Source organism: Lagenorhynchus albirostris, chromosome 11 (genome assembly GCF_949774975.1).
Source record: "Lagenorhynchus albirostris chromosome 11, mLagAlb1.1, whole genome shotgun sequence".
NCBI classification, from domain to species: Eukaryota; Metazoa; Chordata; class Mammalia; order Artiodactyla; family Delphinidae; genus Lagenorhynchus; species Lagenorhynchus albirostris.
Genome location: NC_083105.1, coordinates 11,489,304 through 11,560,097, shown reverse-complemented (window position 1 = coordinate 11,560,097; position 70,794 = coordinate 11,489,304). Strand labels below are relative to the sequence as shown.

The 70,794-nt window shown below is 50.4% G+C and overlaps 1 protein-coding gene across 1 annotated transcript; it reads right to left on the bottom strand.

Annotated features, from left to right (window-relative positions):
* Positions 1-41,447: 41,447 nt before the first annotated feature.
* Positions 41,448-60,510, bottom strand: IFT27 (intraflagellar transport 27). Its single transcript, XM_060165420.1, has 7 exons — positions 60,090-60,510; positions 53,181-53,260; positions 52,794-52,853; positions 51,131-51,190; positions 49,028-49,145; positions 48,005-48,114; positions 41,448-41,684 (listed from the first exon to the last, which is right to left on the bottom strand). The coding sequence occupies exons 1-7, from the start codon at positions 60,121-60,123 to the stop codon at positions 41,586-41,588; spliced, it is 561 nt and encodes a 186-aa protein (XP_060021403.1). The 5' UTR covers positions 60,124-60,510; the 3' UTR covers positions 41,448-41,585.
* Positions 60,511-70,794: the final 10,284 nt, after the last annotated feature.

The following is a 70,794-nucleotide window of genomic DNA, read 5'->3' as shown; positions in this document are numbered from 1 at the left end:
TTACAGTGTGGCTGTCAGTGTTATGTGTAAATAACCATGACAATAGCTAACATGCCAGGCACTGATCTAGGCTGAGTCCCACAACAATCCTATGAGGGAGGAACCGTTTTACAGATAAGGAACCTGAGTCACATAATGGTTTAAATATCTAGCCTAAGGTTGTGAGTGACAGTGAGTGAGTGGCAGAGCTCTAGCCCAGAAGTCCAGCAAACAGCCCTAGGTCTTAACCTCTGTGCCTTGACCCAAGATAGAAGCTTTCTGAATAAGGATATCACACCAATGCTATTTGCTTCTCATCCACAGATTTGGCAAGGATTTAAGGGAGTAACTTCTAGGTTCCACATATTTTCACACAGATTGTTTTTTTAACATCTTTACTGGAGTATAATTGCTTTACAATGGTGTGTTAGTTTCTGCTGTATAACAAAGTGAATCAGTTATACATATACATATGTCCCCATATCTCTTCCCTTTTGCGTCTCCCTCCCTCCCACCCTCCCTATCCCCCCCCCTCTAGGTGGTCACAAAGCACCGAGCTGATCTCCCTGTGCTATGCGGCTGCTTCCCACTAGCTGTCTATTTTACGTTTGGTAGTGTATATATGTCCATGCCATTCTCTCACTTTGTCCCAGCTTACCCTTCCCCCTCCCCGTATCCTCAAGTCCATTCTCTAGTAGGTCTGTGTCTTTATTCCCGTCTTGCCCCTAGGTTCTTCATGACAATTTTTTTTTTTAGATTCCATATATATGTGTTAGCATATGATATTTGTTTTTCTCTTTCTGACTTACTTCACTTTGTATGACAGACTCTATGTCCATCCACTTCACTACAAATAATTCAATTTTGTTTATTTTTATGGCTGAGTAATATTCCATTATATATATGTGCCACATCTTTTTATCCATGCATCTGTTGATGGAGACTTAGGTTGCTTCCCTGTCCTGGCTATTGTAAATAGAGCTGCAATGAACATTCTGGTACATGACTCTTTTTGAAATATGGTTTTCTCAGGGTATGTGCCCAGTAGTGGGATTGCTGGGTCGTATGGTAGTTCTGTTTTTAGTTTTTTAAGGAACCTGCATACTGTTCTCCATAGTGGCTGTATCAATTTACGTTCCCACCAACAGTACGAGAGGGTTCCCTTTTCTCCACACCCTCTCCAGCATTTACTGTTGGTAGATTTTTTGATGATGGCCATTTTGACCAGTGTGAGATGATACCTCATTGTAGTTTTGATTTGCATTTCTCTAATGATTAATGATGTTGAGCATCCTTTCATGTGTTTGTTGGTGATCTGTATATCTTCTTTGGAGAAATGTCTATTTAGGTCTTCTGCCCATTTTTGGATTGGGTTGTTTGTTTTTTTGATATTGAGCTGCATGTGCTGCTTGTAAATTTTGAAGATTAATCCTTTGTCAGTTGCTTCATTTGCAAATATTTTCTCCCATTCTGAGTGTTGTCTTTTGGTCTTGTTTATGGTTTACTTTGCTGTGCAAAAGATTTAAGTTTCATTAGGTCCCATTTGTTTATTTTTGTTTTTATTTCCATTTCTCTAGGAGGTGGGTCAAAAAGCATCTTGCTGTGATTTATGTCATAGAGTGTTCTGCCTATGTTTTCCTCTAAGAGTTTTACAGTGTCTGGCCTTACATTTAGCTCTTTAATCCATTTTGAGTTTATTTTTGTGTACGGTGTTAGGGAGTGTTCTAATTTCATTCTTTTACATGTAGCTGTCCAGTTTTCCCAACACCACTTACTGAAGAGGCTGTCTTTTCTCCACTGTATATTCTTGCCTCCTTTATCAAAATAAGGTGACCATATGTGCGTGGGCTTATCTCTGGGCTTTCTATCCTGTTCCATTGATCAATATTTCTGTTTTTGTGCCAGTACCATACTGTCTTGATTACTGTAGCTTTGTAGTATAGTCTGAAGTCTGGGAGCCTGATTCCTCCAGCTCCGTTTCTCTTTCTCAAGATTGCTTTGGCTATTCGGGGTCTTTTGTGTTTCCATACAAATTGTCACACAGGTTCTTACACTTACCATTCCAACAACACTGCAAATGCATATTACTATCTTATCCTATAGGTGAGGAAACAGAGGGTCAGAGAGGTCATAAATCAAGTCCCAAGGTCATATATCAAGTTAGGTGGAACAGCAGAGAATTGAACATTTTGCATTGCATAATCAAGTTCTACTAGATCCAAGTTTCATAGTTTATTCATTTGTTCATCTAGTCGTTCAACAAATCAAGCACCTGCTATGTGTCAGGTACACATAGTAGATTTCCTGGGGATGTTGAGTAGGAAAAACACGGTCCCTTCCTCCAAGGATCTGAAGACAATTAGAAGGAGGAGACAGGTGAGGAAGAGCCACATTAAAGTAAGGAGAATGTTAGGTGAGGGATGCTGTGGGGCCATGGATCAGGGAGACTAAACTCAAGCTAGGGTGTGAGGGACATCCTCCTGGAGGACAGGACATTTAAACTGAGATTAACTCAGATTCAGCTAGGCTAAGATGGGGGTGGGAGGGTGGAGGGGAGCTGAGAAGAGGAAGGGCATTCCAGACTGAGGGAACAGCCTGTGCAAAGGTGCAGAAGTGTGCACTGGAGGGAAAAGAGGATTGGCCAGTTTTAGGGAAAAAATGCTAAGCAATTTAAAGATAATGAGGGGGGGACTTCCCTGGTGGTCCAGTGGTAAAGAATCCATCTTCCAGGGCAGGGGACACGGGTTCGATCCGTAGTCAGGGAACTAAGATCTCACATGCCACAGGGCAACTAAGCCCGCGTGCCACAACTACTGAGCTCGCGCACCTCAATGAGAGAGCCAACATGTCGCAAACTACAGAGCCCATGCGCCACAACTAGAGAGAGAGAGAGAAAAAACAAAAACCAAAAAAACGCGTCACAACTAGAGAGAAGCCCGAGGACCGCAATGAAGAGACTGCGCGTCACAACCAAATATCCCGCGTGCCACAACTAAGACCTGACGCAGCCAAAAAAATAAGGAAAATAAATAAATAAATAATAAATATAAACAAATAAAAATAATGATGGGGAGTGTTTTAGGCTAAGAGCCTGGAGGCCCTGGAAGGGAGACTGAAGCATAAGAAGCCCCCCGGAGGAGGCTAGTGGGATAGGAAGTGTGAGAAGCAAACCTGGAGGCATGGAGACAGTAAGGCAGCTATGGCTGGGAGGCAAGCGAGAGACAATGGCGGACTAGACCAGTATGTGGCAATGGGGACGGAAAGAAATTGAGGGATTTGGGATATTGGGGAGAAAACGGATGAATATCGGTGTCCATGGCTGAGATACGTCGCTCTGAGGAAGAAGCAGGTTGCAGCATGAGTGGGCTGCGGGGAGCGGGGGAAACTGACAGTTCTGCTTTGGCCACGTGCACAGTTTTGTTCCATGCTCCTGCCTCTTCACTCCCTGCTCCCGTTCTATGTCTTCTCAGCATGTGAATGAATGAATCGGGAATGGCAATCATTCATTCAATTACATTCTATGCTCGCTAGAATGAAGGCTCACGAAGGCAGGGATTTTGGTCTGCTGTGTTCTTGTGTTTCCAACACTTAGTGCCTAGCACAGAGTGGGCACCCTGTACAAACAAACTACTTTGTGGATATAAAAACCCAAAGGCAGGCCTGCTCTGTGCCAGGCGATGTGCTAAGGTGCTCGGGAGGCAGATGAGATGAAAATACCCAAATCGGGGCGATCGTCAAGCAGACAGCTAATTCCAAGGCACAGCGACCCAGGCCCGGGAAGACCTGGGGTGTCCGACATTCCCTTCTGTGCACTCCTGCAGCTCCCCTTCTCCTCTCGTGTCACTTCTCTCTGGGTTTGGAATTTCTGTTTAATGGCTGCCACACAGTGGGTCCATAGTACACAAACTGAGGAATAAATGAACAAAATGAAGACATGTGCCGTGAAAGCCCAGGGCAGGAAGCATTTATTTCTGCCTTGGAGTGTCCCAGAAGGCTTTGGTGACAAGCTCACCCTCAAAGGCCAGGAGAAAAGCTCACAACTGGTCAAGGAAGAGAGGAGGGCGTTGCAAAAACAGGGGAACAGCACGTGCAAATGCAGTGACCTGAAGTAGGATGAGGAATCTCAAGGAGGCTGGAATGACTGATGGGGATGGACAGGGAGGCTGGGGCTGAATCCAGAGAAACTGCTGTACGTGGGGTAACGAGCCATCCATTGGCATCACCGTCCTTGCCTGGCAGGAGCAATGAAGTGGGAAGAGAACAGGCCGTGGAGTCAGATGGACCTGGGTTTGAATCTCAGCTCTGCTGCTTACTCTCTGTGTGACCTTATCCCCTCTGAGCTTCCTCATCTGTAAATGGGGTGATAGGTGTCTCGATTGTTCCCACCTGAAGTTAAATCCTTTGCATTTGCTGCTCCCTCTGTTGGATGCTGTCCGCCCTGAAGGCTGGACCCCTAGCACATCATTCAAGTCTTAGCTGAAATATCACCCCCAGAGAGACATTGCTGGTCACACAATTTAAAATGTCACTCTATATGACATTGACCTGTTTTGTTTTCATCACCGTGCTTGTTGCAACTTGACATTCTCTTATTTATTATCTGAAGCCTGTCCCCAGCCGCCCACTTCCCCCCGGGTTGTTGGAGCACATGTGTGATACTCGAATGATACTCGTTCATTGCAGTATCCCCGATGCCTAGAAAGTGCTTGGAATATTGTAGGTGCTCAGTGAATGGTTTTTTTTTTTTTTTTTCTGTACGCGGGCCTCTCACTGCTGTGGCCTCTCCCGTTGCGGAGCACAGGCTCCGGACGCGCAGGCTCAGCGGCCATGGCTCACGGGCCCAGCCGCCCCGCGGTATGTGGGATCCTCCTGGACCAGGGCACGAACCCGTGTCCCCTGCATCGGCAGGCGGACTCTCAACCACTGCGCCACCAGGGAAGCCCAGTGAATGGTTTTTGAATGAACGAATAAGGTTAGGGTTGTGGGGATTAAACAAGATATAAGCATTTGGAAAGTAGTAGGAGCAGGTGTCTAAAAGCCCCTGGAGCTTGGCAGGTGGGGGCGTGGCTGGGAAAGGTGAAGGTGCCCCAAGATGTTATCGAAGGACCGGGGGCAGACAAGAGATAAGGCAGTACCAGAGTCGGACCTGGGAGGCCAGCACTGGCCTGGTTTCCCCACGCTGCCCCTCCTGGGCCTGCTCTGCTCTCTTGTCCGCACATCCAGCCGCTGTGGATCGCCAGAAGCTTCCAGCCCGCCTCGCTGTTCAGCCCCACGCTGGGGCATCTGCTGCAGAGATGCCCTGATGGGGATGTCAGGCTCTGGGATGGGGAGGAAAGGAGATGCTAGGAGATAGCAGGCAGGTTTTACTCCTTGCAGAGCTGAGAGCAGCCGAGGAAGCCTCAGGGAGCCCCCGGTGTCGGCTGCTGGAGGGGCTGGGAGAGTGGAGCACGGCTGCATGGTTAGTTCCCAGCCTGGTGAGAACCGGAAGCTGAAAATGCATGCGTAGAGGTGCCCGTGACAAGGATCCCCACAGAGGGGTAGCTTCCCACTGGGACTTCTACCCCCAGTCTGAGCTCTGAATCCATCTGATGCTTCTTCGCCCCCACCTCCCACCTCTGGGGTTGGTGTGGGATTTCACCAGGAACTGAGGTACAGCAAAGAAAATGATGATAGAAAATTGATAATAAAGTAATAGAGTAAAATACAGCGGTCACATAAAGATGCAGAGGAGAAGCAAGAAACAGAATGTTAAAGGGCAGGGGGAAAAGGTGATTTCCAGTGACTTTTAGGGGAGAAGGAATCCAACGGGGGATGGAGAAAGTGAGAGGGAGGTAGTGCACTTGGGTGAGTAAGTTTGGGAGGGGACAGAGAATGGGTCTTGAATGTCCTACCTGACCAGGCTCACCCACCTCTTAGCCTCTCCTCTTCCATGCTCTCCCTTCTTACCTCCATCTCCTGCAGTCAGACTCCTATTCTGGATCCCGTGGCCCCCACGCCTACCCCGGTGCCTTTGCATAACACTTCCTCTGCCTGGGGTGCTCATCTACTGGCAGCTGGTTCAATCCTTTATTTCCGCAGCGGTCTGTTCAACTGACCACCTGATATAAAAGCCCACCTGCCCCTCTTCCATCATCCTCATTCCTTACCTGTATAATTTCTCTCCTTAACCCCTTGCAGCACCTCTCACCTCACATATGTATTTGTTTTCTTATTTATAGTGTAAAGGTAGGGGCTTGGTTGTGTTGCATTATATTCCCTGCCTCTCACGTGGGGTCTGGACATAGTAGGAGCTCACCAAATATGTGTGGACTGCACAGTAAAAATCCCTGGGTCAGTAGGGAGCAACTGGAAGCTCAAGCAGGCTAGAGGAGTAAGGAAAGGGGGACCAGCTGATTGGGACATCCTGGGAGAGCTGGCCTGGAACTCTGCACGGGGTTGTCGACAGTATCTTCAGAAGAAGATGCTGGAGGTTTCTGAGAAGAATAGGGGGCGGTTCAGAGGTTTCTGGGCGATGTGGAACCTGGGGAGGTGACCCACAGGAAAGAAAAGGGAGGGCACTCCTCTCCATGTGGATTTCAGGCAGATGGAGGCATTGCTGAGGCGGCAGGGTTGGGCCACAGGGGATCAGTTCTGCTGCCTCCTAGCAGTGTGGCTTCGGGCAAGTGACCAAACATCCCCAGTTCTCAGCCGGCCTGTCTGGAAAATGGGGAAGCATGCTTGCCTCGAGATGCTGTTCTGATAATGAAATGAAATAAAAGGCGTTTGCAGTGCCTCCTCCATAGTAAGCCCTAAATAAATGTTAGCAACATGTTGAGCTCCTACTGAGTGTCCTGCGCTTTGAATAAACTGCAAAATGAAAAAGGTGTTGCTCAGAAGCAATCAGCAGAGTGGAGAGAGGCCTGCAAGTGGAGGGAGGGCAGGGCATGCCCTCCGGGTATTCAGCAAGGGCTTCCAGGAGGTGGTGAGAGCTGAGCTGGGTCTTAAAGGAGAAGCAGAAGACAAGGAGCAGAGAAGACCAGGAAGGGTTTTCTAGGCAGAGGGAACAGTAGATGCAAAGATAGGGGATGTGAACATTCACTCAGCAAAAGTTTGTTGAGCACCTATTAAGTGTCAAGGCACATCAGTGAACAAAACCAGTGCCACCAGGATCACACATGCACGGGAGGCAGACATCAAGTCATTGATTACACAATTGATTGTTTAATTGCAATCAGAGTGCACTTCTGGGAGCTACAGGTGATTCTGTTTTGCCAACGTGCCTGGAGGAACTGGCAGAGATCAGGCTGGAAAGGGAGGTGGGGCAGGTCAGGGAGGACCTTGCACCAGGCACAGTAGCTACTGTGTGCCAAGCCCTGTGCGATGGATACAAAGATGAACAAAACCAAGTCTGCTATTGGCAGGAACAAAAGACTGAATGTGGAGTGATAGAGGGAGGGCCGTGGTGTGACAGGAGCACAGCATGGACGGGGAAGGCAGGGAAGACTTCCTGGAGGAAGTGACCTTTTCCTCTTCAATTGAATAGCAGTCCCAAAGCTCACCATCCTGGCTTTCAGGATTCAGCTTTCCCTACCTTGCAGGCTTAAAGGGGCATTAGTCATACCCGAGGGTGGCTCAATAGCAAAGTGTTCTGAGCCTGGCAGAGTTCCTTCTCTAGGCCTGGGATGCAAGTGAAGGAGCTGTTGGCATCATATGGAGGTATAGACCCAAAGACCAGAATGTGGGAAGAACCGACAGGCTGACCATGGGGCCAGGGGCTCTAGCAATCCTGGCTCCATACCTCCCTCCTAAGCTATGTGAGCTCGGGACAGGTTACTGACCTCTCCGTGCCTCCATTTACTCATCTGTAAAATGGGCGTCATGGTGGCTTCGTGGGGCTGTCAAAGTCACGAGGACTGAGTTGGGTGGAGGAGTCTCTCCTCTCCTAAGTTTTCATTACAAGTGATTTGTTAATACGTTCTGCTAAGTACACCCCCAATTCCATAAATGTGGCTGGCCCGGCTCCTTATGGAAGTGGTCAAAACAGCTGAAGGGGCTCCGTGGTGGGTGGGGAGGGTAGCCAGGTTCTGAGCATCTGCAGGATGGGGCCCAGCACCGTGCCCTGCTTTGGCCAGGCCTGATGAGGGTGGACGATGACCCTGTCTACTGAGCCCTGATGGGTTCTGCAGGATACCAAGTTCCTCTTCTCCTAACATAGATTCCTCTTCAACAACCCGTGGGTGCCTGAATACCCCCTCAGGGGCAGTTGGAGTCTCTTGCACTTTTGTGGGCTGTCTATGATCCAAGCCTAGTAACTCACTGGGCACCAGCCGGTCAGCCCGCCCCGAGGGCCTTCTTGGAATTCAGTGTCTCCCAGGTGGATGTGGGTTTCCGAAGGCCTTCTTGGAATTCAGTGTCTCCCAGGTGGATGTGGGGCTTCCTAAGGCCTGAGTGGAGCCCTGCCCCCAGACCCAGCCAGGCTTGGTGCACTAACTGGGCTCCCTCAACCTCCTTCCTTGGGCCTCGCCCGCCTGTGACTCAAATGTTGTTTCGTGTCTTTCCTGATAAGCCCTGAGTTCTGAGAGGCTGGGTCCTTGTCTCTCGTGTTCCTCGTCGTGTCCTTTGCATCTTGGCACAGAACAGGCCCTCGATACACATTCATGGATAAATGGGCTGGGGTGAGTGGAACGAGAGGGAAGAGGAGAAAAAGTCATAACATTTGTTTTAATGACGGGACTCCTGCTGGCCACCCACTCCCCGTGACATTTGCAGGTAACTTTCACATCGTCTGAACTCAGGTAATCCTCCCAGCCAGCCCTCGAGGGAAGTTCTCTCATGGCTCTCATTTCACAGATGGAGAACCCAAGGCACAGAGAGGTTAAGCACTCTGCCCCAGGCTGCACAGCTCATAGGGGCCAAAGTCAGTTCCAGCCCTGAGGCTCTCATGCCCTAGAGTCCCATATTGGCCGATTGCCTATCATGTGCCAGGGCCCTTTCTCCTTCAATGCTGCAGAAACCTTGGGGAAACTGGGGCTCAGAGAGGTTAAACATGTCAAGCCAAACAGCCAGCAAACAGCAGGTTCACAGTTTGCACACAGCTCTGCCTGCCTGCACAGCCTCGGCCAGTAGGTAATCAGGACCCCGGAGTGGGGAGAGTCTCTGTGGGTCAGCTGCCCTCTCCCTTCTGCTTGAGACTCAGTGACAAATAGATATCTACTGAGCTCTTGTCTTTATGTTCCCACAGGGGGCTTCGGGGCTCACACCTAGGCCCGCCCCCTCCACCAAGGGGATTATATTTAGCTGTGGAAGCGAAACTGAATGGTTAGTGGAAAGAATGTGGAGTCTGGAGTGAGAAGACTGGGTTAGAGTCCCAGAGACCCTGGGGAAGGTGCTTCGCCCCCGGAGCCTCAATTTCTTCATCTGGGAAATGGGAAAATTAATATTGATGCCCTCAGTAGAGTATGGGTTAATTTATATCGAGCACCCAGGACTGTGGGATATATAGATACTCAGGAAAGGTGTGAGGTCGTAGCATCTCCCTGCTTAGAACCTGTACGGGAATCTACATGCAGTTTGTGAGACCTGGCCCTGGGTCCTCCAATCTCACCCATTGTTTCACCCTCTCCCACTCCTCTGTCCTGCTCTCCCCATCTCCACATACACACTGTTCCAGCCACACTCCTTTTCTTTCTCTGGACAAGCCATGCTGTCTTGTGCTATCCATTCTCCCCTGTTTTCCTCTGTGAGGCACCCTTTCTTCATTCTGTTTTATCCTTCAAATAACAACACTCATGGGATTCTCTCTGAGTCAGCTGAAATAGCTCTAATTCATTCTTTTAATGGCAGCATAATATTTCATAGTGAATAATTACTGTTATTTCTTCATCCAGCCTTCTACTGACAGGCATTCACTTTATTTCTTAGTCCTACCCCTGCTTCCACTATAACAGTGCTGCAATAAACATCCTTGTACATACATCCTTTCCAATGGCATTTTTATTTCTATGGATTAGATCCCCAGGAGTGGGATTGCTCAGTTGAAGGGTATATGTATTTTTAAATTTCAGTCAGTGTTGCCAGTTGGCTTTCCAAAAATGCTGCAAAGAGCCACATTTTCTCCAACAATTCATGAGTCTACTATTTCCCCACATCTACTCCAGCAATAGGTGTTAGTATTATTTCTAGTTTTTGCCAGTGTGATGGGGATAAAATTAAATCTCATAGTTACTTTAATTTCAAGTTCCTCTACAACTAGTGAGCTTGTGCACTTTCCTCGTATCCTTGGGCCATTTGGATTTGCACCATGTCCTGCCTAGTCTTATCCTTTGCTTGACTCCAATCCTCTTCATTCAATTGTTATTAATTTGTAAGAGCTCTTTGCATATGATAGATATTAACCTTTTCTTTGACATCTGTGTTGCAAATTATTTCATAATCAAATTTTTTGTTTTTATGTTGACTTTGTGAATGATGTCTGTTGCCATGAAAGTAATTTTGTGGAGTAAAATGTCTTTCTTTTTAAATATGATTTTCTTGTTTTTTTAATGCTCGAGACTGCTCTTGTCATCTTTGCATTTTCTTTCAAGGTATTTTTTATTATTATTATTTGGCTGTTAACTCTTTAATCCACCTGGGGTTTATTTATGTATATAACGTAAAATCAGGTTTCAACTTTCTTATAAAAGCTAGCTGTTGTGTAAGTTTCATTAATTAAACCATTACTCCTTTTTCAACTGCACTGAAATGCCATCTCTGCCACATATTGGATTCTCACGGCTATGTTGATCTAGTTCTGATCTCACTGTTGTGTTCCACTGATCTGTGTATTGCTTCCTTGCCAGCAGCATTTGGATTTGATTGTAGAGGCCTTAATATGTTCTGATCTCTAGTAAGCCAAGTTCTTCCCCAATATTCTTCTCTTCCATATGATCTGGTTATTGCTGTGCCTTCATTCTTCTACACAAACTTTGAAATTATTTTATTCAGTGGTGTCTTAGTCACCACTGGATCTCAGCAACTTACATGGAGTCAAACATTCAATTGGAGAAAGGAGGTATTTGTTGAATGTTGTTGCTGTTCTTTTCCTTTCCTAATGTGTCCTATCTCTCTTCCACCAGGACTAGAAGAGGTATCGAATAGTAGTATTCAGACCAAGAGTAGTTAACGTGAAAATGTGTACAGAGTGGACAAGTATAACTAAATAGAGAAAGCTTCAGAGATATTGAGACACCGGAAGGTTGTCATATTTGAGACACTTGAAGCAAAGAGGTAAGTCATTCCTGTATTCAACACCGATTTCTTGAACACCTATTGTATACTAGACCTTATTTTAGGTTTGGGGATATAGTGGTGGCCAAAGCCAAGACAAACTTGATTTTTAAGGTGTGACAATGGTATTATGTTCATTATTTTTCAGTGTGATCATGATATTGTGGTTATGCTTAAAGAGTCCCGGTCTTTTAGAGATAATACTGAAACATTTACAGTTAAAATTATATAAAGTCTAGAGTTTGTTTCTAAATAAGCTAGGGGTGGGAGAAAAGGATGGAAATATAGATGAAACAAGATTGGCTGTGAATTAATAATTATAGAAGCTCAGGGATGGTTTAATAAGGATTTATTATACTATTCTCTCTACTTTTATTTATATTTGAAATATTCCATAATAAAAAGTTTTAAAAATGCATTCAGAACTTATTGTTTTAGGCATTGTCCTCATTGCCTTACGTCTATTAATTCATCACATCCTCAAAATAGCCCTGTCTTAGATCAGCTTGAGCTGCTATAGCAAAATACCATGAACTGGGTGGCTTAAACAACAGACGTTTATTTCTCACAAATTCGGGAGGCTGGGAAGTTCAAGATCAAGGTGCCGGCAGATTTGGTTCCTGGCGAGAACCCTGTCTTGGAGACGGCCACCTTTTCACTGTGGCCTCACAGTGCAGAGAGAGAGAGACAGGGTGGGAAGTGGGCTCTGATCTGGGGTGATAAAGATACACACACACACACACACACACACACACACACACACACACATCATTATCTCATACATCAGGAAGGGCTATGGAAGATATAAAATAGGATTGTAGGGGAGAGAAAGACCGTTAGTGGGTGAAGGTGGGACTGAGGATGCAGGGGGTGGGGACCTCCTTCAGTGAGAGTGAAGATGGGGAGGCTGCGTGGAGATCTGGGCCAGGTGTTCAAGCGGAGGGACTGGCAAATGCAAAGACTCTGAGATCAAAATAGGTTGGTGGGGCCGGAGCCCACCCAATGAGGAAAGTGCCGTATAAGCAAAGTGGCGGACCAGGTCTTACTGCAGACGGTAGTAAAACAACGTTTACGGGTTCAAACAAAAGAACTAAGATATCTCAGTAAGATCAAAATGATTTATTGGATTTATTAGCTCAATGATCATTTAAATACATTTTCCCACATTTTGCCGTGCTAAGTTCATCTATAACAGGGGAATAATTTAATTCCAAAGGCAAATTAACCGCTCTTTGCCTTGTCCCAAAGTCACCCATTTTTGATATTTTTTTGCATAACTTGATTCAATTTATTCTGCTCTTGCCACATTTTCTCCAGCTCCTACACACTTTTTTGGATGGTTATAACATTATTATCTTATTATTAGTTGCTAACTGGGGAAAATTCACTTTTCCAATTGATCTATGCTGCTTATAAAATGCCAAATCAGCTGGGAGCAGAGGAAGCAAGTGGTTAGTGACTTCTGACAGCCAGTGTAGACAGAAAACTGTGTGTTTTCTGGGGATCAGGGTGGACCAGGCATTGATGACCTCTGATAAGTTGAATTTACCCATGGTCCAAAGGTCCAAGTGTCAGAGGAGCGTCCACAGTACAGATTCTCAAAGGCGCAGGTGGTGCATCAAACTGCTTGCATCAGACTCGTGTTGTGTATGCTTAATATTTTGCATGGTCCCTCCTAGTTTGTATTTGTAGGTATCTGACAATGTCAGGTTCAATGGATTCTGTAGATAAAATGCACCCAAGCACAGTGTTTCCCTTGAACAAAGGCTGGCGATACAAGCACATTGGTAGTGTAGCCTTCACCTACCACAAGAAAGGCGGAGAGGGAAATGGACAAGAGCTGTCTGCTGGGAGCTCTGAGGGAATTTTTCCTGGTGTTGGAAGAAAGCATGTTGGAGGAACTTCAGGAGGGATGAGGGAGGCAGAAGGGAATGGAAAGGTGGATTTTATGAACTATCCCTGCAGGTGATGTGTCCCTTTATAGTGTTTGAGAAACATAATCAAGGCGCTTACGTCCTCATGAGCTTTTGGTTGTTGGATTGATTCTTTGACTCTAACACCTCTTTGTGGCCTGGACCCCATGGGTCACAGCTTTAACAAGGCTGCAGGGCTCAAAGGAGAGTATGCTAGGGGAAGCTGCTCTGAAAAGATGGTAGATTGGCCAAAGATTTGGTGAAAGGTCGTGACAAACTATAAATTTGTCTTTTGGTTTTGGGTGTTAGGCAAAAAAGCCAGAAGGAATAAACAGCTCTAGATGGAGAGTCAAGAGACCTACATATTTGTCTTTGCTTCACTAGATGGTTCCTTCCTTCATTTAATAGATAATTGAGCGAGTGGTGCTGTCTGCCAGGTCTGAGCTAGGTGCTAGACATATAAAGATAAATTGTTCATCTTTGTGGGTAATTTTAAGCTGCGGTGTTTTTGTTTTTTGTTTTTTTTTTGGCTGTGCCACTGCAGCATGTGGAGATCTTAGTTCCCCAACCAGGGATCAAACTGGTGTCCCCTGCCGTGGAAGCACAGAGTCTTAACCCCTAGACTGCCAGGGCGGATAGGAGCTTAACAGACAGAGATGAAAGGAAGCGGGTGTTAGGCAGAGACATAGAGGCTGAAAATGGCAAGGAGCCTTCCAAAACCAGAAAGCAGATTGATGACCTCAAATCTAAGATATGTCTGGTTGGGAAAAAAATGTGATCAATTTCCCTATTGTTGCCATTAAAGATGTCTCCATTTTAAATGATTATAAATAACACTGAGGTGAACATCTTAGTGCATAAATGGTTTCTGGGTTTTGTCTTAGGGTAGATTCCTAGAAGTGAAAATCACAGTGAATTTCAGTGGGAGAGAAACCTGGTAGGCTCTGCCCTGCGACTCTGGCCAAATCACTGGTCCTTCTGGGTTTCTGTTTCCCCATCTCTCAGAACATAGAGCCCAGGAGCAAAAATGGCTTTCTAGCTCTCTCATTCAGACTTCTAATGGCATCCCCATGCATGCCATGGTGAAAACGGTCTGGAGGGGAGGAAGGAGGGGGTGGCAGAAAACCTCTCATTGGGCCCTGGACCTTAGCAGCAGGTGGCCACTGACTTCATCTGTGCTCATTCGTCCATCCACAAACATTTAAAAAAAAATTTTTTTTTTGGCCATGCTGCGAGGCATGTGGGAACTCCTGACCAGGGATCGAACCTACGTCCCCTGCAGTGGAAGCACGGAGTCCTAACCACTGGACCACCAGGGAAGTCCTGCAACAAACATTTACATAAGCACTTACCACGTGCCGGGCATGCGCTCTGGGGCCATGTACTCACTCTGCTCGGTCTGTTCCCATATTTCGCTTCCTCATAGTGAATTCTATGGAACCGGATGTTAACCAGGGTGTCAAAATGAACATGACAGCAGGAGGGTTCTGTGGCAGATCAAGTTCAAGAACCTGCATTAAAGGGCACTGGACAGGCTCCAAGGGCTGCAGGACTCTTTCCCCTGAAGCTCTCCAAGAGAAGGATGTGGAATGTGGGTGTCAGTGTCATGTGACCACAGGACTCTTTTTGTTGAAACATCTGGGGCTTCCTTAACGTCTCCCAAATACACATTTTCCTCTCCATCCTGCTGCCACCATCTGTTGTGGGCATCTCCCTGCCTTGCTGGCTGCCATAGTCCCGTTCCTGGTCTGAAGCCCACCTCCAGGGGAAGCAGAGTCAGAATTCCGAAACTCATGTCCTTCGCTTGAGCCATACACTGTCCCCCCGTGCAGGAAACATAGAGAAGCCACATTCTCTGGGCTGTTCCCCCCACACCAGCCAGAGCTTAAGTGGGCTTCCTTGGAGTAAGCAGGCCGATCTGGGTCCGGGATCAGCATGCCCTAAGTGGTGTGACCTTGGCAAAGTTGCATCACTCACCAGGTCTCAGTTTGCCCATCTGTCAAATGGAGGGGACTGTGCCTTTTCCTTCAGAGTGGTGTTGTTGCAGGGATAGAATGAGAGAAAGCATAGATAGCACTTAGCAGGGCAAATGGTAATCATAATCATCATTATCACCTCATTTAATAACAACGCTTACAACTGGGGATACAAGGGACCCCAAAGACACTCCCTGGTGTCTTTGATCTCAAACTTGGAATAGTTATGTCATCCCTCTCTCTCGCCCTCACAGGCCAGGTCCACACTTGGGGGCATTTTCTTGACATCATGAAAGGTACAGTGCAGTAGCTCCCTGGGGTTTGCAGAGCACTAATGGCACAGGTGTAGCATTTCACAGCGTACAAAGTCCTTTGTTCTACACGGTACATATCTCTCCCTCACACCCCTCTCGTTCTTTACAGTGTATACATCATGAAGTGTCTGCTGGGGTTTAGGGATGCTGACCCTCGACACAGATGAGTTCACGGAGGCTGAGCCAGTCACACGTGGGCCCTGCCTCTGGGGTGGCCCCGGGGGGAGTGGTCTGATTCTGACTCCACTCCAGTCCCCTGGGCTCTGCCTCCTTGCTCTCCCTCTGTGTCCTGCAGAAGATGGTGTCTTCCTGAATGAGGTTCGGGAATGCTGCTACCGTTCAATGAGCTAATGGTGAAATCGGAAACTCAAGGCTGGTAGCAGAGGGGAAAAAAAGAAAAGACGAGCTTTGATTCATGGTCAGGAGGATCCGTGAATGGGGAAGGCTCATCCTGCAGTAATCAGAGGAAATGCGAGCGGCACATCCTTCCAGCAGAGTCCCTTCCAGAGAGATGAAGGTCATGCTAATGGAGACCTCAGCCAGCCTGTTAGCATCCGGAGCTGGACCAGGGAGGTGAGGAGTGCTCCTGGACTCAGGGCAGACAGATCTGAGCTCAGATCCCAGTGATGCTGTTAGAGCAATACTGCTGACTTTCTTCATGAAGTGGGAGTATTTGTTATCACAGGGATCTCCAGAGCAGGGTGTCTAAACAGCTGGTAGGAGCCAGGCACAAAATAGGGGACCACAAAATAAAAACATCTGTAAGTTTCTCTTTCTTCCTCCCTTCCTTTCTTTCTTTCTTTTTCTTTCTTTTTCTTTCTTTCTTTCTTTCTTTCTTTCTTTCTTTCTTTCTTTCCTTCTTTCTTTCTTTCTTTCTTTCTTTCTTTCCTTCCTTCTTTCTTTCCTTCCTTCCTTCCTTCCTCCTTCCTTCTTTCTTTCTTTCTTTCTTTCTTTCTTTCTTTCCTTCTTTCTTTCTTTCTTTCTTTCTTTCCTTCTTTCTTTCCTTCCTTCCTTCCTTCCTTCCTTCCTTCCTTCCTTCTTTCTTTCTTTCTTTCTTTCTTTCTTTCTTTCTTTCTTTCTTTCTTCTTTTTCTTTCTTTCTTTCTTTCTTTCTTTCTTTCTTTCTCTCTCTCTCTCTCTCTCTCTCTCTCTTTCTCCCTTTCTCCCTTTCTCCCATTCTCTCTTTCCTTTCTTTCTTTCTCTCTCTCTCTCTTTCTTTCTTTCATTGCACCGTGTCTTAGTTGCGGCTCCAGGGCTCCGTAGTTGTGGCTCACGGGCTCCATAGTTGCAGCTTGTGAACTCTTAGTTGCCGCATGCATGTGGGTTCTAGTTCCCTGACCAGGGATCGAACCTGTGCCCCCTGCATTGAAACTTGGTTATAAAATTTCTTTAGACCTTCAGACGGGTGAACTTTTCTATAAACATACTTTGTGATATGAAAGCAACTAGGCTGCAGTGAGAAAGCCTCCCAGTCACCGATTTTTTGGTTTACATATCTGTTTCCCAAATTAAGGGAGGCTTCTTCTGTGTACTGGGAGGATGGCAAGAAAGTTTCCCAGCCTGAATGGGGCGATGATAGTAATTAATAAAGCCACTTTGTGTGAGGAGCTTCCGTTTGCCAGGTCAACTGAAAAAGTTGTATTTTTTTTCAAATAACTGCTCCCACCCTGCTCTACTGAGCTTCATCTTTCTTGCTGGTTTCCATCAGGACACCTCAGGCCAATTCCATAACTTTCCAATCTCTTTTTTATTAAAAAGAACAATTTCCTTTTGGTGAGTGAGACCAATCCTGTTCGTTTTAAATTGTCAATCTCATATGAAACTCGGTGCTCCCCCCGGGGTTGCATGTGTGTGCACGTGTGTGTGTGCATGACTGTGCACGTGTGTGTTCACATGCGTGTGCGCATGTGCATGTGTGCATCGTCTGGAGTCAGGTCCAGGAGAAAGTTGCCTTGTCCTGTGATTGCATCTGGTGAGTGGGCTGAGCCCACCGGGGTGGCTCAGACCTACTGCTCCCTCTGCAGACAGCCCTGTGTCAGAGACGGTGAGTTTGCTATACACCCCCAACCATAGTTTTGCCTGTATTTCTGTCCTATACCCAGTAGCTGTGCAGCTGGTACCCAAGGGCAGGCTCTCTAGAGAGCAGGTGCTAGTCGGATGTATCTCAGACTCAGACTCTCCCTCTTTTTCTTGGTTCTCCCTGGCAAGTAGGAGTCCGTCTCAGAGCTCTGACTCCCAGGGCCCTTGATCTTGGGAATGGGCTAGCACATTGACTTAAATCCTTGCCACCTACCCTGATGTCCATTCCAGCCACTGCATGCCCACGAGTCTTTGCCACACCAAGCAGTGTGCACCCTCTGCTCTGCCCTGCCATCTCCTCTGTCCCGCCATCTCCTCTGTCCCTTTCTCCATATATTCGGGGGTTGTCAAACCTGGAGGCATGGGATGCGTTGCAGTTTCAATGGCTCAGAACAGTCAGAGGAGGAGACTTACTTACCTGGGGAGGGGGGCAGATGAGGCCGTTTCAGGCACTCCCGGTCTTGTCGAGAGGCAGCGGTACCTGCACTCTTCACTCCACCCCCAGACTTCTCCCCTGCAGTTCTCGCTGGGAAATGCTGTCTTATGAGCTTGGTGTCTCCTGCCCCTGGGGCTACGGGAAGTCTGAGGACTCCAAGAATCAGACTGTCTTTGAGATGGTCCTGCAGAATTTAGTCACAATGTCCGTTTGGAGCCCCTTGGAGGGAGGCCATGTGGGTTGGGGAGCCCTAGACTCGTGGCATCTGTTACATGCAGTCCTGTTTACTGAGCACCCAGACCATGCCAGGTACTGTCAGGTACTTGATAAACATTATCTGTTGATGCTTCTCACGTCCCTCACAGTGGGTTTATTATCCCCATTTTACAGGTGAGGAGACCAAGGCTCAGACATGAAATGGCTTGCCCAAACTGGCATGGGCAGCGTGTGGCAGAAGCAATATTTACACCCAGGTCCGCCTGTCTTCAATGCCCAGAAGTGGTAGGTATGGGTTATTTGGGGCCACACAGAATCGATTCCCCATTCTCTGGTCACAGCACCCTGGTTTCTTTGGGGGCACTTAGCTCTTCCCCATTGGGTACAGTCTTGGGGGCACTGTCAATTCAGCTGCCCCTGACCCCCCCTTAGATACACGACCCAAACTCAACTCTATGGGACCCTCTGTCCAGGCCTTGAGTCTAGAACAGAGAGATGCAGAGACAAACATCCCCCAACCCGCCCCCCCCCCCCCCCGCCAAAAAGCAACAGACAAATGATAAAGAGGAGCTGGCGCCCGTTCACTCCGGTCTGATGGGCTGTTAGTAGCTCAGGCCTCGGATCATGGAACCTTTGCAGTTCCTGCCCTTTTCCAGACCCCAGTTCACCTAACAGTTCAGCGAACTAGCCGACGTCTTTCCACTAAATCCCCTCCACTCGCATTTTTAAAAAACTTTTTATTTTATTTTATTTTTTTTAACATCTTTATTGGATTATAATTGCTTTACAATGGTGCGTTAGTTTCTGCTTTATAACAAAGTGAATCAGTTATACATATACATATGTTCCCATATCTCTTCCCTCTTGCGTCTCCCTCCCTCCCACCCTCCCTATCCCACCCCTCTAGGTGGTCACAAAGCACCGAGCTGATCTCCCTGTGCTCTGCGGCTGCTTCCCACTAGCTGTCTATTTTACATTTGGTAGTGTATATATGTCCATGCCTCTCTCTCGCTTTATCACAGCTTACCCTTCCCCCTCCCCATATCCTCAAGTCCATGCTCTAGTAGGTCTGTGTCTTTATTCCTGTCTTACCCCAAGGTTCTTCATGACATTTTTTTTTTCTTAGATTCCATATATATGTGTTAGCATACGGTATTTGTCTTTCTCTTTCTGACTTACTAAAAACTTTTTATTTTATATTGGAGTGTAGTTGATGAACAATGTTGTGTTAGTTTCAGACGTACAGCAAAGTGATTCAGTTATACATACACATGTATCTATTCTTTTTCAGATTCTTTTCCCATTTAGGCTGTTACAGAATACTGAGCAGAGTTCCTTGTGCTGTGCACTAGGTCCTTGTTGGTTACCCATTTTAAATACAGCAGGACTCCTCATTTTATCTGCTGCACTCAGCCACAGTTGGCTTCCATAATCCTGTCTGGTACCCTAAGCGTGGTGGTGTTGGGGGGTTTTGCTCTTTGCCTGATGGGACCCCTCTATTTTCTGTGTCTCAGTGCGTTCTGACTTATAAAGCACTCAGGACACGGGGCCTGGTGCAGGCTGGCGCTCAGCGAATGACCGTTGCCATTATTATTACTGTTCTCCTCTTGGGCTCTGGTTCACATCCTGGATCCAAGCAGGGTGTGTGGCCACACCTGGCCCTCCCAGGCCTCGGGGCTGTTGGGGAGCCTCCCGAGGCCTGAACTGACAGATCTTGGTTCAGTTCCTACCAGGCAGATGCTTGTGTCACATCAGATGGCCACTCACCGTAGCTGGCGCTAATGGATCATGTTATGGCGTGCTAGTGGGCTCAGGTGGTTGGCGGGTGGGCGTGTTGGTGGGAAGCCATCCCTGCTGCTGTGTTCCAGGGGCCTTAGGGTGGGGGCCGACCGTCTTGTCTCCCAGTTCTGTGGGCTCTCACAAATAGGCAGGCGGGGCCTCAGTCGAGAAGGGCCAGACTCACCATTCTCCTCGTCACCAACGTCATCGTCAGCGTGGTTATTAAGAGCGACACTCGTGATTGTTCTGTGCACCTACTACGTGCCTTTATGAGTGTAAGGACAGCCCTAGTCATAAAAGTAACAGCAACATATGTTGTCCCAGTTACTCTTCCCAGAACTCCTAAGAGGAGACGTACACCCATAATTTGGATGAGTAAGTTGAGGCTGACAGATGTTTCTGGGGAAACGTGGAAGGTGCTTTGTTTCCACCCAGGGTCTCTCCTTCAACAGTGACTGTACCTGGCTTCTTCTGATTTCCTTCAAGGCAAACACAGAAGTATTTGGTCCTTCCAGAGATGACAGTTTGATCTACATGAGAAATATACACACTCCTCCTATTAATACAGTTTTGATTCTGCTCCTTGTAAAAAGTTATCCTGACTCTGAGATACTAATGGGGACCTCACCTCCTCCCTGGACTACGTCTGGATCCTTTGGGGACAAACGGCGTTACCCTCACCAATGCCCTCTATCCATGGGTGATGCTACCTCCAGTTGGAGCCCCCTCCTGTACTCTGGACTCTTCCCTCCCACAGGCTTCTCCTCGCCACTGGGATATCTGGCAGACACCTCAAACTCCACACATCCTAACCCCGGGTCTCCTCCATCCCCAGCCCTGCCTCTCCTGCAGCTCCCTCCACCTGATTCCTGTCTCCAGCCTTCTTGTGCTCCATCCATAAGCCCTGGAGTCGTCGCTGACTCCAATCTCTCTTAAATCCCGTATCGAGTCCATTAGGAAATCCTATATTCAGAATCGATCACTTCTCTCTGCTTTCACCCTGGGTGAACCACCATCCTCTCCTGCTTGGATCATCCTTTTAGCTTCCTAACTGATCTTTCCATCCTGGCTCTACCTCCATCTGTCCCCAACACAGTAGCTGGAATGATCCTTTGAAGACATAAGTCAGACTGTGTCATCTCTCTGCCTGAGCCTGGGTGGTGACTCCCCATTTCACTCTGGATAAAATCAAAGGTTTGAAGTGGCCTCCAGGGCCACTGACCTGGCCTCCTATCTCATAGTCCCCCCGCTGTCCTCTCTGCTCAGCCAGATGGGTCCCTTTGCTGTCCCCCAGCATACTAGGCACATTCCTGCCTTAAGGCCTTTGCACTGGCTGGTTTTACTGGCCCCAGATACACACATAGCTCACCCCTCACCTCTTTTGCATCTCTGCTGGACAACCCCTTCCTCCCTGGCCACACTAAGATCGCATCACCCACATCCCACACCCTCAAATCTCAATCTCACTCACCCTGTCCTACTTTTTCTTGGTTTCATTGCAAGTCTCACCTTCTGACATCTTACACAATTTACTTAAGGTGAGTTAAGATTGCCATTTATTGTCTGACTCCTGAGACCAGCATGTCAGCTCCTCAGGGGTGAAGTTCTTTGCCTGTTTTACTCACCCACAAGCTTCTGGAACACAGCTTGGCTCAGAGTAGACCCTCTATGATGAATCCCTATAGTTTTCCTCTGATCCTCAACTTTCTCCCTAAAACCGGGGACTGGAGAGCATAAGTTCATTCCACTGGACAAGATATTGTTAAAATCTCCAGGAAACAAAGTGATTCTGCAGGGAAGGTTGATGACCTGGCCCCTGCCCCCGCTTCCAGGCTCATCTCATCTTCTCTGGTTTTCACTTTTAGGCTCCTCCAAGGTCAAAGTCCTTGTAGGCTCCTGCTCTACCATACCTCAGGGCCTTTGCACATGCAGTGCCTCTTTCTGCCCCGTGAACTCCTGGGTGTCATTCAAAGTCCTGGTTAGGTGTTACCTCTTCCCTGAGGTCCTTTATTACCCTCCCACCCCCCTAAGTCCTGAGAGACTCCTTCCTCCCTCCAAATGACTTCTGTACCTCGAGTGCATTTCTCAGTGCGGGAGTCGCGGTGTCTCCTGAGGTCATGTCCGTTGCACCATCAGACCGTGTGCTCCTTGAGGGTGGAGGCTGGGCCCTGGTCCTGTGTCTCTGGCCCAGGGCCTGGCATGTGGCGGTGGCGTGGTCAGTGTTTGTTTACTACGAACGATGGAGCAAATCCGGCACAAGCCAGGAGAGGACAAAACAGTTCTGAAGACCCTTTCAAGGTCACCAGCTGGCAGGGGACGAACAATGTCTTATTATTTGATCATTTATTTATACTCTACTTTCAAGTAGGATTTGAGGCAGCCTGAGATGAAAGGCACAGATATGGCAAAAACAAAGCCTGCACCTCAAATGACACATCCCTTTCCTACAACTGCCTCTTCCTCGCTGATGTGTAAACGTGCCCCAGTCTTAACGAGAGCACCCCCAAGCCCTCAGCAAGAGCACCCCCAAGCCCCCTGCCACTCTATCTCCCTCTGCGGCTACCGCTTTCAAGCCAGGCTTTCAACGCTTGTTTCCGTCCAGACTCACTTCCTCATCCTTCGGCTAAGCTGCCCTCAGCCAGGACAGCAGCTACCTCTATGTCACCAACTCCGCTGGACGGCTTTCAGACCTCCATCCCTGGCGCTCTGGGTAGCACTGGGCCTTTCGATGTCTCTTCTATTCTAGAACCCCTTGCTTCTCTCGGCTTACGTGCTACCACCCTCTCGAGGTTTCCTTCTACCTCTCGCTTTCTCCATCCCAGCCTCCCTTGCAGACGGCTCATCCTCTGCGCACCCCGTAAACATCTGCGCTCCCCAGTACCCGCTCCCTGACCCCCTCTCTGCTCACCTCCCCACTTTCCCTGAGCAGCTGTCTATTCCTTTGACTGCAGTCGCTAGTGAGATTCGCTGGGGGTCATTCTAGAAAGGGATAAACTCCCAAACCTCAGTGGCTTAGCGCAGAGAGCGTGTTTTACTTGCTTTACTTGCATAGAGTCCATTCAGCAGCGAGGGGGGGCGGGCTCTGCTGCCTCTGGTCATCCAGGGACACAGGCTCTTTTCACTTGGCTGTCACTGACCCTGGCTCTGTGTTCAGGCGGGGAGGGGAGGATGTGCCTCTGGGCAGGGGCGGGGGTGGGGAGAGAGGGAGGGTGTCACGGGCGAGGAGTGTGAGGTAGAGCGCAGGGTGCGTCAGGAGGCTCTGAGCCCCGACCCAGCCTGTCCCCGTAGACTCTGTGGCGAGGCTCTGTAGCAGCGTGGACTCTTCGCGTCCTGACGAGGAAGTCCGCTGTGGGCAAGGACAGGCTTCCCGTTCTCATATGCTGCTCACATTTCTTGGGCCTGGGAAAGACCTGGCAGTTGGCTGAACCCAGGAGTTGGGCGTGTGGTTAGGAGGAGATGTGATCTGGAACCAGCCATGGGTGGCTTGCTGCTGGGGACTGCGCAGGGACATCCTGGCCGGAGGGCAGCTGTAGGACTGGCTCCTCCTCTATAAATTCATGGCCAGAGCGTGGGGACTCACCCAGAGGACTGACTCAGCCTTCCCGCTGGTGCTCAGAGCCTGTGCTGGGCGTGCGGCATGGCTGACTGTCAAATCCATCACCCAGGGTCAGTGGCATGACAGAGGGCATGTGTCAGCGGCTCTTGAAGCCAGGCAGGCTGGACCCTCCGTCCTCTTCAAAGGAAAGGAGATCTGATAATCTGACATTGATTGAGCACCTACTGTGTGCCTAGACCTTCTCCTAAGTGCTTTACGTCCATTATCATTGAATTCTCAAAAGAGCCCTGGAAGGAAGGGCAGGTCATCATCCCTATCTCACAGGTTAAACCAAGATTTAGGAAGACTTAGGAAGCTTAACATATGAAAAGAACAAGGAGGGTGCCCAAAGATTGCACATTGCAAAGGCCCAACAGCTGATTTTTGAACTCTCACTTGGCAGACGTTTAACTCTTTGATAGAAAGGGAAGGGGTATGGATGGCATGGGAATACCTGGGCCTACAACCCAGAGTCCAGCACTCACTAGATGAGTCGTGTTGTACGAACCATTTTAACCTCTTGAAGACTCAGTTTTCTCATCCATCAAATGGGCACAATAATGCTGCTCTCCCAAGGGCAAGTGAAAGAGTTTTACAAACTGTAAAAGTCTGAGTATCTTCTTTATTTAAGCTGCTGTCATCTCCTGCTTAGATGTTTGTTAGGGGTCTTCTCTTTTTTGCTCTCACTCCTTCCTCTGCAGCGTCTTCTCTGCACAGCAGCCAGAGGAATTTTTTTTTTTTTTGAAACAGAAATCAGTTCATGTCAAGTCCTTGCTTAAAACCTTTAGCTAGGCTCACATACCTCCCCAGTACCCTGTGTGACGTGGCCCTTCCTGTGCCCCCAGGGCCCACCCCTTGTCACTGCCCCTGCCTTTAGCTCTCTCTCTCTTCAGCTCCCTGGCCATGTTTCGATTCTTTCACCATACTATGCTCTTTCCTGCCACAGGGCCTTTGCCCATGCTCACCCCTCAACCTGGAACATACTTTTCTTATGCTCGTCACCTGGGCAACACCAGCTCCTCCTTCTGACTGCAACAGAAACTCTCTCAGGGATGATTCTTTCTGCCTTCTCTCTAAATTAGGTCCCCTGACTTTTCTCTCTCATGGCACTCTGTATGTTTCCTTCACCCTGTATAATCTGTCAGTGTTTTTACTTGTATATGTGGTTTGCTTTTTCTGGAAGTCTCTCCACAGACTGCGTGAGGACAGGCATCTTGTCTGCTCTGCCCACCATCATATCCCTGTCCCCCTGCTCGGTGCCGGGCACACAATGGGCACTCGACAGTATCAGTTAAACAAATGAAGATGTTTCCTGCCGTTTCCCGAAGATGCCCGAAACTGCCCGTTCCAGTCCTGTGCTGGAAAGAGCTGAGGAGACGGAATCACGCAGTTGTCAACCAGGAGTAGCTCTAGAGCTCTTTTCAGATCTCTAATCTCATTTAGCTCAGCCCTCAGGACATTTAAACCTTGATTTCATCATCTATAAAATGAGAGTCACTTGGGCTGCCTCTTTGGCTGGGAGGTTAGATGTGGCAAAGTGTGGAAGTACCCGGTACAGTGAAGTTATAAATAAAATGTTGCTTCTTCCCCATTTTACAAACGTCCCTGATGGCTCTGGGGGTGATAGTTCTATTTTGCAGACGAGAATGCTGAGGACTAAAAGAGTTAAGCAGTTAGCCCAAGAACACAGCAGCAGAGCTGGGCACAAGGGCTCTCTGTGTTTCCTGTGAGATCAGGCTGGCTCCCTCGTTTGCCAGCCATCGGAGGAGGCCCTCCTTGCATCTTCCTGGAGACGGCGCTGCGGCCACCTCTGCAGAGCCGGCCCCAGATGACGAGGTTCTCCTCTCCCCGGGACCACTGGGACACTGCTCAGCAAGTGACCTATATTAATCTCAAGTGCTATTCGCTGTCTTGGTCCCCTCCCACCCAGCATGCGACCCCACCCTGCAGAAACACCTCGATCTATCCAAGGACGTTGTAAAAATAAAATGATCACAACCTGGCCCTCCGGGAACCTCGGCTTTACAGCGTGTCCTGCTCCGAGGCAGATGGCATTCACAACCCAGTTTGAGGAAGAGAAGAAAGAGGAGAAAATGCAGGGAGGAGCTGGGACAGGGAGAGAGTGAGACAGATGCTCACACATTTGAAAGGGCGAGGGCGGATGAGATGAGAGGGATGGGCGAGAAAGGGGCCAAAACAGGGGGGAGAAGACAAATTAGCAAAAGAGATTCAAGGGTGATAACAGGGTTAGAGGGACTAAAATGTTGAAAAGAACAAAAGGAAAGTCCTAGAAAGAACAGTAAGTGGATGGAATAGAGGAGAGACAGAGTCCTGGAAGAAAGTTGTTGGAAGAGGAAGAATAGGATGAAGGGGACAAAGAAATGAAAAGTGGATGAAATAGACCACAAGATAGGATCGGCTGTTTGTTGGAAATAGAGAACATGAAACAGAACAAGAGTATACAAAACCTCAAGGCTAGAGAGTTGGGGAGGAAGGGCTGGTCAACAAGACAGGAAGCAAGTTCGAGCAGGTCCGGGGCAGTTGGGGTCTTTAGGCAGAGTGAGTAGACCAGCCTCTAAGATCTGGGCCATGCTGTGGACCAGCCTCTGAGAGCTGAGCAGGTCTGGCTCCTCCACGGGGTCTTTCCCAGACTCCATGCCTGCCCCATCCTGCCCGAAGTCATCAGTCCAGGGGGTCCTACTGCTGGTTGCCCAAGTGCAATCTGCCCTCTGAGCCCCAGGTCACATTGGGTCTTGTGCAGCCAAGGGCTCTGTCTGGGAATTTATAGTCTCTCCTGGGTCCATGCTGGAGTTTGTCTCCAAATGTGCATAAAAAAATGCAGCTCACTCAGAGTTATGGTCCTTCTCTCTCCCTTTCCTTCATTTACTATTATTAAAAAAATTTATTTGTTTAATTTATTTATTTGGCTATGCCAGGTCTTAGTTGCAGCACTCGGGATCTTCGTTGCTGCACGCGGGATCTTTAGTTGCGGCATGCGGGATCTTTTAGTTGCGGCGTATGGGATCTAGTTCCCTGACCAGGGATTGAACCTGGGTCCCCTGCATTGGGAGTTCGGAGTCTTAACCACTGGACCACCAGGGAAGTTTCTCCTTCATTTATTTAGTTGATGAGTATTAACTGAGCACCTAGTTTGTGCCAGGCCTCTTCCGTGAATGAGGTCCACAAAATCCCTGCCCTGTGGCACTTCTAGTTCCTTCTTTCTCCCTCTTCCTTCCTCCCATCTTTGCCTCTTCCCTTCTGTTTTGCCCTGATTCTTTTTTTTTTAAATAAATTTATTTATTTATTTTTGGCTGCATTGGGTCTTCGTTGCTGCTCATGGGTTTTCTCCAGTTGCGGTGAGCGGGGGCTACTCTTTGTTGCGGTGTGCGGGCTTCTCATTGCAGTGGCTTCTCTTGTTGCGAAGCGTGGGCTCTAGGCGTGTGGGCTTCAGTAGTTGTAGCACAGGGCTCAGTAGTTGTGGCTCGCGGGCTCTAGAGCACAGGCTCAGCAGTTGTGGCACACGGGCTCAGTTGCTCCGTGGCATGTGGGATCTTCCCGGACGAGGGCTTGAACCCGTGTCCCCTGCATTGGCAGGCGGATTCTTAACCACTGTGCCACCAGGGAAGCCCTGCCCTGATTCTTATATTCACCCCCAGTTGCATCAGTTATTTTTGCTGCATTAAAAACCACCCCAAATCTAGTGGGGGGATGTGTGTCAAACAAAATCATTAATTATTATTATTATCTGTCATGGTTCTGGGGGTGACTGGGCTTGGCTTTGTAGTTCCCGCCTGGGGTCTCATGAGGTCACAGTCAAATGGTGGCTGGGTTGCGGCTGGAGTCCTCCCATAGGCCTCCTCTCTCGTATGGCTGGGGGCTGGGACCTCACCTGGAGCTGGCAGCCAGCATGCCTGTACTTGGCCTCTCCACGTGGCTTGGGCCTCCTCACAGCATGGTGACTGGGTTCTAAGAAGTTGTTTTGCCTTTAATAACCTAGCTTCAGAAGTCACATAGTGTCACTCACGTTGTACTCTATTGGCAATAGTGTTATAGTCCAAGGCAGTCACACAAGTCCGTCCAGGTTTAGGGGGAGGGGACACAGACCCCCACCTCTTGGTAGGGGAATTGGCTGATCACCTGTAGGAAGATCATGTGGGAGGATCTTTGGAAAATACAATGTGCCGTCATGTACCCTCTGGCCAGAATGATTCATAACAACTCACGTTCCTCGCTGTTATGTTGAGCTGTGTCACCCCACCTGGAAAATTCATATGTTGAAATCCTAACACCCAGTACATCAGAATGAAACTATTTGGAGATGGGGTCTCTAAAGATATGATTATGTTGAAATGAGGTCACTAGGGTGGGTCTTAATCCAATAGGACTTGACCGGTGTCCTTATAAGAACAGGAAATTTGGACACAGACCCATACAGAAGGAAGACAATGTGAAGACATACAGTGACAAGACTGTTATCCATAAGCCAAAGAGAGAGGCCAGGAACAGATCCTTCCCTCGTGGCCCTCGGAAGATCTTGATCTTGGACTTCTAGCCTCCAGAACTGTGAGGAAGTAAATTTCTGTTGTTTAAGCCCCTCAGTCTGTGACTTTGTTATGGCAGCCCTATAGCAAACTGATACGTACCTCCACAGGCAAAAGATATTTATTCTCCTCTCCCAAGACCTTGTCATCTAAATCAGGTGCAGGTAGGGACATGTCTCCTTAGGCGGAATTCCTTGGGTACAAATCCTTGAGCACCACTCCTCTCAATAGGAAGATCTGTGAGCTAAAGAAACAAGTTCTCGGCCCTCTGCCCCACAGCCAGCAAACAAAGGTGACACAGGTGATAGGACAACCATCATAGACACTCCCACTAAAAGAAGGGTTGCAGGAGGCACACAGCAGTCACTGGACCATAGCAATTCTGAAATCCATCTGGCAACATGTTGCCAATGATTCTTGTGGTTCTTGACGCTGCCCTCTAGGTTCTTGCTTCTTTTCTCTGAGACATTCTTGTTATTTCCTTAAGAAATGACCAGGGTCTGCAGCTGAGTAATTTTCTTAGCCTGCCTCCTACCCATAGAGATTTGAGGGTCTAAAGAGCTCTCTTTTCATTTGGTGCTCTCTCTGTCCCACTCATTCATAGCCCAAACAATTCCTTTCAAAGTTTTGTGGGTTTCCTATGAAACAATTTGTAATTCATTCCATTTAACAAAAGGCACACCCACCAATTTCTTTTTTACTTTGGGCTCCTGGCAAGGCTGCCCTTGAGATTCTTCAAATTTTGATTATTTAACAGAAAGGGTCTACAGCATATGCTGTTAAGATCCTCAGAAGGACTTTGTGGGTTTGAGAGGGTCTATGAGGCACTCGAGATTTTTCTCAGGTCTTAAAAAAAGAGTTCATAGTCACACCTTGGATTCATGTTTACACCGTTTTCCTGATAGTGGCTTTGATCTTTGCCTGGGTGTCATTTCTTCTCTTGAGAATCATTTGTCATGTGGATAGATTGGGAATGAGAAAAGTTTTGAAACCCAGAAAGTCCTGGCTCTTCTATATTGAACAGTCTGTTCTTTGGCTTCTCTTATTGACAGAGGCAGGATTTGCACCCAGGACCCTCTGTTCTAAAAACCTGCACTCTTGTTGAGAAACTCTGTTGCCGCTTTGAACACTGGGGCACCCAGGGACTTCATTAAGTCCTAAAGGAAGGGTGGGGTCAAAGCAGGTGGGAGAAGGAAGGGCATGTGAGGCAGGGGTACCACATGAACAAAGGCACAGAAATGGGGGAAACACACAGTGTGGAGGGAACAGCAAGGCTCCGAGTGCGGTTGCTTTCTATCCCTCTCCCCTTAGCTTTATCTCCAAACATCCAGTTCCTCCTTCTTAGTCCTTTGGGACCACTTTTCTTTCTTTCTTTCTTTCTTTTTTAAAGAGAAGTTCTTCTTATTTTATTTTATTTTATTTTGGCTGTGCTGCGTGGCTTGTGGGATCTCAGTTCCCTGACCAGGGATTTAACCCGGGCCTCAGCAGTGAAAGTGCGGAGTTCTAGCTACTGGACAGCCAGGGAATTCCCTTGGGACCACTTTTTTATTGTCCCTTTTGCAGCACAAGCCCTATAATATCCTCCACACTCCACTCTTCAATGAGTTGGCTCACAGGGTTCCTGTCTTCCCTAAGAATTCCCTTCCTCATCTTGCCAGCCTGGAGAGTGCCTTACTCCCGTGTCAAAGACAAAGATGAGTGCCACCTCCTCTGTGAAGCCTTCCACGTTCGTTAGTATTTGCTGTGTGTTACAAATACACCCCAGCACCACAGTGGTTAACACACAAGAGTTTATTTTTCGCTCAGAGCACAGTTGAGTCAAAGTTGGCTGGGGTGAGGTAGGTGAGCTCTGTTCCACTCAGCTATGGGGAGGTTCAGTTCCTCTGTCCAGTGGCTCTATCATCCTCTAAGACAGGCTGGCAGACGAGGACCTGTTTTTGTAAATAAAGTTTTATTGGGATACAGCCACGTCCACTAGCTACATAGCTGCCATAGAGACTGGATGGCCCACAAAACTTAAAATGTTTGCCCTCTGGCCTTCACAGAAACATTTGCTGACCCTTGCTCTAGGGCTCTGTAGGCCTATGAAGGGAGTGTGGAAGATCTGGGGGGAGGTTTCTACGGGCCAGGCCTGGAAGTGCTGCACCTCACTTCCTCCCACATTCCACTGGTGACAGCTAGTCACAGGACCCCACCGAGCTGCAAGGAAACTGGGAAATGTAGTCTTTCTGGTGCTCAGGAGGAAGATGAAGCAGGGTTGGCTTGGCACACAGCCTTGTCCCTCCACACCTTTCCTACTCCGCTTTGCTCCTTGCACGAATGCCCCCTACCCCCTTGGGATGGGAAGATCCCGGAGGGCCGGGACAGTGCCTGTTTTCTTTAGCACCGCCTGCCCTGTGCTCAGCACAGAATAGGTGTTCTAGAGACAGTTACTGAAGAAAGGAATGAATCTGTCTTTCGTGCACGCTCCCAGAGCTCTTCGTAAATACCTGTGATTTGGCACCGACATCATTGTGTTTTACTCATTCTGTGCCTGTTTCCCCACTCAGATTCCTCTCTCTACTCCGCCAGTTTGTTTTGGGGCATCTCCTGTGCAGGAACCCTGTGCTAGGCCCTGGGGTGGTCTCTGTGAACAAAACAGACCCAGCTTGTGTCCTCAGGGAGCTTGCAGTCCAACGGAAGAGACCAGCAATGAGCAGAGAATCAGAGAATCGCAAACAGTCGTGCAAATAAATTTAAAGTGACAACAATAATTAAATCCCCTGAAAGAAAGGGGCGGAGTAGGTGCTCTGAGCACATCTAAGGGAGAACCCGATCTAATCCAGTGATCAGGGAGGGCTTCCCTGAGGAGGTGACATTTGGGCTGAGACCTGAAGCAAGGCAGATGTTAACCAAGTGGAGAGAGGATGAGCAGAGAAGAGTGTGCTAGGCACGGGGAACAGCCTGGACAAAGGCCCTGAGGTCAGAGAGAGTTTTATGTCAGTCGTGACAACAACAATAATGACATTAATATTATTATAGCTCAGACTGAGTACCTACTATGTGCCAGACACTGTATTAAGCACTTTATAAGTATTATGTCAGTTAATCTGCACAATGCTATGAGAGAGATATTCCCAGTTGCAGAAGCCACGAACGCCCTGCCTGTATTCCTTCTGTCCACCCCAGGGGTCATCTAAGGACAGTTCTCACATTTGCTGGTAGCTTCTGTTGGCTGGAGGTACCAGAGAGTCTACACTCCCCAGGACTGCCCTCGCCAATAACTGATGGGAATTGGAGGATAAATATCCCGGCTTCCTCCCCATTAGTGGGCGATTCTGAGGCAGCTTGACACTGCCTCTCAGAAGCCCCAGGTGATTGGATGCCCCATGCCGCAGGGGTACCGCCATCAGTGTGCACCTCCTCAGATTTTCTCCCACCCTGTCTCACTCCCCCTCCCCACACTGTGCTTCTGAGGTCACCTCGAAAATAACTATTTGCTCCTGAACACTTGTCTCCAGGGCTGTTTTTGGAGTAACCAAAACTAAGACACTATTAAGTACCCCATTTAATAGGTGAAGAAACTGAGGCACGGAAGAGTTGCAAACATAGAATTGAAAAAAGGTCTTTGAAACTAAAACACCAACAGTGGCGTGTGTGTGTGTGTGTGTGTGTGTGTGTCTGAGATGGGACAAGATGGGACGAGGTGAGATGGGTGTGCAGGCCAGGACAAGGATCTGGGTCATTAACTTAGGGACATAGGAGGCCTTTGAAGGGCTTTATGCAGATGGGGTGACGTGTTCTGATGGATGCCGGGACAGTGTCACCATGGTGACCAAGGCAAACCAGGATTAGAGGGGCTGGAGCAGATGAAAGGGGAGGGGTGGGGGCTCTGGCAGTCATTCGGGCGGCGCTCATCGGTCTCTGGAGCTCTGGGGTTACCCTGGAGGCCAGGGAGTATCTGGGCATCAGAGGGCCTCTGTTCTCTGCACCCAGCCTGCAGTGTTCGTCTCTCACAGGGGGACACACACCTGGTGCCTCAGCTCCACCCCTCCCCAGGCCCCTGTCCCACACTCTTAGGTCACAGAGTCCCTCCTTGCCCCCCACCCCTGGCGCCTCTGTCAGGGAGGGTCTGGGCTGGAGCCTGGAGCCCCTACAGGCTGGCCAGTGCTGGCAGCTGCAGAGGAAAGGCCAACCGGGCCTCCTGACTGGGCAGGCCCCGGAGGCCAGCACATGGCCAGCCTGGTGCCGGCTCTTTCTGCCCCAGTGCCCTGCGTGGCCTGCGCCTGGCTGAGCAGATGGTCTTGGAAATGAGCGTTGTCTGAACGGGGTCAGGAGGGTCTGCCGGTCCCATCTTGTCTGTCTCTGCCTCCGCTGGGCTCCGCTGCCCTTGCTGCTGTCCTGGAGAAGCCGACAAGCTCGGCTGCCCAGGGCTACCGCGCAGCACGGTGAGGTGTGATGAGACATGGCCCAGACACCCAGCAGTCCCGGGTGTTCGAGACGTGGGTCCCAGGGGCTCTGGGGCAGCTGACGCAGGACTGGAGTGGGGGAGGGTGGCAGGAGAGTGCGGGGGGAGGGGCGGGGTGCGGGCCACCCTACAGATGCCTCAGGGAGTGCGTGACCCTCAGTGCGTGGCTTGTGGTGGCAGCAGGACCTCCCTTGGGGCGGTCGGGAACTCAGGTTTGCCGAGGCCTTACTGTGCGCCCGGTCCTCAGTGAGTGTGACCTTGGTCCCTTACCCGCCCCTCTCCAACACTTCATACCCTCTACCTCTGCCCTTCCTGGGGGGCCTTTCCCCAGCTCCCAGAGCTCCCAGTGTTTATTATGTGGGTTTTCCTCGCAAGTTCTCCAGGACAGCTGCTTCCCTGCCGGCCTGTCCTCAAACATCCCTAGCCGCGGTGTCCTTCCTGGGTACCTGCTCGCCTACTGGGGCTGCTTCTTGGTGACACAAAGAGCACAGGTTCTCTGTGGGTTCCACTTTCTGGCTGAACTTGAGTCACTGGCTTTCTCTCTCTGAACCTCAGTTTCCTCACCTGTAAAATGAGCCAAACCACGCCCACCTGGAAAGGTGGTTGTGAGGATTAAGAGAGGTAAAGGATGTGAGATGCTGGGCACAGAGGAGGGGCTGGCTGGGGGCTCCTCTGCCTTCCCCCTGGTTGGCTGTGGGGCTGGGACAAGTCGCTTCACCTCCCGGGGGCCTTGATTTCCTTGGCCCTCAAATGCGCATGCGCTGCCCTCTCACAGGCAGGGTGGGAGGGAGGGGAGGGCAACGTGGTGCGTGAGCTGCCTGGGCTGTGCGCTGGAGCAGCTGGAGCCGGTCTTATCTTCCCATCATGCAATGGGAGCTTTGGGTCCATGAAGGTGCCTCCCCACGCTGCCCACTTAGAGTCTGGGGGTCTCGGAGCCTCCCCTGCTCCACGTGGTTCTGTCTCTCACCTCTGAGGCTCAGCAGAGTCCTCCCTCAGGCCTGATTTTGCAGCCTGTGCACGGGCCTGGTGGTGAGTCAGTCCTGTGTGGAGCCCCAGGGCTGCCCATGCCATAAAGGAAAGAGTGGGTACAGCCACCTTAGCTCAAGGCCCATATCTGAGCATCTGTTCCATATCTGGTGTCTTCGATTCTCTTGGGGGTGAGAGTCCCCCCATGTGGAAACCCTGGGAGAGTGAGGGCCGAGAAATAAGCTCTGTGAGATGTGCTAGGGGATTGGGGCTGCTGCTCCTCTCTGCCTCAGGACCTTTGAACATGCTGCTCCCTCTGGCTGACACACAATTTCCCTGTTCCACGCCCAGCTCGTACCCCTTCATATTTCAGTGGAGAGGCTTTCGCTGGACAACCTTCTCCCAAACCTAAAGTAGGCCTCCTTTGTGGTCTTGTTCAGAGGGCTCTGGTCTTTTCCTTTAAGCGGCTTTTACAACTTGGTTATACACGTGTTTATAAACGTGCTATTGCCTCTCTCCCCCGCTAGACTGTATGGGGCAAGGAGAGGGGCCTAACATCTCCTGTTCAGCCTTGAAGACCCTGCACCGAGAGCAAGGCCTGGCACATGGTTGGCATTCAGAAGGCCAGGGCTGACTGAGATGCATCAGCTCTGTGCCCAGAGCAGTTGTTAAGCCCTTCTCGCCTGCCTGCTGGGCATGGAGAACCAACGAAGTTAGAACAGCGAATACTCTTAGGGATCATCAGTCCAACCTTGTCATCACATACACCCCAGGGGCAAAGTCCAGTGCAGGGAAGAGGTGGACTTGAACCCAGGTCTCCTGGCGCCCCCCCACCCTGGTCCAGTCTCTCTCCAGTCTTCTCCGGGCCATGGCCGGCCATTTCCCAGGGTTCACGCATAGGGGACCCAGGCCTCCCAGTCCCAGAGCTCCTTTGGATGAAGGGTCGGGGGACAGCAGGCTCAACTTCTTCATCCTGGGATTACCCAGGGTGGGGACCACACAGCAATAATAATCGTAAAGCCTGAACAGGTACTGTTCCAACACGGGCTGAGCGTTTTGTAAGTACCGCCCTATTGTTAATCTTTAGCAACCATCCAAGGGAGGTGATGTTCCAGGGCCTGGAGCAGTGAAGTGACTTGCCCAGGGTCACTCTGTGACAAAGTGCCTGAGTGGACACCTGAACCCAGAGCTGTTTGACTCCAGAGCCCAGAACGCCGTGTGCAGGCGCACGGCTGCACGCTCTGCTTCTTGGAGTTGTCACCACCTCTGCTTGTTAGAAGAGGGAGCTGTTAGAACAGCTGAAGGAAGCCTGATGGGAGAGACCCAAGCTTCCCCAAGATGTATCCTGAGATTCACAGTGAATTGCCGATATGTTGTTCGGGAAGCTGTTTCTTGATCTTTGCTTGAAAACATCCTCCGCTATCAGCAAGAATCCACCGTGACCTGGATCCTGCGTGCTCTTAATTTAAATACCGTCTTACAAAGGATACAGCACCCGAGGAAGTTCTGGACCATGAACTCACTGCAGTCCTTATGTTAGGATGCTCAGTGCTTACAGTTGGAATGGCTTTGTCACTGAAGCTTGGCTAATGGTGACCCTTGGACGAGTCCTTCTTTGAGCGCTTGTACGCGACATGGGAAGAGCATAGTGCAAACGGGAGGGGGAGAGTCAAAGGCAAGCAAAGCATCATGACCTCCACCTACCGAGCAAAACTCCAACGTACACCCAGGCTGCCAGAACCAGAACCAGCCTGGTCTCCGTATTTGCATGTAGAGCCAGGCCTCAAATGTATCTTAATTTTAGTTCCTCTTCTCAAATCTGAAATAGATTGTAGGTTTTAAGCTACGGCAAAAATGAAGGAGAAACAAGGTAAGTGCCTACTACTTCCTTGCCCTCCTCCCCGTGCCCTTAGCAAGGGCGAGAACAGAAAGTCCCCCCTGCCCAGCACAGCCTTTGGGGATGGAGACCCTTGGCCCAAGCTGAATTCTATAACCTTCAGAACAGGGTCCCTGGATTGTGTGCACAATGGACGGAGCTCTTTCTTGGGATTTTCGGAAAACAGATAAGCTTCCAGCACAGCTGGGCTGCAGCTTTCCTTTTTTTTTTTTTTTTTTTTTTTTCCACCTTCAGCCGTGGCAGCCTGTTCCTGATTTCTCTGGAAAGGCAGCTCCTAATTAGAATGGATCGAAGAGTCTTTGCTCGAGCTTTGTTCTCCGTCTCGATTGAATCGTTGCTTTAGGACTTAATCTGGTGCAGTCACCAGTGGGCTGGGACACTTGCCTCTCCGAGCTGCTCTCAGGCGCGGGAGGGCTGGTCCCCGGGGGCCACCGAGAGCTCCGAGGAGCTCTCTGCATCCTCTCCCTCCAGGCCTCTCTTCCTTTCCCCTTTTCCTCCCCACCTGCTTTCTCTCCTCTTAATTTCCTTTCATTAACAACCCAAAGCTGTCCAGGGTGCCAGTCCCTGCTGGTGGGAGTGTAAATCGGTACAATTTCTCTGGAGGGCAATTTGTCAAATGCTATTAAAAGCCTTAAAAAAAAAATGCATAGGCTTTGACCTGGAAAGTCCCCTTCTAGGAATTTGTCCTGTAGAAGTAATTGGACAGGGGTCCGCGAATATGTGCGGAAAGATGTTGCCCTCCGTGCTTTTCATGAGTGGCAACTTGCAAAGCCGGTATCCATCCACAGGGGGTCATTAAAAAGGATCATGTGATAAACCAGCTGTAAGAGAACCTTTTGAAGCTAACTGGAGAAATTTGAATCCTGACTGGGCATTCAGTGCTCTTAAGGAATTACTGTTCATTTTGTCAGGTGTAATAATAACCTTGAGATAGGTTTAGAGGCACACTGCAAGAGGGTTAGTATTAGGTTTAAACGGTTATAACGATAATAATAATGGAAGGGGGAAGAAGATGAAGCAAGGGAGGCAAAAGCTTACAAGTTCTGAATCTGGCTGATGGGCAAAGGAGCATCTGTTACACTGTTCTCTTTATTTTTGTGTATGTTTAAAATTTTCATGATTTAAAAAGAAATAAAATGATCACATAAAACTGTACTTTTTGGTCTGAAACGATGTCCGCAAGATATTTTTAAGCGAAAGGAGAAACATTTCAAGCAGCATATATGGCAATATCACATTTCTGGTTAAAAAAAATATGTATGTATTTTTATATGCAGAGGAAAAAGGACGGAAGTACACACACCAGAATGTTAATGGTGGCTATTTCTGGATGGAAGGAGTTGAGTAATTTCCATTTTCTTCTTTATATTTTGTAATAGTTTCTGACTTTATTTTGGCAATAACCATACATTACTTTTATGCTCATAAAAAAGCCAGTAAAGAAATTTTGGAAATCACCTGGATTTTTTAATACACCATGCTTTGTAGAAGGAGGTTTTACACATCTCAATCTACACACGATAATATGTAAGGTTGATGCTGTCATCCCCATTTGATAACAGGGAAGCTGGTGCTGGCCATCAGAGAGGGTGAGTGCCTTGCCTGGAGACACACAGCAGCAATTCTAATTCCATTCTTCTGACGTGAAACCATTGCTTTTTCCACTAAACCCCAGATGCTTCTAGAGGGCCAATAAGGAGTATCTGATGTGGTTCTTGCCTGCTAGGAACTGACACTGTCTTTGCTCTCCTGGTCGCTTGCCACCATGCTCCATTCTGGAGTCATCCCCTCTGTCCCTAGGACAGTTACGTAAAGGCTTCCGCGAAAATGCACTTTCTCCCCCGTCACATCACAGGGAAAACTCAGACACTGGCTGTTCGGTACTTTCTCCTAATGAATCTTCCCAGTCCTCTTGCCTTGTTAGGATGGAAACGAGCTCTTCGTGGCTGTCCTCTTCATATTGATCAGCTCTGCTTACTGGCAGAGCAAGAGTGAGCGGGCATCGTATAATATCATAAAATCCACCGAGGGCTGGCAAGCCCAAGGTCTTCATCCCGGCTCCATCACTAACAATTTGCAACCCAAAGAAGTCCCTCTCTCTGTGTTTTCTCTGTCTCTAAAGTAAATAAAGGATAACGTGTTTTAAAAAAAGAAATCAGTTGGTGTTCTGAGGAAAAGGGTGGGGTGGGGGAGAAGACAATTCTAAATTGGGCTGAAAATACAAAGTTTTTGTTAATGCTGGAGACGGGTGAAGCCTTGTCTCCACATCTTCCCCGTCAGCTCTCAGCCGGAATACTGGGACGTCTCTGAACTGGTCTCCTTAATCTCCAAGCACCTCCTCTCCCACTGCCTCCACCGATTTCCCCCCAGGCTGATCTTTCTAAAGCGGAAATCCAGGTGAGTCACCTCTGTTAAAACCCTTAAAGTTTCCCATTTCTTTCTGGAAAAAGTCCAGCTTCTCTGGTCTATGTACCCAAACCTCCATGCTCTTGTTTTGCCTTCTCTCCAACCTCTCACCAGCTGGGTACCCCTCACTCCTCACCCAGTGCTTAACGCACAGTTCCTCAAGGGGGACCCTGCTTCATGCCTCAGGGCCTTTGCACGTGGAATGCTTTTCCCTGGTTGACACTGGGTGTTTCCCTGCGAGGTCCCTGGAAACCCTTCTTACCTGTGAGACTTGAGCTCCTTGACGGCACAGCCTCAGCCATCCTGATATGCAGCAGGGCCCCTGCACCGAGATGGACCCAGGGATGGGATTGGCAGGTGCAAAACCAAAAGCTTCTCTCAGAATCAAAAACTCCTCCAAGAGATCTGGGTTAGCATGATTCTCAGCTCCCATCCTGAGCTCCACTGAATCTGCTCTGACTGCCATCCCAGTTCGGGACAGGAAACTTCTAATTTGCAGTATACCATTTTAAAATACACATTTTAGCACCAGAATGCATGTATTTTAGCTACAGCAGGTAGCTTCCAGCTCTCTGAGTCTCCTCGCAGAAGACCATCTAACCAAGGCAACTTTCCCAGTCATGGAAAACTAAGGGCTGGTGCTCATGGCAAAAACAGTGTCAGGGTGAACCGCTGGGCCCAGGACACCCCCCTGGGGCTGCGTCACATGCCATCCACACCTGAATGGGGAACTCTTCTGGGGTGGGACCCCAACAAAGAACTCAGCCTGTAAAGTGCCTGAGGGCCCATGTTGGAACTGGGGTCTATATTTCTAAGCGACCACTCCAAAACGCGATGGGCCCCGCTGTGTTCCCACACTCCCACTCACCCAGGCTTCTCTGCCCTCTTGGTGGGTGAACCCAAGTGATGTCAGCAGGCAGCAAAAGGTACCGCAGAAGGCTCGGCTTCACAGAGCCAGGGAGTGACCAGAAAGAGGCCAGGCCCCTGCCTCAGATCATTCCTCGCAGAAGGAAGGAAACCGTGGAGGACAGGGAATGTCCCAAAGACATTCCGGAGAAGCGCTCAGCAGGAGAAGCGCTCAGCTCCTGTGCTCGTCCACAGCAGTGGGGGACCCTGGCGCCTATGCTTTTGGGGTTCCACTGGGGTTTATTTTTTTTGCAGTGCGCGGGCCTCTCACTGTTGTGGCCTCTTCCGTTGCGGAGCACAGGCTCCGGACGCGCAGGCTCAGCGGCCATGGCTCACGGGCCCAGCCACTCTGCGGCATGTGGGATCTTCCCGGACCGGGGCACGAACCCGTGTCCCCTGCATCGGCAGGCGGACTCTCAAGCACTGCGCCACCAGGGAAGCCCTCCACTGGGGTTTAGAAGTGAAGTGTTGGCTCATCTTTCTCTTCTGTGGCTTGTAGGTGATTCTAGGGCAGGGACTGAGTCCCATCCATCTCCAGATCCCCCAAAAGTCCATGCACGCAACTCAGACCCAGTGCCAGCCGCCAGGTAGAGAAAGTGGAAGGCGGGCTTTCCACTTCTGAGGGGCCTATGAAATCAACCACACCGAGAGGGGCCAGACATTCTGCCCTCTCAGATCTTGCTGAAATGTCCCCTTCTCAGGGGTATCCTTTCTAACCTCCCTATTTCATACTGCTACCCCCTCCCTGGCACACCCTCTGCACGCCCTGCTCTGTTACCATCCATCAGACCCCTGGATTTCCCTAAGTGAACCTCTTTCCCGCCCCATTAGAATGTAAGCACCCTGAGGGTAGGGATTTTTGTTTTACTCTCCAAGTCCCCATTTCCCAGAACAGGGACCGACACTTTGCCTTCAGCGTCTCACCCTCTGTGTGGGTCCCCACGTTAGCCCCCTGGGGGCCATGAACAGCGGAGGTGGGAGCACCTGCTCCCCCTGCTGGTGGCGCAGGCTTCTGCCCCCCCCCCCGGAGGGAGCCAGGCACAAGGCTAGGGGATGCGTGCCAAGCTCCCCCAAGGACGCCCTCAACACCCTGTCCCTGCAGTTGGCACCAGGCTCCTGCAGCTCTGCGAGCATGCAGCTGGGGAGCAAGGTGCCAGCCTCCTCCTCTCGGCCGTCTCTCTTAGGAGGATTCTCCTGGGGTCTCCAGTGCCTGGTTCTGCGGGTGGGGCCGGAGAGGGAGTGGTACCCATCCACCAACACTGTCCACCCTCACTCCCCCTCCTCTTGACCACTCCATCTTCTTACATAAACAGCAAAGAGCAAGGAGTGGAGAGGCGAGGCACCTCCAGGATGCCCCGGGGAAGGTGTCTGGCCCCAGCCTTTTGTGATCTCTTTAGGAAGTGGGTTTCTTAGCATCTCTTTGGCCACAGCCTTGGGTCCCGGTAACCAATTCTGGGGCAACTGGAAATGTCCCCTCCGTGTCTCCTTGGTTGTTTACTGTAGATCTTCCCTCCCGGAACACGGGCCCAGAGACCCACAGCTTGACGTGACCAGTGCCTAGGAAAATGCCCGGCAAATTGCAGGCCCCAATCTTCCGAAAGAAATGACCCACTGGGAAGATGGCTGTGGCTACAGTGAGTTTGTGTTGAGAAGTAACAGGAGGGGGGATGGGAGGGGCCTGAGGTGGTCGATACGTGGCCGATGCCCTTCACGTGTTATCTCACTTCTCACAGTGACCTCGAGGGGCAACCGAGCCACCACCTCCACTTCCTCCCGGCCAAGCTCAGGCGGACGCAGGGAGGCGGCGGTTGCGGGCCGGGCTCTGGCGTCCATGATCCTGACTCTGGTTCCTCAGTTGTAAAAGTGGGACGGCGACACTCCACGTTGTAAGGGTTAAATTAGCTAATACGTGTAACGTGCTCAGCTCATGTAGAGACATGGCAGGTCATAAACAGGAACCAGAGTTAATTTCCATTATGACTGCTATCACTGGGACAGACCCAGAATCTGCCTACCGCCAAAGCCAGCACCCTGCACGGCACCCCCACTCCCACCAAGAGGGCGACTGAAAGAGGGTGATGACCCTCTGGGGCCCTGGAGCTGAAAGAAGCCGAGACCCCCGGGTGAGGGTGACAGTCAATGCCAGACCTCGGCCTGCAGCCCTGATGTAAGGGGCGACGAGGAACCTCTACGGGTCTTCAATCAGGGGAGTGAAATGATGAAAGTGCTGTTTTAGGAAGATTAATCTGGCAGCAGAGACGGGATGGAAAACAGTCAAGCTCAGTGCAAAGAATTATGACCGCTTCCCGGCTTGCTGAGAGGAGGGTCATTAAAGGAGTGGCCTCGTTCTTGGCTCCCTGGGTGCCAAGCTCAGGGTTCCCGGCAGCTGGGAGGCGCTGGGTCTGTAGCAAGAAGAGGCGCCCAGGGCAGCCGGCAGGGGGCACTGTTTTTGCCAGGGACAGCAGCCATCACCAGGGAGCTCTGGCTGAGGAGCAGGGTGGACAGCGGGACAGGCAGCAAAGTCCAATCTGCTAGAATAAGGAGGGGGCCATCAGCCCCCTGGCCACGTGGCAGATTCCAAGCTGAGCACCTCGACTACGGCATGGGGTGGGCTCTTGCGGGGAGGTCCTTCGGGGAGGGCAGGACACCCACTGTCACAGGCACCAGCTCCCACCACTGGAGGCTGCTCTGGAAGCAGCAGCCAAAGTGTAAAGGGGCACCAGGGCTGCCCCGACCAAGAGCGGAATGAGCTGCTGCTTCTCCATTTTGCTCATTTTATTTAAAGCTGTCACGATAGATTGGAAGGGCTCAGGCCACTCTATCTTCTCCCATCTCCCGAGGAGACGGAGCCCGCGGCCAGGTTCCAGCGCGGGGAATGGTCCAGCCAGCCCCTCACACCAGCGCCTGGAAAACCTCCAGCTTCTCCCGGTACAGGTGGTGAAACTGCTTGGCCAGGTAGTGGAAGGGGGCTTTGCAGTTTTCCATCTCCTTCTGGAGAGACAAATTGAAGAAGTCGGTTGGTTTTAGGACTGTCACAGAGAGCTGGCATCGCCCGCTCTTCCCTCCTGCCAGGTGCTCCGCCCTCTGCCCCAACTTCTCCTTCCCACCACCCCCACCACTCAGGGCAGCTACTACCATTCCTCCCATTTTACAAGAAGGAAACTGAGACGTGGAGAGGTTAAGGTCACGTGCCGAAAGCCACACACTTGCCCGTGATGGAGCTGGGTCTGAACCTAGACCTGTTCCTGCAGAGCCTGTACTTTTAGCCACTCTCACTCTGTGTGTGACAGGATGTTAAAATGAGACTCTTTCTTGCTTAGTTTTGACTGAGGCCCCAAAGGTCAAAGCAAAACAACCGATGGCAAGGACCTCCACACTCTGGAGGGAGGAGCAGATGGGATGGAGGTCGGGGAGCGCTGTGGCACTTCCCCCAGGATGCGGGTGCTTCTCCCTCATCCTGAGGTCAGTGGGAGGGTCCCAAGAGGAAGCCTGCAGCCCGGGGACTCAGGCCAGTGCTGGACCCGGGCCTGGGAAGCATCAGGGTGAGGCTGGGGTTGGCTGTCTGGATGGCCAAGCAGGAGAGTGCAGACTGGGGATGGCCTGCAATGCCTCCTCTGTCAAACTGGGGCTGCAGCAACGCTTCCCTGGACCAGCGGCGGGCCCAGTGGAAGCCCAGCCTGGAGCTGTCTTAAAGGGACTCCGCGGGGACAGCCTCCAGGAGGGTGATGGGTCCCAACAAGAATGGACGGCCTGGAATTGAGATCACAGGAAAGGTGAGGAGGTGTCCTAGCCTGAGGAGGTGTCACCTGTGAGGTGGAAGCCGCAGGTGAGAAAGCGCCCCTGATGGGCACAGGGAGGGCATCTCTGACACCTGGCAAGTCCAGAGGGGCCACAGCAGGTCCCAACAGAAGTGAGCTGGTGGGGAAGCACAGGTCCAGAAACACAGATGCAGCAGTCTGGCCCTGCTTCCCACAGCAGGCTCAGGAGGCGAAGCTGACTTTACGAATTTTGACAGTCACTCAGGACTGGGCATTTTAATAAGTGAAATAATGAATAATTTTGTGACTAAAGGTGACCAAAGGATGTTTTTATTATCTGAGAGAGATCAGAAAAGTTCTGGAACTTGCCCTAGGTTTTCTCCATCTGGTAGGAAGAACCAGCCCTATAGGGTGAGCCTGACAGGCTCTGGGAGAAAGAAGATGGTACCCTCTCCACTTAGCTATCGTTTCTCACTCTCTATGTGCGCATCCACGGGTATTTTAAATTTTTTTAAAGAAATAAGTTGGCAGAAGAAAGCACCCACTACTTTCAAGACAGTAGCTCAAACTATGAATGCACAAGAACCTGTGTGTACGGATTTTCAAACAATCCGTAGCTGGTGGCCAAAGTGCAGCCTTGATAAGAGGTAATGAAGTATCCCCAACAAAACGGAAGGATTTCCAAACCAAAGGATGGAACGAAGTCGTCAAGCTCAGTGCCTTTGTTTTATAGACAGCAGTCTGGGGCCCAGGGGTGCAGTGGCCCAGCTGTTTTACGCAGAGCCCAGTCTAGAATTCAGATGCCCCAAATTTGAGAAGAGCAGCCTTTTCACTCTGCCAGCTGGGGTGACAGAAGCGCGCAAAAGGAAACCAGTTCCTGCAGAAAGTTACCGGACTTCCTGTCCCCAGGGTGGAGGAGAGAAGTCACCAAGAGCAGAACCAGAGGCGGCAGTGCTGAGAGGGTGCTGAGAAATGAGAGGACAGCTGGTGGCCCAGACGAGTGTCTATACTCAACTCATGACTGCCAAGGACCGGAAGGCTGTCACTCTTCAGCAGGACATAAGAAGAATAACTCAGTTATATTTGCAAGACACTTTTGACTGTACAGAGCATAACGTCCTAGGCTACGCCAAAGTCAAATAGCAAAACGTTACGTCAGTTGCAAGTATAGTTAAGCATTGAATGGGAAGAGAATGAGGACTGCAAGGCACATGCACAAGGATTTCTAACTGAGTCTGAAAGCTCTTGAAAGCCAGATCTTCGGAGAACGCAACATAAGAAGTAGGGAATTCAATGGAGGCAAGTCTCTTTATACACATGGAGTGCTCCTGAAATAGCAGATGTAAACAGAACCGTTTTCCAAATGCATTAGGAGGGCTTGCTAATGATAGGAATGCTTTTGTTAAATGATGAATCATAATCTTGCTGACATCGTTTGACAGCTGTAGAGTAGGTCTGCTCTGCGTGAAGAATCTTCAGAGCGGGCTCAGACTAGTGCTTAATCTGGCCTAGAATTCTGCCCCTGAGACTCCCAAAGTAGGCTCTGTGGGAGGCCAGAGCCCCTTCTAGAAGGTTATCAAGCTGGACAGGCTGGCCTGTGTTCTAGTTCTGGTTCCACTGCTCATTAGCTGGGCAACCAGGGAAAGCAACACAGTCTGAGCCTGTTTGTCATCAGTGAGATACGGATAGCAGCAGGACTGCTGGAAGCCTAAATAGATAATGTGTGCAAGACACTTAGCACACAGTAGGTGCTCAACAAACCTCAGTTCCCTTCCCCTCACCTTCCTGCAAGGGAAGCCATCCCTATGGATCTTCCCTGAACTCGCTTTTATTTAATACTGTCCAACTTCTTGCAGTAATAAACAATGCGTTTTAACTGCTGTTTGAAGAAATGCTCTTAAATCTTTTTGGTGTGAAAATGCCAAATATTGAGGGGTGTTAGAAAGTCAAAGAGAAACCACAAAGACCTCGAATAGCCAAAGTAATCCTGAAAGAGAACAAAGTTGGAGGCATCACATTTTTTGATTTCAAACCCTATTACAAAGCTATAATAATCAAAACAATACGGTCCTGGCATAAAAACAGACACGAAGACCGATGGAACAGAATTGAGAGCCCAGAAATAATTGCCCCACATATACGGTCATCTAATATTTGACAGTGGAGTCAGGAATACTCAACGGAGAAAAGATAATCTCTTCAATAAATGGTGCTGGGAAAACTGGATATTCACATGCAAAAGGATGACACTGGATTCCTATTTTACACCTCCCAGAAATTAACTCAAAATGGATTAAACAGTTGAACTTAAGACCTGAAACCAAAAAAACTCCTAGAAGAAAACATTGGGAAAAAGATCCTTGTCAGTAGTTTTGGCAATAATTTTATGAATATGACAACAAAAGCACAAGCAACAAAAGCATAAATCAATAAGTGGGACTACACCAACCAGAAAGCTTCTGCACAGCAAGGGAAACCATCAACAAAATGAAAAGGCAACCTGCAGAATGAGAGAAAATATTTGCAAACCACACATCTGATAAGGGGTTGATATCCAAAACATACAAGGAATTTGTGCAACTCAACAGCAAAAACACAAATACTCTGATTAAAAAATGGGCAAAGGACGAATAACAGATATTTTTACAAAGAAGATACTTGAACGGCCAACAAGTACCTGAAAAGGTACTCAAAATTATTAACCGTCAGGGAAATGCAAATCAACCACAATGAGATGTCACCTCACACCTGTGAGGATGGCGATCATCAAAAAGACAAGAGGTAAGTGTTGGTAAGGATGTGGAGAAAAGGGAACCCTTGTGCACTGTTGGTGGGTATGAAAATTGGTGCAGCCACTATGGAAAACAGTATGGAGCTTCCTCAAAAATTAAAAATAGAGCTGCCACATGATCCGGCAATCCCACTTCTGAGTGTGTAACCAAAGGAAACGAAGTCACTTCCTTGGAGAGAGAGCTGCATCCCCATCTTCACTGCCAAGAGAATAGTCATGACAGTAGTCAAGACATGGAAACAACCTGAGTGTACACTGATGAATGAATGGATAGAGACAATGTGGTACACACACACACACACACACACACATGAATACTATTCAGCCATAAAAAAGATGGAAATCCTGCCACTTGTGACGACGTGGATGAACCCTGAGGATATTATGTTAAGTGAAACAAGCCAGCCGAGAAAGATAAATAGTGTTATGTTCTCACTTATGTGTGGAATCTAACAAAAAACAAACTCAGAAACAGAGAGTAGACTGGTGGTTGCCAGGGGCGGTGGGGACGGGGGTGGGAGAAACGGGTGAAAGTGGTCAAAGGGTACAAAACCTCCAGTTTAAAAATGAGTATGTTCTGGGGACGGAATTATAAAGAAAAAAGAAAGTCAAATGGCCATGTAGGTACCTCCTTTAGGTCTGCAGGACAATTATGGCCGCATTTAGAAAGAGAGGAGGAGATGGGCTTGGTGTCAGGACTTGGCTGCGTTTCAAATGGCATTTGGTTATATCTCCTTTTTAATTACAGCTTTCTTAACCGAGCTGCCGGGTGGTGCTTAGTCGCCCCCATCAACTCAGGGGGCGACTAGTTAACCTGCACAGTTAATACCAAGTGCTTAACTGCAGCCTCGTCAGACATCATTTATACCCTCCCGTTTCAATCGTGTAGTGGCAAACACCTAACCAGAGTTTAAACATGCAGCCCAGTGGCCTTTGGTGATGGAAGTGTTGGGAGTGGGTGTTAATTTCTGAGTTCCGTCAAGAGTTCCAGGGAACGTGGATATTGGGGTAAGGAGGCAACTTCATAAATGTGAATGGAGGAGGACGGAATAGGAAGATAATGTTTGCTGTGGGTGGTACAGCTCACTGCTTTGCTCAAAGGTGTCCTGCACAAGAGATGGGCAACCCTCTATATAGTAAAAACCTGCTAATTGGAACTTCACTAATTTAGCATTTGTGATCGTTGGACCAGAGGCAAAACTGACATTTATCTCTGCACAATCTAGGAATACAAGGATTTAGTGAGTAATAATAGCATAAATGAGATTACTAGAGGGAATATTTATATTTAAAAAAGCTAACATTGACTGAGCATTTCCGATGCCTCAGACCTCCTGCTAAGTGCTTTTATAGTCACCATCTGACTTAATTCCCATATCTATTACTCAATGAGGGATATATTCTACTATCCCCACTTTATAGGTGAGGAAACTGAGGCACCAACAGGTTAAGTAACACCCCGAGCGGCCCACAGCTAGTCCCGCTATTCACCATCGGAGGTCAGAGCACCTGCCTGCACTCGCTGCTTTCCCTAAGGAAACATGCCGCTTTGAGGGGGTTTAAGAAATTCACGTCCATACGGCAACTGAATAGCAGCATTTGTCAAATTTCACAGATGCGACAACAAGGGTGCCTGTAGCTTAAGGAGAGTTTGAGTAGAAAACGGCCTCAGGGCTATTCGTTAAGTAGCCCACTGACTCTCTGGGAGGACCAAGGCATCAGTCGGGGCCGGAGGCCACGAGGCCAGGAATGAAGTCCACGTTACCACCATGGACGTTTCAGGCTGCGCCGGACGTGGCAAGTCTCCCCAGCGACCCCAGGAGGGGGCACTGCAGTTGGCACCTTGGTCCCTGCTGGCTCTGAAGTGGGCGTTTCTGGGCGGCTCCCACGGGGGGGTGTCTTCTCTTGACCCCCATCCATAGCAGCACACGAGTGTTTCTGATTGGTGGAGCCTGGGTCACGCCCCTTCCATAGTAGCACACGAGTGTTTCTGATTGGTGGAGCCTGGGTCACGCCCCTTCCATAGTAGCACACGAGTGTTTCTGATTGGTGGAGCCTGGGTCACGTGCCTGCACCCTGGCTGCAGGGAGGTTGGGACCTCAGAACTCCCCACATAGGAGGGAGCTTCCCACAGTACTGTGAACACGCCCAAATCATGCTTATCGGGTACTGAAGGGGCCGGGAACAAATCCCTCTGACCGTCCCCCTTCCCAAGGGCTCTTGCTGAATATACCAGAGACACTCTATGGCCTGGTGTCACCCTGGGGCTGCGGCACGGTGGGGGCAGGGAGCACGGGAACCAGAAGTCAGGGATCCTAGTCCTGGCTCAGCCCTTCGTAAGTCAACGTGACTCACGGGCCAGTCACTTCACCCCAACACTAAGTGGGGAATGGGGGCCAGCTCCTGGATCATGGGGCTGATTCTGAGAGTCTATGAAATAGTGTGCCAACAACACTGTAACCCAAGATGTCTCATGCCCACATCAAGTGTCCCTGTAACTGAACACAACACACTTGTGTTTCTTCCTAATTGAGATGCAGCTTTTCCCAGGGCCGGCTGGCTGGCTGAGCTGCTTGTTCGTAACCCACGAGTGACTCCTGCTATACTGAGAAGAGATCTTGGGCTAAGGGTGTAAACATCAGCTCCAAATCAGGCTCTGCATATGGTGGACTAACAACTCGATGCATGGGAGGTCATGTGAGAAACCGCTTCCAGCCGAGGTCTGCTCCAGACTTGGCTACGGTGCAGGCGGAAATACTTACCACGGATGTTTCAAAACATTCCAGGCCTTGGCCCAGTGCCCATGCCCGGGTCTGGGCCGACTCCACCACTCGCCTGCTGGCCAGGTCTGTCTTGTTCCCCACCAGTACACCTGCTCGAGAGAAACAATCGGAGCGTCGCATTTAACCGTGGCCGTCTGGGAGGACAGCTGGAGAGATAAAAGAGCAAGCAGCCTAATTCTGAGGTGTGTAAAACCTCATCTGAGAGAGGCTCCCTGATCCGAGGTGATGAGCACGACCGGAGACCCCGCACCGGCCCCCGAGGGCCGCAGCGGAGCGGGAGGCCGGCACTTTGCACCTGCAGCTTTCGCTCAGCCCCTCTGCTAGACCTCCTGGGTACCTGTCCGCCTCCTCTCCCTAAGGCTGCAAACCGTGAAGGCGAGGACCAAACTGATGTGAGCATTTGCGATCACTTCTAGCACATGGAGCAAACTTTCAAAACGGTCATTAACGCTAATCTGAGGGCTGGGCTCAGAGTCAGGCATTCAGAGGTAATTTGGTTCTGTTGCCAGCTGCATCCGCTGCGGCTAATTTTTGAGCCTGTCTCTGGAGATCGCTTTCCCTGGTCTTTAATGAGGAGAATTTGTTGATCTCACATAGGGATGAAAAATAAACTGATTGAGAGCATTCAGAAGTGAAAACGGGCCTTGCATGTTTACTGGTGCCCCACATACAGGAGAAAATGAGGACTGCTTCCCTGGGGTTAGCTTTCCGGAAATAACAACTCATATTCCTATCACAGCACCTTCCCACTTATTATCTTGAGTCACCCCATAACCCTGCCGGGGGGCGTCAGCAGGCCCATTTTATAGACTCACAGAGGTGGGGCAACTCACTGAGGTTCCCGTGGTTGCTGAGGCAGAGTCAGGGTACGGTCTAGACCATCACACTCAAAGACCAGGGCACCCTTTCTCTGCACCCACAGCCATTTCTGCAGTGACCTTGTGCTCTTGAACTTGAAGGTCAGAGGTGCTGCTGGCAACCCCGGATGCCTGCAGGTCGTACCTGGGAGGGTGGCTCCTGGCATCTGTGACCGAGCCTTCTCCAGCCACTTGCTGCAGTTGGTGAAGGACTGCTCGTTGGTCACGTCGTAGACGAGACACAAGACGTTGGGACTCTCCCACTGTGCAAGGGGGACAGGATGGGGACACGTCACTGACAGCGAAAGTGACTTCTAGACGGGGAGGAAATGTGGCCTTCTAAGGGAAGGGACACGTGGGCAGAGGGAAGTGAAAAATTCTAAAGGAGATGTGAATCAGAACCGAGCCACACTCACAGAAGAAAAGGATTCACCCACAGGAATGAATGGGAGGGCTGGGCGAAGTGGCGGGGAAGGCCTAGGTCTGGGATGGTGACGGTGAGGGTGAGAGCTCGCATCCGTGCCGGGCGTTTTCTGGGCATCATCGTGAAACCTCCCAACTTTGCAGGGCTGGTCTGAAGACCCCTACTGTGTAGCTGAAGAAACTGAGTTCAGAGAGGGTAACTGACTTGCCCACGTCACACGGGCTTTAAACACCAGGGTGGGGCTGAGGCTTTTCTCTACCCAGAAACGCTTTGCCTGCCCCGGTTCCATTAACTCATTCTTCTACTCATTCTCATAGAGGGCCCACTATTATGCAAGGTGACATGTTTTCTGCTTTGCAGGCCTGAAAGAGCATCGTTTTTTCATTAGCCACTCACTGCAAGCTGGTTTGCTTACATTTTCCTAATAAGGGCCGGCTTTTCAAAAGGCAAAGGGCACTTCCTGCTTCTCCTGCAGTGTATCAGCCCTAATCCAAACCAGACCAGCAACTGCACAGGGTTCGCTGTCCCAATGAAGAACCAGTGCTATGCTCGCAGGGGCTGGCGCCTTCAGGGGCTGCTCAGACCCCTGGGCCATCCTGCTGCCTGGCACAGGGCCGCGGGGCAGCCCTGATAGGCTGTGAGGCTAGTCCTGGTGCGTGTGACTCTTGGCGATGCCCCGGTCTCTGGGGACCCCCATCCTGCACAATTAGAGGCTGGTTCATCTCTGGGGTGTTGTCACCTCCCAGGGTGTGAGGGAGAATCCTTTTCCCTCCAGCTGTCCTTGGAAGGCCAGCCCAGAACTGGCTCTGGAGGCCTCACCCTCCTGCCCCTGAGGCAACACTGCCTCCCCTCCTGGACGTGCCCAGGATGGGAGGAGCTTGGATTAAATTGATGATCCCTTCACACCTTCACTCCACAGACTACAGAGCTCTAGCTAGAGTCACACTGACCACCCCTGTGCACATGCAGGAGAGACCTCCTTCCTCCAGGCCCCAGTGAGGGGACCCAGCATGGGCAGCGTGTGACCCTGACTTGTCCAGACACATCATCTCTTCCGTGGGGCAGCGCCGGACAGCGTACAAGGGAGCCGCGTGGGAAAACACCAAGAACTGATGTGTGAGGCCAGCCCTGTGTGAAATTACCATCATTAGATCTATTTCTCTTAGGCGAAAAAAAAGGGTGGCAGCAAACAGTTTCTATTAAAATGTAGCTGTTCTTGGAAAGGCAGGGGAGGGCTCTGGAGACCTCAAACCTTCTAAGTAGCTCACTGGCCCACATTAGCGGAACCGTTACCTTGGAATGTACAGCAAGCTGGATCCTAAGAGGAAGGCTGCGCGGGCTGGAGGAGCCTGGGGCAGCAGCAGGGGCAGGTCCCAGAGCAATCCTAGGTGGGACCAGGGGGTGGGCTGGGAAGCTAAGCCTCACTGTGGGGCCTCTAGGGCACCCCCTAGCGGGGAAGGAAATCTTTGCTCCAGACCCAGGAGGCGGAGGAGGGCTGAAAGAACACCCCCAGGAGGGGGTTGCTCCAGAGAAGGGAGGCCCCGGAGTGGGGGGCTGCGAGGACCGAGGTGCACAGCTCTGGTGCATTGGGAGTCAGCCATTCCAGGGCCGGGGGGGAAGCAATCACGAATCACATGCAAGAGCTGCTCCTACCTGCCAAGGGGCCACCGACCCCAAGGCTGGGAGGAATGCCCCTTACAGGATGTTGCCATGGTAGCTTCTCCTGGTGGCTGTAGTGAAGTGAAATTCCTGTGAGGGCATTGTTAAGGGGCAAACCTTTGGCGGGAGGTGGTGGTGATAGGAAAAAGACTGAATGCTACTTGCCAGTTTATCCAGCATTTCAGAAAACAGCTCCTTGCCGGCCGAGTCAAGAATGAAGAGTTCCTGGAATCAGAAAGACAGGTCCCAGGAAAGCCTGCACGTGGGGAAACCCCTGTCGGCAAATCCCCGCTAGGACTCCCGGCGCACCTTCGGGGTGACACACGCATGCGCACGTGCACACACATTTGTCTTTTGTCCGAGGCACGAGGAAGACGGTGGGAGGAGGAGCAACGGTTTCCCACCCCAACTGGCTCTTTCTGGGCGGCATCTCACCCCTCCTAACCCCGAGTGCAAAAACACCAGGAACAAGCCGACTTCCCACCTGGCAGAACAGAATGCTAGACAGGCTGACAAGTGCTCTGTTTTCCAAAAGGGCATTCTGCACTTTGTTAACGAAATTGATTTTCAAATCTTAAAACGATCCTTTTTAAAGGAGGTCACCGAGGAGGCCTGGGGAGGGCATTTGAAGTAGGACAGTCTGTCATGGCTCTGGGTGGCTGCGGTGTGATTCTAGCAGAGGGCACAGGATGACCCTTCCTGCCCGTGTCCGAACCTTCACCGGCCCAGGTGAGAGCCCCTCCCCAATGCTGCCATTCCAGGAAGTCTCCCCTAAGTTCCCCGTTAATTTGCTGCTGGCTCGGGCCTCTGGCTCATGCTGTCTGAAGGTCAGCGACCTCCTCTGCTTTGCACATTGGCTGTCGGTGCATTCATCTTACCCCTTCTCACTGTATCCAGGGTACTTAAAATTGCTTTTTGCTCATGGACCTCTTGAAGAATCTAGCAATTCTCAAGGCTTCTCTCCAGAAAAGCACATGCAAACCTAGCATCTTGCAATTCAATTTCAAGGGTCGAGCCTTCCCACACAGGGACCCAGGTTAGGAACCTCAATACTCGGTAAGTTCTGAGGGTAAGACCCAGAGCCCAGTCTTCCTCACGTCTTCTTCCTCATCCCTTCCATACAATGCTTCCCGTGTTCCCCCCAGCCTGTTCCTGAATGCTCAGACAAGTCTAGGCCAAGTCCTGGCACTTTCAGGTAGCTAGTCAGACATGAGTGGGTCTTGCCCCATCCCGGACGGGGTCATCTTTCCCTCCCCAACCTGGACACTAGTGATCAGAACCCACCCAGAGATCCTCCCTCTTCTAGTCAAGGACCACCAGCCTTATCAGGACCAAGCAAGATAAACCTACCAGCACAGGTCGGTGCAGGTGCACCAAGACCTAAAAGGTGCCTCAAGGTAACCTGGGGTTAATTATGCCGTATTTGTAATACATCAGCATTGTGGTTTGGGTGCTCGTGCGCAAGCGCCTGTGCACTAGGAGAAAAGTTACGGGACCTAAAGCTGTCAATCAACTTGTCAGTCAAATGACGCAGGACACAGGGAGGGACCACCACTCTCAAAAGCCCAACCCTACCCCACTGCAGGCTGCTTCTGGTTTCCAGACAGCCCACTCTCATTCGTTCTTGGGAGTGTACTCCTGCTCTGCTTAAGAAACCTCTTAGTACTTAAAACCATTCTATGTCTCTCGACTGAAATCTCTCCCTTGAGAAGGCAAGAACTGAGGAAATCACTGCCCTGGTGACAGCACTGCCTCACTCCGTGACCACGGAGCCCTCGGGCGCAGCTGGGGCAGCACTGAGCCCCCTTGGGGCGAGGGCACCACTCACCACACTGTCCCCTGTGTCAGGGACTGGCACCGTCTTCACCACCAGATCCACCCCTGTTGTCTGTGGAGGAAAAGGGAGAACACGCACGTCAGGGCTCCCAAGGGGATGCATGTCTCCGGCTCAAGTGTCTGTGCTCTGGACTCACTTCTGGTGTGGAAGTCAGAGACGCCCTAGTCTCGTCCAACCCCCTGCCCACGAGCGAGCTGTACACGGTGACCAGCCAACCACTGGCCAGTCTGCTCCACACACTGCCCCGTGCCCCGTGGCTTATGGCCATATGGTCAGGCCTCTTAGGGCTTCTTAAGGACATTTGGAAAGTCACTGCCCCAGGGTTATCTGATCACTTGTCTTTAAGCCTCCACCAGGCCTATGATGCCCACATCTCACCAGGGTGTAGTTCTTCTGGAAATGGGCTCCGTCGCTGCGGAAGATCTGGGCCAGGGCGGTCTTGCCCACGGTTGGGTCTCCTGTGAGATCAGAGTAGAAGAAAAACACCACTTTCATCCTAAGCTGACTGGAGGCTCTCCCATTCCAGAACACTGGTCTAGAAACCGAAAACCTCAATGAGTTCTCAGGGAAAAGGTGATTGATTCTCATGGGAACTTGCTCCGGGGTCGCTGGCAGGGCAGCGGGTCTGTGAGACCGATCTTCCAAACCCATGATGGCCAGTCTCTTTTCTTCCGGGCTAATCCTTTCATCTACAGAAGCCCACCCAGAAGGTAACAGAACTGAAGGAGGGCTTCTGAGCATTGGAAACAGAACTGACACTCTTCCACTGAAACACACCCGACGGGGAAAACCTGTCCCTTTCAAACTTGAAATTACTTTGAAGCCTTGAAGGTAAGGAAGTGTGATCAGGTACAGACTTACAGGTTCAGCTCTCTAATGGAACCACTTTGAGTTTACAGCGTCCATCCTGAGAATCCTGCATACTTTTCTGGGGTGGGGGGGAGAGGGGGAGAGTTGGGTGGGTTTCTACATTTAGGAGAAACAAAACGTCAGGGGCTACATTTGCCATCCTGAAGCCCATTTCCAAGTGACATTTTCCACCTCCACCTCCTGGTAACCCATCTGCGACCACTGCGGGCCCATCTTCCCAGGGCCTCTCCTCTAAGTCTATCGGCAACAGCCACTGGTTCCTCTAAGCCCGTCTCATACCTACCGGCTCCATCTCCTCGGCTTTCCTGTTAGTGGAGAGCCCCATAAACTGGTACCTGGAAACTAAAGATCTATGTCACAGTTTCAAGTCTGAGACCTGGACCTTTCACAAGGTGGTCAGGGGCAATTTACTCTGGGGTTCCTCCCGGGCCCCCAAGGGTGCTGGAGGCTCTCCGTGCCCATCCTTAATTCTCCTGCACCCTCCCCACATCCCCACCGGTGGCTCTGCATGGCTTCCTTTGATACCACACTGTGTTCATCTGCAAGACCTTTTCCACCTTGAGAGTCTCACGCTGATTCTCCCTCCATCACCCAGCGCCCTGGCAGAACACCTGTCTGCTGCTTTCTCACCCCCTTGATCCTCAGCAAAATCACCACGCTCGCATCCTTCTGCCTTGCGTCCCTCGATGCAATCGTCTCACCTTCACCCCGTTTTACAGGCGGCTTCAACTCGCCTCTTTACTTGACTCCTCGATAGCCTGCCGCCCTGTTCACTTTTCAGTTTTGACTTTTCTCACCTATAATTTTCTCTTGGGAGACAATTATTTGCCTACTCGTGGCATTTCATTTCACGTTAACTCCTCCAGGTCTGAGTGAGCTAGTCAGGTCTTGCTTTTCTCTTTGCCTCTGTCATGGACCCATTCATACAATCTCATTCGCTCCTTCCCAGCCCCCAGGTCCCAGCCTCCACCCCCTGCCCCCCCGGGGACTATCATTAACCTCATTTGACAGATGAAGATACTGAGGCTCAGAGAAGTCGGGTAACCTGCCTCGGATTCCAACATGGCCCTCTCTCCGCCAGATCCCACTCCTCTCCTCGAGCTCAGGGACCCTTCTGACCCATTTCTAACACTGCCCCTGCAGGTCTTCATCCCCGCAGCCTTCCGGGACACCGGGGGGGTGGGGAACGTGGGCTGGGCTTTCACTGGGTACCCATCCATCTCAGGGCAATCAGAGCACATCTTGTGCAATGACTGCATCCACCCTCCCGACTTCAATTTTGCTTCTGAATCCGGTTGGAAGTTGGCTCTTCCCGCTTGTGAAATTCCCTACAGATTTGTTCCGGTTAATTTCATAACTCTTGCTTCCGACTGTCAGTCAGAGTCACCCACACTCGTGGAAAACCTCCTGTGTCGGCTGAGGAGGGATCTGAGTGAGCCCAGGAAGGCGAGACCACTGATAAAACACATCTGCAGGGCAACAAGATGACAAGTGCAAATTCAAAGAGCACAAGCTGAGAATCGAGGCGTCTGAGGGTGCGGGGAGGAGAGAAGCTGATGAGGGCTTTCGTCAGCGGGGAGGACTTCCCTGGAGAAGGCTGAGCCCAGGGGTGACGGCGGGGGGGGGGGTGCTCTGCTTGCTGGAGAGGGTACCATCTGCAAGGGCACGATGCGAGGTCACCTGCGACCTCATAGTCGCCAAGCCCGGGGGTTTTTCCTCAGCTCTCACGCTCCCCAATGCCTCTGAAGCAGCATCCCGCCCCCGGCAGCCCTCCGGCCCCGGGGACCCTGCACCGGCCTGGTCCTCCGGCTGCTCTGCCTGCCTCCCAGATGTGGACACTCCTGTGGGCCTGGCCTTGGTCCTCTGTTCCCATCTACTCGGTCCCACTTACTCTCGTTACCTCGACCGTCACTTCTCGTGCCAGGATCCCTCTCCCAAGCTTTGTGTTTCCCACACCCTATGGGTGTTTCCACTGGAACGTCAGGCTTCCCACCGGATCTCAGTGCCCACAGCCAGGCTGGGTCCCGAGCAGTCTCGCCCATTTATCTTCCTTGTTCTCTTCACCACTCTCGATGTCCCCAGACTTCACCCACGGTCACCTCCGAAGGCTCCTTTTCCTTCCTCCCAAGTCCAGTCAGCCTCTTCTTTCCTTACATCATTCTCTGTGTCTCCAGCCCGCATCTCCTTTGTTGTCATGACCAACGCTGCCCTAGTTGCCTCCAACTTCAACCTGGGCTCCTGTCTCAGCCCCGAACCCACCCATCCATGCTCTGCCTTGTGACGCTGGAGCTGGGACTCTGCACACGTTTCTCTTTTGCCAGGGATTTCCCGTCAGGCTCTGCCGATGTGAGTTCCAGAGTAAGGCTGGAAGGCTGGGGGCGGGGGGGGGGGACTTGCTCCTTCCCCTTGGCTTTGCTGTTTCTCTTAGTGTTATCCTACTGATGGCCTTGACCCAGCAGCAAAGGCTAGTCGCTGCCTCCAACTGGGTTTTGTGTTTTTGCACTTCTGGACCAGCCTCAGAGACACCAGCATCAGCGGGCAGCGTCCCCTTCTCAGAGATCTGCGGCTCAGCTCCCAGCACCCTCCTGCGCTTTGAGGTTCTGACAACCTGCCCTTTTCCCTCTCGTCCCGCAGCCCTGGGATGAGGCTCCTTCCTGCAGTTACTCTCCGTGCTGCCTTACTGTCCCCTTTGGTCTTTCCAGTCCTCCAGTACCTGTTTAATGAACACCCCACACTAAATCCTCACTGTCGAGATACCTGTGTAGTTTCAGCTTTTTGCCTGGACCCTGCCTCGTGTAGCACTTGGTACCAGGAGTGGCCTCAAGACACAGACCCTCAGGATGGTCTGGAATTGGTTTGGCGGTTTCTCACCCTAAACATGGGGCTGTGCTCCTGGCCAGTGGGCAATAGGTCCTAGTGATGGGTGGCACGTGCTGGCATCACACACTGGGTACCACCCCAGCCAGGCAGTGCCCCCTCCTCAGAGGTCTGGATCCCAGCCCAGGGTTGGGGGAGGTTCTTCTTCAAGCTTCTGACAACCTGACTGCCACCCACCAATTCTGTGTCATCACAGTGTTGTCTTCTGGCTTTTTCAGTTCTCTGACACACGCTGAACCAATTCCATATATTAAACTCTCTCTGTTGAAATGCCTGATGTATTTTCTGTTTTCTTGACTAGGTCTGGACTGAAAACACCTCCCAACTGGCCCTCTCTCCTTTTTGTTTTTCTCCCTGCTCTAATCCACCCTGAGCTTGGCATCAACAGACAGATCTTCATAAGACAGTGCTTTCCTCCGGTGACGCTCTCACACACAGCCTGTCAAAGGATTCTTTCCGCCGTACGCCCCTCCCCACCTTCCGACTCTGTCTCTGACTATCCCTTACACAAAATCTGGGCTCTACAGTCCTGTTCTCTTGATCCCTGAAAATTCCTCGAAGATAACCTCCTTTCAGGTCACCCTAATCCAAATCCTAATCCTGCCCAGTCTCTGCCAGGCAAAGCTCCAACATGGCCTTCCTGCCCAGCCTCTGAAGGTCGTTTCTCGCTCCTTTGTCTTTACCTGCATGGCGAGTGCAGGTCAATGCTGGTGGCACGAGACTTGACATCAGAGCAGCCCTCCAGGGAGCCAGGTTTATCATCCCCATGTATGTCAAGAGGCAGTAAGTACAGCATGGCACTCAGGGCACAGACTACAGCTCCATCGCTTATGAGCTGTATGACCTTGGGTCAGTAATCTCTCTGGGCCTCAGTTGCCACATCTACAAGATGGGGATAACAGCTTCTATCTCATAGAATTGTTATGAGGATTTAATGAGTTAACATGTACAGTGCCTGATATATATTAAGTAATATTTACGTGATTTGGAAGCACATAAAATATAGATAAATGTTAAGTGTTGTTTTCTCTCCATCTGAATCAGAACAACTAGCAGCTGTGCCTTGAGGTATTTCTCTGGGATCAAAGGGCATTCGATTCCTGTTTCTTGCGTTATAAGCTATTATGCACAGCTCAGCACTTCCTTGAGTGCGGGGGCTGGCCGGGTTCACCCTTGTGCTCCCAGTGCACCTTGTGTGGCAACTCACGCATGCTAGGTGCTCAGTAACTATGTGGACTGAATAAGCACTTGAATTATCAGGTCCCTCGGTGACTAGTCATGTGAGAGAAAAAAGGCAGATTGACTCCATTTTAGACAGTCGGGGGACTTCCCTGGTGGCGCAGCGGTTAAGAGTTGCGCTCCCAATGCAGGGGGCCCGGGTTCAATCCCTGGTCAGGGAACTTGATGCCACGTGCATGCCACAACCAAGAATTCACATGCCACAACTAAGGAGCCGGTGATCCACGACTAAGGAGCACACGTGCCGCAACTAAGGAGCCCACAAGCCGCAACTAAGGAGCACACCTGCTGCCACTAAGACCTGGCACAACCAAATAAATAAATTAAATAAATATTTTTTAAAATGTGGTGTTTGTTTTAAAAAATGAGATAAAATAAAGAGTTGGCCAGTGAGGGGGCCTGTGTGGTGAGGGTGGGGTGAAGAATGAGGCTTTGATGGGTGGTGGAGGTAGGGCTGTGTGCAGTGATTCATTCTGCTGAGGTCTTTTGGCCCCTGAAAACTTCCAAGAGGAGATAGATACCCTTGAGGCCTCAAAAGGAGGCTTCAGATGGAGGGCTAGGTTGGAGTTCAGGAATGACTTCCCAGGCAGTGGATGAAATCAGGTAAAACTAGTACCTGAGGGTGTGGGTATAAAGAAGGGCAAGGAGTCTCAAGTTGAGGCCTGAGGATGGTAGAGTGTGGGGCTAAGAACAAAGCCCTGGAAATCATATCACCTGAATCTAGATCCCAGCTCAGCCAAATCCAGCTGTGTGACCCAGGGCAAGTGTCCTAACCTCTCTGGGTCTCAGCTGCCCCATCTGTAGAGGAGAATGACAATAATCCTGACCACACAGGGTTGTTGAGATGACCCGTGGTGAGGGTCTAGCACAGTGCTGACACATAGATGGTGCTCAGTAAGTCAGCCTCGTGATGGGAGTTGATTTAAAAAAGAAATAGGAGAAAGAATAGTCAGAGAGAGAGGCCCATTTAGAAAAAAAAAAAATCTAACTTCAGAGAAAAACGATCCCACCTTATCCATGAGGAAACTGAGGCTCAGAGAAGTGCTTTGTCCAAGAGGACACCGCCAATCTGAGGAACAGCAGAATTAATTTTGTTACACAATACTGCCCCCACTGGTGCTCTGGAAACTAGAGACTGCTCTTGAGAACCACTAATTTCTTTTGCTCAGTATGATACGATTGACTATGGTCAGTCAACTTTCTGTGTGACCCTTTTATTTCCAAATTGGAAAAGTCATTAAAAATACCATCCTTTTTGGTCTGGAAGAGAGGAATCAAAACAAGGGATCTCTTTTTCCTCTGCATAATTTCTCACTGCTTCTTTCCTGAACTGGTCAGATAAACCCAGAAAGGTCACAAGTTTCCACAGTAACACAAGTTAAGAATTTTGGAGGTAGGAAGTTAGGAATTTTAGGCCGATCTCGGGGTTGAAATCCTGCCTATGACCTTCCTTCGCTAGGGGGTGACCTTGGGCAAGAGACTTCACCTCAGTGCCTCGGTAAAGTCAGAACAATCCGGCACTTACCCCAGGGTGCTACCTACTGTGACAGGATTAAATGAAATGCACGAGCCTGACAAGCAGTAAGGACTCAGGAAAGTACATCTGTGCTCTGTGGTCCCAGGTCCATAATGCAGGCAAATGTTTTTCTAAATGAGCAGTGTGCATGCCACACAGGCATTCATTCGACAAATATTTATTGAGTACTTACTATGTTCTACATATATGTTCTGGGTGCTTGGGATGTATCAGTCAGCAAAACAAACATTCCCACTTTTGGGGGATTCAACACTTATGTCCTCCTGACCATGAGGCAGCACTGTAACTTTGGATCTTAAAGTCAACAACACATAGCTTTTTGTAAACTCTGGTCAACTGTACATTACTGTCTCCTATCCCTGTCTGCATAAGACTGGGGTCAGGAAAAAAATCCCATAAGTAAAGACCACCAAAGTCACTGATGCCTAACTTTGGGGTACAGCACCTGGTTTAGTTGAAGCGCTTATGGTGTGCTTAGCCTCATTTTCTTAACAAGTCTACTCCTTCTGAGTACAGCTCTAATTGGTGACGGTGGTCTCAGAGTATGACAGGGAGTGAAGGAAGCCACCTGGAGCTACAAATGTGCTCTGGAAGATAATTCTTCCACGCCTAATGAAATTTACTCTATCAGTAATTGCATTAACTCGCCTTTGCGAGACAGAAAGGGAAGGAGGGTAGACGATTTACGTGAACAAAAGCTCTCGACAATTTATGAAGTCTCTGGACTCCGGAGACTGTATTCACCCGCAAGTTTTCAGACTCACCTGCCAGGATGCATTTGGCTGCCAGCTTCACCATGGTAACCAACCACCTCCACGGACCAGACAGAAGAGCGGCTGCTGGAGGCGTTGGTGGCCCTGCCTGGGAAGGGGAGTGGGGAGGGCTAGCGCTCAAGGGGCCTGTGGCCGCGGTGGGGACAAGGACAATGGGGCCTGGACCCTCCGGACAGCCCACGGGGAGGATATCGGGCGCTAGGGTCGCAGCGGGGCTCACAGGAGCGCCAGATGGGGCCAGGTTCAAGGCCTCAGAAGGCAGCCTGGAAGGTGCCAGCGAGGCGATGCGGCTCTCGTACTCGGCCCAGCCCCTGGCAGTGCGGTCCGGGAATAGTGACCCAGCAACCCTCCAGCCGCAAGCACGGAGACAGATGCGCTCTCCAGGAAACCATAGCCCGCCTGCCCCGCCTCCTCATCGTCGTCCTCCTCCTCGTTGACCGTCGATTGGCTGCCATCAAAAGCTCCCACCCCGAAGGCTCACGGAGACCAGTGGGAGGAGGGGGCGCGGCTAACAACATTTCCTCGCAGGATAATTCGTAGTAGTATCTGCTCTTCAAGCTTATCTCGCTTGACTAATAGTTGTAGGAGATGTCAATCATCTCCGCCTCCCGCCCCCGCACAGCCTGAAAGTTCAGGGAAAAGCAGTTCCAACGTCGTGTATCCAGAGGCGGTGTTAAAAGAAGCTTTCTGATTGGCCAGAGACTGGCTTGGACCATCTTCGGGAGGAATGGGGACTCGTCGTATCCTCCTGCCCTTCTGGAGGTGGGTTCGCCCACGAAGTGGGCCGGTCGGGAGCGCGGGAGGCTGGAGCGTCGCTTGCCCCGTGGACAAGGTGCTGTTGCCCAGGCGGAGCTTTGAGCTGGTTTGACTTTGCCGAGGTTCTTGTCGCTCCCCCAAGTCCCAGATTCCGGGGAGGGCGGCCGTACGGTGCATCAATCTCGCAGGGGAATCTGATTTTTAAAGCCCAGGGATATTATGCGCTTTAAAATGTAAAATATGAAAGTGTTAAAAGTGACGTCTGTGGAACAAAGACAAGTGAGGGATGTAGAGGAGTCGTTGGACTCAGGAATGGAGGCTGTACTTTCCTCTGAGTCCAGCCCCTCTTGTGAAACGGACAATGTGTCACATACCACATACGGAATGAAAGCGAGCCTCCAGGACACTTCCCATCCCACAGGGAGGCTCCGGATATATCTGTGGACTTTCCGGGGAGGCCCCTCTTGCTGGCGGTCAGGAACCCCAGTCTGCAGTCACTGCTGTCTTCCTGACCTGGGCAAGTCGCCTCACTCCTGAGCCTGGTTCCTCATTTTTAAAAGGGGCTAGTGGAACCCACCTTCTGAGGTTGTCCTGAGGCTTAGAAGAGAGAACATCTGTAGGTGCCTGGGACATAGCTCAACGGTGACGAATGGATGAATGAGAAGAGATTTATCTGGACAGATTGGGTTTACCGTCACTGTCATATGTTGGCCAGGTGCATGCACCCCTCTTCTCACTCTCGCTGGTTCCCCTGGGATGGCTGGTGCTGGAAGGGAAGAGCAGCCCCCCAGGGAAGACGCCTGCCCCCAGGATTCGCCATCACATGCCTTTCATTTGGCTACCAGCCTTGTGCAGGGCAATGAACACACACACGCTCTATAAATCGCTGTGAATGCTTCAGCCTTGAATGAGGAGTGAAACAGTGCGAGTTGTCTGGAATTTTCTTTCCTTGGCAGTCATTCCTGGTGGTGTGATTAAGACCTGTCTCCTGCATTTCCCTTACCTACTTGTCTTCTTTGGAGACATCGGGCAAGTCTGTCTCAGACACCCCAGGCCTCGGTGAGTCACCAAGTCTCTGCCTGGTCTTCCTGCCTTCGCCTCCATTCTGTCCTGTCAATCCCTTAAAGGACCTCTTGAGTGAGTCACCCTCCTGAGGCAGCTCGCAGGGCTCAGATGCTGAGATCTGGGAGCCTCAGTTTCCTCATCTGCGAGGGGCGGGGGTGGTAATAATCGCACCTCCCTCCTAGGGCTGTCCTCCTCGGCACCACATCTGCTCTGGCCCTTTCCTTGCTGCTCCTGTGTGCGATTTTGGTCAGCACCATTGTAAGCATTTTGGATCTTCCCAGAGAGGTGGTAAACCCCATACGATGAATTCTACTACCTCACTCCACCATCCCAAGGGCCTTCTATACACCACTGATGACGAAACGAAAGCAGCATGACTGTCACTGGGTTCTAGGTGATCAGAGAGTTTGGGAGCCCTGAGGGCCCTTGAGAAATTCTAGTCTCACCCCTCCCTGAGCAGCTATTACACAGCTGGCGTTTGCTGAGCACACACCGAGTGCTGGCCTCATTCTGATTGCTTTAAAGAATTCATTAATTTAATATTCATCTGCTTATTTGATAGTCACAGTAACCCCCGTGAGGCTTGCATCATCCCTGTTTGATAAACAGGGAGACTGAGTCCCAAATGAGGTGAAATCCAATGCCCAAGGTCACAAGGCTAGTGAAGGGCAGAACTGGGAACTGAACGCAGGTAGACTATCAAGCTCCTGCCCCTGACAGGAACCTCTCCTGCTTCTAATTCCCTCGCACTTCTTCCCATCCTAGAGAGTAAATATTTATTGAGTTCACTGCACTAAGAGCTCCTGCTGATTGAGCATTAGATATGCCAGGCACGCACTAAACCCTTCACATCCTCTCTCTTGTTGGATGCAATGACTCTAGGAAGTAGAAACTGTCATTCCTTTCATTTCACAGGTAGGGAAACTGAGGCCCACAGAGAGCCCAGGCTCGTGCAAAAAGCCAGCTAGAAGCAGAACCGAGCACAGGTCTCCTGATCTTGGAACCGGTGTTTTTTTCCCCATTGCTTGATGTAGTCTTTCCTGTTTCGTTAATAAGCTTTCCTTGAGTGCCTACCCTAGGCCAGGTCCTGAGCTAGTCGCTGGAGCCATGAAGTGAAGGTGACAGAGCCCCAGGCAGCTCTGGCAGACCATGGACACGTGGGAGTACCGGCCCAGAGCCGCAGGACCCTGCGTTTTCTAGAGGAGCCAGGAATCTGGATTTTTTTGTGTGAATTCCCCTCTCAAATTTTGGCAACGAACTTCAATTTAAAACACCGCAGCTGCGTAGAATACGTCTGTTGTCCTGTTCACTCTGGGGGTTGCCCGTTTGTGACATTTAGTCAAGAAAGACAAATGTGTGAACAAATCCTCTGACAAGGATCGATACAAGACCCCAAGGAGCACCCGTAACCCTGGTTAGGTGGAGGGAGTTGGGAAAGATATTCTGGAAGGAGAGCCTTGAAAAGTGGGTAGGAATTTATGAGGCAGAGACAGGGGAAGGGACTTCCTGGGCACATGGAACAGCACGTGCAAAGGCATGGAGTTGTCAGGGTGAGTTGAGCATTTGGAGAATGGAAGGTAACTCTCTTGTCTTAGGTGTGAATGGGAGACTGTAAGAGATGGGTCTGACCCAGGCCTTTGCTCGAAGCCAAATATGCAGCGGAATGGCAAAAGAAAGTGAGGCAAGGCCTAAAACCTTCTTTGAGGGATTCATTCAACAAGGATTTTCTTGAGTACCACTTACTAAGTACCAGGGACTGAACCATCATAGTGGCTGTTCTCAGGGAGTATCCAACCCAGTGGGGAGGCAGGTAATCAAGCAGTGATGATCTATGACTGCTTGTGGTCAGCGTTGAGTAGGAAATGACTAGTTGCATTAAGAAAAAACATTCTATTCTGTGGTGCCTGGACCACACAGTGAGTTGTTAGAAATGCACATTCCCAGGTCCCACCCAGACCAACTGAGCTCTGGGGGTGGAACTCATGATCTGTGTTTTTATAAGATTTTCTGATGATTCAGATGCATGCCCATGTTTGGGAACCACTGCTCTTAGGTCATGCCAGGACCCACTTTTTTAACAAAAAAATATTTATTTATTTTCCTTTTTTTTTTTTTTTTGGCTGGGTCGAGCCTTAGGTGCTGCACATGGGGTCTTTGTTGAGGCACGCAGGATGCTTCCATTCCGGAACGCGGTCTCTTCGTTGCGGCGCTCGGGTTTCTCTCTAGTTGTGTCGTGTGGGTTTTCTCTTCTCTAGTCGTGGCACGCGGGCTCCAGAGCGCATGGGCTCTGTACTTTGCGGCACGCAGGCTCTCTAGTTGAGGCTCACCAGCTCAATAGTTGTGGCACGCGGGCTGCCCCGTGGCATGTGGGATCTTAGTTCCCCGACGAGGAGGGATTGAACCCGTGTACCCTGCATGGAAGGTGATTCTTACCACTGGACCACCAGGGAAGTCCCTGCCAGGACTCACTTTTATCCACTTTCTCTGCTTGCTTTACTATTTCTTAAACTCCCCAAGACCCTTCCTGCCTCAGGGCCTTTGCACTTACTGTTCTCACCATGACTGCACAACTTTCTCACGACCTTCAGCTCTTTGTTCAAATGTCATCTCCTTGGAGAGGCCGTCCGAAGCATCCAGTTGAAAGAATCGCCCCCAATCTGTCAGACTCAACTCTTCGTCTTACTTTACTTTCTTCATAGTATCCACCACTACCTGGTATTACTTTCCGTATTGATTTGTTTATTTATCTAGTATCTGTCTCCCTCCACTAGAAGGTAAGCTTCATGGGAACAGCGACTTGGTCTCTTTTGTCCTCCCAGCATCTGGGACAGTGCCCAGCATGGCGAGATGCTCAGGAAATATTTTTGAATGAATGAATGAATCTCATAGAGTTTACTCTTCTGGTCATTCATTCATTCATCCAACAAGCACCGATTCTAGAACCAACTCTTGTGCAGGTAATAGGCTTACTGTTGGAAGGGGTGCCGTGGCCATTTGGACGGGGGCAGCCTGATGCCTGGGTCTTCCACACCCCCACCTCCCCCGCACTGCACAGCCAGCTCCCAACCCATAGAACCTCCAGACCTTCCAGACCTTCCAGACCTGAGGGCTCCGTGGAGGAGGAGGGGTTAACAGCGCTGCTTCCCAAAGCCAGGGACTAGGCTGTTTGGGCTGATTGGGAAGCGAGGGCTTTGGGTGAGAAGGAGGCGGAGAGGCAGCTCCTGACAAGTCATTTCCAGGGAATGTTCAATCATCCTGGGGTTGAATGCTTCCTGACAGCCCTGACAAGCAGCGTGCATCTGAGCTGCGGCTCGGTGCCAGGGACACCTGCAGTATTCCACGCACGGCACCCTGGCCGATTGTGCCCACTTCAGGGTGCGAGTCCCTCTGCCATGGTTCCAGAGGTTTCTGCGCTGTCTGGGCTGCTCCTCAGAACCCCATGCTTGTAGAGTGTATTAGCAGGACTGTTGGATGCAAAACAATCCCACTGGGGACATAGAGGCTTTAGGAGAAATTAGTGGGGAAAGGCCTCTTGAGAGTTATCCGGCATGAATCCTCAGGAAGACTTGCTCTAATGCCCTCATGTGAGAGGGCAGTGCAAAAGAGAGGGCTAGTAGATTTGTAGGAATTTTATATATTTGGATCAGGGTTTCTTCATCTTGGTACTATTGACATTTTGGATTGGCTAATTCTCGGGTGTAGGGGCCGTCCTGTGCATTATAGGATGTTTGGCAGCATCTCTGGCCTCTACCCATTAGATGCCAGAATCAGGTCCCTCATTGTGACACCCCAAAATGCCTCCAGATATTGCCAGATGTCCCCTGGGGGGAAAAAATTAACCATGGATGAGGACCACTGATGTATGAACTCAATGGGTAGGGAATATTGATTTTAAAATTGAAATCTGAAAGGATTGGGATTCAGTCTTTCTGCATTGGAATCCTGCTTTGCCTCTCAAGCTCAGTTTCCTCATTGCTGCACGTCTGGGTGCCACGAGGATCAGCTGAGTTAACATATGACAAGTAAGGGTTCTAGACCGGCACCTGACAAGTCTCGAGATTCAGTAAACACCTGCTCTTATTAACAGCCATTGGGATGCTGATGAATCCCCCTAGGGGGACCTATAATGCAGCGGTGGCGTCTGTTGGGCAATTCCCTATAACGCACTGTGTCGCAGCTGCCTTCTGGTACACTGCTTTCTCATGGTGATGACCTTTGCTGTTCAGTTTTCCACTGTTCACGTGGGCCGGGTGGTTTATGTCTCCGCTGATGCAGTACCCGGCGGTGGCCATCTCGGCAAAGGGCAGAGGAAATGTGACTGACTCACCTTCTGTGTGCCCAGAATGCAAAGTGGAGCCCTGAGCTGTGGCCTCGCAATTGCACAGAGGCTGCGATATCCCAATTCTGTCAGCAGGGGGCAGCAGCAGCTGGGAAAATGCCCGCTGCTGCAGGAGGGCGCCCAGGGGCTGCCTCGCTGTTTTGATTTACTTCGCTGCTGCAGGTATTTCAAGTTGAGCAATTCATCCCTCCAGGGCCACCCGAGGTTTCCTTTACCAGCCCATGGTAGTTTATCTGCGGGAGCCAAGAGTTGCTTTTGGAGAACATTCTACATTTAGCGTGTCTGTCCATTTCCAGATGGCTCAGTCTGAACCTAGGCCAAATTGTGCTAGGGACAAAGTTAAACTGGTTCCTGTTGTTCTATGTTCCTTTCCCCCTCTGCTCACCGCACCCCATCCTGACCCTTATCTGAGTGACACAATGCCCTTCCCAGAAAGCACCCCAAGCAGCTGCGCCCTATGCTCAGGCGCCATCTTACCTTGTTCCCCATCCTGCCCCCACCATAGAAACTCAGCAGTCCAGAGTCTCATTCTCTCATCATTTCCCTGAGTCCACTCTTGACCTGTTCCATTGCATTTTCTACCCAGCAGCCAGGGTCATATTTAAAATTTTAAAATTTTGAACAGTCTCTTCCCCAACTTTAAAATTTAAAAGGTGGAAAAGAGTACACAGAAAACATTTCCTCCCACCCTTGACCATAGGCCTGCAGTCACCATCCCCAGGGGCTACCACTCTTAACAGTTCCTCGTACATCCTTTCAGAGAGATGTTATGTACATTGCAGCAAATACGCATGAACGTTCTTTCTTCGCCTTTCTCTTCTCCTTTGCCCCACAAATAGAAGTGCCACACACTCTTCTGCACTTTGCTTTTTTCCATCTAACCATATACTTTGGAGAGGTTCCGTGCCAGTACCCACAGGACCCCTTGTTTAATTTTTTAATCGCGGTGTCCTCTTCAATTGCAGAAAGTGGTTTTCTAAATCTTGTCGTATCGCCACTGCAACCTCCTCAAAGGCTTCCTACTGTCCTGGGTGGGTAACGTCTGCTTCCCCCATAGAGCTGCCAAGCCTGGGGAGCAGGCCACTGCCTATCTCCAGCTTCACCTCACTTTCTGTGCCCTGGGAAGGCTGGCTTTCTCCACCCTCAAACCTGACCTGCTTCTCCTGCCCCAGGACCTTTGCCCCTGCCGTCTCCTCCTAACCTAGTTTACTCCTACTGTGTTTTTCTCAGCTCAAACATCACTTGCTCCATGTGTCCTGTACATTTCATTACAGTGGTGACCATTGTCTGTAGTTATTGGCACTGTAGCATGGTGATTAAGCCATGGGCTCTAAGGCCATACTCCAGAGGTTCAAATCCCAGCTCAGCCACTCTGTGCCTGGGTGACCTTGGGCAGCTCACCGCACCTTTCTGACAAGTGGAATGAGAGCAGTAGATCCTTCGTCCTGGCTTTTGTGGTGAGGATTCCATGACTAGATGAGCAGACACAGAGCAAGACTCCGTGGCTGTGGGGATTGTAGCACATCTCTTTTGTAACTGAAAGTGGGGTCCAGCTGGTCACAGCTCAAAAGCCAATAAAGAGGCAAGATTTGTGGAAAGGAAAGTTTGCTTTATTTCAGATGCCACCAACCAGGGGCTGGGGGGAAGGGGGAGGGCGGACTCCTGTCCAAAGGCCGACGCCCCCCATCCCCCCCACTGACAACCAGGGGGCAAGAACTTTTATAGGTGGAGGGAGGGGGCTACGTGCAGAAACAGCGCAGTCAGCTCTGACACTCATCTTGATTGTTTTAGGTACAGTTAATCTTCAGTTCCAGGGTCAGTTTATTCCCATTTCTTTGAGGCCAGTTCTCAGAATTGTGGCAGCTTGTGTCATGGCTACAGTCTGGTCATCATGTAGTTAACGTCTTCCATCTGGTGGGAGTTTCAGTATCTATAAGACAGCTCACAGGATATGGCTCAGAATATTATCTATAGCCCTTGAGAAGAAACTGAAGGTCCTTGACTTTGCTTAATGATTAAACTAGTATTATTTGGTCTCCTTTGACTGTTTTCCTTTGTTTCTGCATTTTCTCACTTCTCTGATTAAACTTATTTTTTAGCTAAAGTTTTTCCACAGACAAAAGGCAGGTGGAGGACATGGGGGGCAACGACCATAGGGTCCTGCTCTGTTTCACTTTCACCTGCTGCATGCAAACCCTGACAGTGAGGGCTGTGTCTCTTTTTCAGGTGTCAGACCCCAGTGCCTGGTGCAGAGCAAGAATTGTAGAAATATGGGCCAAACCTACTGGGCGTATTTACATATTAGAAGGAATCTCTGGAGGAATTGTTGTCTTAACCCACTAGTTTTTGAACCACGCCTCTTGTGATACTAGTTAATAATAACAGCCAACGGTTGTTGACCCTGGTGCCAGGCTCATCCTTAGATTATTTCTTCTCTTCTTTACAACAATCCTGACAGCTAGGTAGCATCATTAGCCCTATTTTCCAGGTGAGGAAACTGAGGCACAGAGAGGTTTAGCAACTTGCCAGAGGTCACACAGGAGCAGAGCTAGGAGTCAAACCCAGGAAGCCTTCTAGGAAACAATAAACGTTTATAAAGAACGTTGCCTTCACTCAGAGATGGCCGTCTCTGTGACTGAGTGTGGGCTGTGCTCAGGGGTACCCTTCCCATCCATCACTGCCTGTTTCAATTCTAGGCAGGTTTTGAGAGCCAACTCCAGTACCCCCTCCTTCCTCCAACCTGGCAGCCCATGTCCTGATCTACCTCTGGACTCCTGGAGAGAGAAGGTGGCCAGTCCCTCCACCTGGGTTCAGGCCCCCTGCTGTCCCCTCTGGTAATTATACCCTCTTTCTCCTGGGCCCTCTATTTCCTCTGCCCACTTCCGCCTCACCTGCCTCCCCCCATGCTGCCTACACAAGCTCAGGCCGTTCCTAGCTCTCCAGAGGAGACCATCCCTCAGTCCTGTGTTGTCCACACCTCCCCTCCAAGGTCACTCATGGCCAAGTGGTCCACTGCAATGCCCAGGCTGCAGGAATGGGGGACGCTGTGCCCTTACTACGTGCCAGGCCCGCGATAAGCGCTCAAGCCTCATGGTACCATGTGAGGTGAGGATGAGAAAACCGACGCACAGGGAAGTAGAGCAGCGTGCCTAGGATCACACGCTTGAAACAGCGGGGCCGGCTTCGAATCCAGGCCGGCTTGTGCCAAGAGCCATGGCCGCTGTCTGCGATAGGGCTCCTCTGCCGGTTGGCAGGCGTCTCCTCCCTCCTGGCCCTCTCTCCTCCTTGCTTGGTGACACCCCTTCTCCTGGCCCTCCACCTGCCTCCCCAGTGTCTTTCTCCAAAGCACTGGCGGAGGCTCTGCTCCCTGCAGCGAGACGGTGGCCCCCAGGGCTGTCAGCCTGCCCTCCAGGCGCTCCCTGGCGAGTGTGCTCAGGCCACGGCTTAACTCCTACCACAGGCCACATGATGTGGCTGGACCTGGAGTCACGATTCCTCACCCCTTGCTCTCAAAGAGTTCCTGTGCGGCTCAAAACTGACCCTGCCTGTTGCCTCAGACATGCTTGGCAAACTGTAAAGTGCTGGACAAAGTTAAGGGCTGTCACTCTTACCATGATTGGCTCCCTTCCGAGGTCGACTCCTGATCTCTTGCTCCAAGGGTTCACGGGACACGTCGTCAGCACCCGAATGTGGCATCCGTGGGTTGGCATCTGTCAGCCTTTGAACAGACTGGAAATACCTGACAGCCATTCAGAATTCAGAGTCGAGGGGCCTTTTCTAGATGGGACCACGGGGCTAAACACGGGCTGGTGAGCGTGTTGCCCTACGGGGTGGCCTCCAGGTCCACCTGCCAAGCCTCTGGTCGCTGTAAACAGGCGTGATCGCCTGGAGACACAGGCATCCCTCGCTTTAGAAGAGCGAGCTGGCAGGACACGCGCCACCCAGAGCCTCTTGACTTATGCTGCCCAGGGGCTGTGTGCCTGACGGTACCAGAGTGACAGGGGGATGGACTTTTAAGTCAACAGATCTGGATTCAGAGTCTGATGTGAACAAAAAGACGGCTCTGGTCTCGCCTCTCAGTGAGACGACCCTCAGTTTTCCCAAACATAGTTCCGACGCCTTGCTTGCTGGGAAAGATTTTTAAGATCTCATGAGGAGAGAAACAGTTTGGGGGTATTTGAAATGAACAATAGATACCAAGTCACGTGGAGTCGCCCCTCAACGGGCTGGCGCTTCAAAGCTCAAAGCTCTGCCCTGTCGTCTCAAACTTCAACAGTCAGTGCGTCCATTTTCCAGAGGAGGAAACAGAGGCTTCAATAAATGATTTCAAAGACGTGTCTGACGCCGCATGGCTGGTGAGAAGGGAGAGTGGAATTAGAATTCATACCTTCTCTCTCCCAATCCAGCTCCCCTGCTTACTGGCCTTGGGAGAGCTCAGGAACTCAGCTGAGCCTCTGTTTCATCATCTGTAAAATGGGACCAATGACCTACCTCAGAGAGCTGTGAGGATTGAACAGGATAATGTAAACCACTTGA

Excerpts from the sequence above, each read along its gene's own strand:
- IFT27 (XM_060165420.1), bottom strand. The coding sequence starts at position 60,123 with ATGGTGAAGCTGGCAGCCAAATGCATCCTGGCAG. Across the intron at positions 48,115-49,027 it reads GCCAGGAGCCACCCTCCCAG|GTGTACTGGTGGGGAACAAG; the intron begins GTACGACCTGCA and ends TCTCTCGAGCAG. Across the intron at positions 41,685-48,004 it reads AATGTTTTGAAACATCCGTG|AAGGAGATGGAAAACTGCAA; the intron begins GTAAGTATTTCC and ends TTGTCTCTCCAG.